Source organism: Lactuca virosa, chromosome 8, assembly GCF_052849685.1.
Source record: "Lactuca virosa cultivar CGN04683 chromosome 8, Lactuca_virosa_CGN04683_v6, whole genome shotgun sequence".
Taxonomy (NCBI): domain Eukaryota; kingdom Viridiplantae; phylum Streptophyta; class Magnoliopsida; order Asterales; family Asteraceae; genus Lactuca; species Lactuca virosa.
Genome location: NC_136433.1, coordinates 4,455,885 through 4,527,973, shown reverse-complemented (window position 1 = coordinate 4,527,973; position 72,089 = coordinate 4,455,885). Strand labels below are relative to the sequence as shown.

Genomic DNA, 72,089 nt, shown 5'->3' with positions numbered 1-72,089 from the left:
TGGAAAATATTCATAAATTTCCTAATAAAATTGAAGATAAAAAACAGTTACAAAGATTTTTAGGAATTTTAACATATGCTTCAGACTACATTCCTAAACTTACAAAAATAAGAAGCCCTTTACAATGCAAACTTAAGAAAGATGTCCTTTGGTCATGGTCTGAAGATGAATCTAGCTATATGGCAAAAATAAAAAAGAACCTCAAAAAATTTCCGCATCTATATCGTCCTAATATAGATGATAAATTAATTATCAAAACTGATGCTTCATATAATTATAGGGGAAAAAATCCTTAAAGTAATAAATTCTAAGTATCAATCCAAAGAATTAATTTGCAGATACACCTCAGGATCTTTTAAGGATGCTGAAAGAAATTACCATTCTAACGAAAAAGAATATATTGTCGTTAAAAGGGTAATTGAAAAGTTTTCAATCTATTTAACACCTGTAAATTTTACAGTAAGAACAGATAAAAAAAACTTTGCTTATTTTTTAAGAAATAACATTTCTTGAGATAACAAACAAGGTCGATTAGTTCAATGGCAAATGTGGTTTTCCAGATATAGCTTTGAAGTAGAGCACATTAAAGGAGAAAAGAATATCTTTGCAGACTTCATAACTCGAGAATTCCAACAGAAAAACTAATCAGGTTTGATATTCTTTTCATGCAGGAATCAAAGCCATTTAGCGTTATACTTTGGTGGTCTAACGACCCACGAGGTTTTAACCTCAGTCCATAATTTGGACTACAGGTACATAGCCTTTCTCAAATGGAGAAAGAACAAGAGCTTATGCTCAAACAAGCTCTTATTGAGCAAGAACTGGAATTCGTCAGAAACCAATTAAAAATTGTAAGACTATTTATGTATGAACATCAAAAGGAACTTTATTCTCCTTCCTCTCCTATTAGTCAAGAAGAAAATGTAAGTGTTCAAAAGAACACCGAACAACAAGAGGTCAATGTTTCACCTCCTTTAAAAAGAAAAGAAATGTCTAGTCCTAAGCAAACGGATCCGGGTAAAGATTCAACAAATTCGTTGAAGGTTGTGGATTTACCAAAAATCCAGACATGAGTACAAACTTCAATAACGTTGGTTACTCCCTTAGACTTTAATCTAAGACCCAACGGGGGAATTCAAATCCCAAAAACTGAAGGTTCATCTTCAGGATCAGGATCACCTGATAAGGGAATTCAAATCCCAAAGGAATTGTTACAAATTCCTAATAAAAATTCAAAACCATACCACGTTGTATTCAATGGACCCAACGCTGGTATATTTGAAGACTGGAATATCACCAAAAAGGCAACTGAAGGAATTAAAAATATTAAAGGCAAAAAGTTTAATAACTTTCTTGAAGCCAAGATAACTGCAGATCAATACACAAGATCTGAAAGGTGTTCAGAACTACAACTTATCACTGAAGCAGAAACCTTAAGGCCTAACACATTCAAGTTAGCCTTAAATTCTACCAAAAGTTCTAAAACCATTCTTGGAAGCCTTCCAAGAAGAACTCCCAAGATTAATGAAGAAGGCACACCTGACCTCCGAATAGAAATTAAGATAAAGGACTTCAAGTATTGTTACAGGTATGCTCGAAGTGCAACAGAAGAAAATTTTGTAGAAGAAAAATTCTCCACCATTGACGGGAAAAATTTAAGCGACTACACTATCTACAAAAATGCCAACTATTTACAAGTGTATGAAGCATTTCAACTAGGATTGGTAAAAACAATCTATCCTAGTCAAAATCTGCAGGAAATAAAGATTTTCTCTAAAAGCTTTACAAAAGCAATAAAAACTTTCAGAACAAGATGCTACATAAATGATCGATATATTTTTCTAAAATTTAACAGTAGCACTCCATACTGGAATGACAATGATGAAATAAAATACCATCCTCATCATTTAGTACAGATAAGCATTTGCAAGCAAGAAACCTATCTGGCCAGCAAAGCCATGGAAGAAAAGCTTGAAAGAACTTATATTCTCCAGCTAGCAAAATCTAGAATTGAAATCTTTATCAACAAGGTTTTCAGTTTTTCAGCAGATGACAAGATCTTCATCAATGGATATGATGCCAATGAGAAGACCTTAATCTACCGCAAATACAACAAAGAGATTTCTCCGGCCGATGAACAATTGTTCTTAGCCTTCCAAAACTCCCTGCTAAAGTCAGACTTAATCGGCGAACACGTGGCAGACATCTGTAAGACGCTCCACAAAATCACTAATAGATACAACTGTCAAAGATGCTCAACCATCAAGGTGGCCTCCACTACTGAAAATAATAATCGCAATGCTATTATTAAAGAAGATTCCTCGACAACTACCAAATAAGAGAGGACCCTCAATGATAAACCACTACACAATAATGTAGTTAGTGGATGATTTGGTCAGCAGTGACCTAAAACACTTGTATCAGATCCTCTCTATGATTCTATAAATAGAGAGTTATGCTTTCATTTGTAGGCATAGTGAAAATACGAGACCCTTAAAAATAACCTTCAGGTTTTAGTTCGTTTATAAATAAGAGAAGTTTTCTTAATCCATCTTTTGTGCAACTATCTATATTTCTAAAGTCTGAAGTCTTATTCGTCATAATGATCTAGTACTAACAAGTATCGCTAGTCAGAAGGACGTAGGGAAGAAGGAAAGATCGACACCAAGATTGACGAAGAAATCATAGAGCCTCAAACATGAACAAGGTATGAAAACTATCTTTTAATTTATAACAAAACTATCTCGTTACAGTTTTTCAATTTAAAAAAATATAAACTCTATAATAAATTATCTTTTATAAAAAGCAAAAAATCTTATAACAACTCAAATGAGTAGTAATAAAGTATTAGCTAATCAGGAACCTAATAAGTTCTTGATTTCTCAAATAAAAGATTGTAGAATTGCTATTAAACAACATCAAAGAAATTTAAATTATATTAACTAATAAATTTATTTAATAGATTTAACGCTACAAACGTCTCTATGAGATGATTTTAGAAGGAAAATAAATGCTAAAAGATCCAGATTTACACACATTCGTGTGCAAAATTCCATAAAAAAAAAAGTCTTTTGTCTAACTAAAATTATTTAACTGAGCCTTGTTATGGATTTATCCTTAAATGAACCAGGTAGAGGAGATTCTGAAGAACAACCTTCAGATCAGACGTTAAGCTTTGTTGAAAATGAAGATGGTTTTCAAGGAAGCCTAATGATTAAACAAGAACTTCTTTCAAAAATTAAGAAAACAGATCTTAAAATAAAGAAAGAAAATATATTCCGAAGCGTTCCCTCAAGATTTAATATTCTGAATACGTTAAAAAGAAAAAACGAAATATTTTACTTCGTTAGTACAAAAGAAAATGTTTGTCGACATAAAAGACACTACAGGATATGTTTATCTACCACTATTAACCAAAGAACAGATAAACAGTAACCTAAACGCTATTCCCACATAAATAAGATCTAAAATTAGAATGGTCCACATCAGAGCAGTAAAAGTTTTAATCAAATCTCAATTTCAAGAAGGAATTAATTCTCCAATAAAAATGGCCTTGATTGATGATAGAATCAATCATCGACCAGATTGTATTCTTGGTGCAGCCAAAGGAAATGTAGCTTACCAAAAATTCATGTTTTCAGTTTATCCTAAATTTGCATTAGATCTGAAATCAGCAAACTTAAATAAGGTTTTATCTTTTATTCATCACTTTGAAAGAAGTGATCTCATGAATCAAGGAGATAAACCCTTCACAATAACCTACCTCATAGGATATGCATTAACAAATAGTCATCATAGCATAGACTATAAAAAAGAAGAATACATAGAACTTGGAGATTTATTCTCGGAAATAGGACATTTCAAAGATAAACAATTTTGTGACGTAGATCCTCAAGATAGCTCTTGGGATTTAAACTTAGCCAGAAACAAAAAGGCTTTAGGAGAAAAGCTACCACCTAGAATCTCAATAGATTCTCTTCATATAGGTGAAATATCTAAATCTCTAGAACCCACTCCAAGAGATATACTCAAAAGCATAAGAAGTATGTCTTCTAGAGTTGATAATTTAAATTAAACGATCAACCAACTAAGCGAAGTAATAAATGAGTAAGATGGACCTTCGTCATATTTACAAAAAGGGTAAATCATTGAGACTTAAAAATCTTGATGATCCTACTCAGAAAAAAGAATATGTTTTTTCTTCTTCAGGAAAAACAGGCGTTCAAACCTTAACTAACCTTTGTAACAATATAAATCAGATTGTCGCAAGATGCTGGTTAAATACACTCAAAATAAATCACTATTTTGGAATTCAAAAAGATATTTCTAAAGATATATCAAAAAATAATAAACCTTTCAATCAATTTAAGAAAGATTTAAGTCTTGCCCTTAAAAATGGATGAAAATTTGATAACAATCACTTTGAATTTTTTTTACTCAATTAGAAAAAATGAACAACATAATAGAACATAACTCAAAACTACTAGAAACTTTTAATAAAATTTTCTAAAAACTTTGATGATCTACTAAAAGAAGTTGCCCATAAAGCTGTTCTTACAGACCAAATGAAAGATTTTAATCTTAGATTAAAAGAAGTGCAAAATCAAATGAAACAGCTTATGGGATGACATCTATGGTTGACATCAAGGAATCACTTAATCAATTAAATGAAAAGGTTGAAAAACTATCTGAAAAGATTGATCAAATGATTAACCAAGACTTAGTAACTACAAACTAGAAGCCATCGCTACTAAAATTATTAATGGAATGCAAAAAGAACTTCAAAAATGTTCTTGCAACAACGAAATTATTGAAATAATAAATAAAACTACTACAGTTTTAGATCCTAAAACTGAAGATAAAAAACCATTCACTGGTAAGTACTCATACCCTAATTATAATGTAGGAAATGAAGAACTAGGATCATCAAGGAATCCAAGTTCTATGTCATGGCCTAAAGACTACTTTAAGTCAACATGATATACTATTTATCTAGAGTAGAAAAATTCTTCTGGGATAACTATGAAGATGAAGAATTAATAATCAATGGATCAAATGTCTCGATTCTTGATCAAGCTCTTAGGTTACTAGATCTTGCTGAATCTAAAGGAAAGGATACAGTAAACTTAGAAATCTCTACATCTGACGAACTTAAACAACTTTTCCACTTTGATGAAACGATTAACGTCATAGAAGAAACATCTGACAAAGAAACTTCTGTATATATTTCAGAAGAAGAAGTAGAATCTCTTTCTTCTGATATAGAGCCTAACTTCGGGATGAATAAGACCGAACAACATTTTGATCATCCTGGAGAATCTTCTTTTCAAGGTGCTAGAAGAAAAACACCTAAAACTGAACAAGGTCATAGAACTGGCTCTATGCCAGATCTTCCCACTTGAAATCCAAACCAGTTTGGGACAAACGTTCTCAATATTGACAACATTGAAACAAATAGAAAAGAAGTTATCGACAGATGGACTTCAGAAATATTTTCCCGGTTTAAACCGTCTACTATTTTTATGTTTTGAAAATCTTTTGTTGTTCTTTTTTGAATATTTATTAAATGATTTTTTTGAAGAATTTTTTGTTTTATGAGTAATTTTGCATCCATACTCTAAGGGTTTTTCTTTTGTTAAATGATTACAACAACTGAAAGATTTTATGGACCCAAATAAGAGAGATAAACCGTTTAATATTATATTGAAAATAATAATTTAATTATTTTGCATCAAATCATAAATTATACAAAAATTGTAACTTTAAAATGACAATTGCTCACATACGATAACATATCTAAAATAATAAGTTAACTATAATATGTTAAAAAGTTAAAGTCATAATTTTATAAATAGAAGTAAAATATGATATTTTAATATTTAGTTTAGTTAATTGTGATTAGAATTTAGTTTTTGTATTAGTTTAACATTATTAACCAATTTATAATAATAATTAGAGAGAAATTAAAAAGTCATGGAGGTTTCAAATGCATGTGGTGCAAATAAAAATACTTCTTTTATAAGTATACTAGACGAATACCCGCGCGTTGGGCAGAATACAACAATATATTTGAAATCTTTACAAATATAGTTTTTCTAAATATATCAATGTCGTTGTTGTTACTTCTTATATAATAAATCTTTTAATAAGTTTATATAAACATTGTTTCTTTTAAATTATATGATAATATAGATATCTTTTAAAATTTTATAATCTCAATTGTGTCAATAACCTTTACATGTAGGTTACTCATGAATAAAATTAAATATAATATATTGTTTAATGATATTTATAGTTGTTGTTGTGATTAATTAATTTTGAAAAGCTTATATGCTTAAGATTTTAATTTATATCATTGTAATTATTTAAAACATCATACATTGTTTTTGTTTTTAAAGGTAACAATATAATTTTTGTATATAATGTTACTTTTAACTATTGTTGTTATAAGTTATTTGAAATAATGTATTTGGAACCTCTTAATTATTTTAATTTGGTTTCAGAATTTATCTTTTTAAAAGTTTATTTGATGAATAGTTAGTTTCTTTGATTGTAACTACTTAAAACAACAAACATTTTTTTTGTTTTAAAGATAACATTATAATTTTTTTATATAATATTACTTTTAACTATTCTTATTGTAAGTTGTTTTTAAGCTTACTTATTTGAAAATTTTTAATGATTATAAAAAATAGTTTCGTGGATTTTTTTTTTTTTTTGCTAATTTATGGTTACAATTTAGGTTTAACACTATGATTTATAACTTTAATATTTATCAAATAGTCTCTCGATTTTTTTAAAGTTTAACTGAAATTTTAATTTAAGTTAACCGTTTAACACTATATTGAAATTAATAATTTAACTATTTTGCATAAAATAATTGTGACTTTAAAACGAAAATTGCTCATACACGACAACATATTTAAACTAATAAGTTTACTATAATATATTAAAAAGTTAAAGTCATAATTTTATAAATAGAAGTAAACTATGAAATTTTAATATTGTAGTTTAGTTAACTTATGATTAAAATTTAGTTTTTATATTAATTTAACATTATTAACCAATTTAAAATAATTATTAGAAAAAAAATTGAAAAGCCATGGAGTTTTCAAATGCATGTGGTTCAAGTAAAAATGCCTCTTTTATAATTATATTAGACGAATGTCCGCGCGTTGCGCAGAAACACTTATATAGTTGAAATCTTTACAAATATATGTTTTTTTTAAACATAACAATAACGTTGTTGTTAAATTTGATATAATAATTAGTATATTAAATTGATATAATATATTGATTATTTTAAATTATATGATAATATATACATCTATTATAACTCCATAATCTAAACCGTTTGAATGACTTCTACCCGCGACTTACTCATGAATAAAATTAAATATAATATATGGTTTAACATTATTTATAGTTGTTGTTATTCTTAATTAATTTTTTAAAACTTATTTGCTTAACGTTTTAATTTCTATCATTATAATTATTTAAAACATCAAACATTATTTTTTGATTTTAAAGGTAACAATATAATCATTTATATAGAGTTATTTTTATTTATTGTTATTGTAAGTTATATTAAGCTACTTATTTGAAAACTTTTAACGATTATAAAAATATCTTTAGGAAATATTTTAGTTAAATTAAGATTATAATTTAGTTTTTGCATTTAGCACTACAATTTATCACTTTTAACTATTCACAAAATATTCATTGAGTTTTTTAAATGGAATTGAAATTTATATTTAAGTTGACACTCTAATGTTATATTTAAATTAACAATTTAAGTATTTTGTCCAAACTGTTCAAAAGTTGACACTCTAATGTTATATTTAAGTTGACACTCTAATGTTATATTTAAATTAACAATTTAAGAATTTTGGCCAAACTGATAATGGTTTACATACACCAACATATTAAATCTAATAAATTAAGTATAATATGTTAAAAGTTAAAAACATAACTTTATAAGTAAAAATAAATATATTATTTTAATATTGAAATTTAGTTGATTTATGATTACACTTTAAGTTTGATATTTATTTAACCTTATTAACCAACTTATAATCATTATTAGAAAGACACTACAATTTTTCAATTTTAACTATTTACAAAATATTCTTTGGGTTGTTTAAGTTAAATTAAAATGTATATTTAAGTTGATCCTTTAATGTTATATTTAAATTTATAATTTAAGTATTTTATACAAATTGTTCAAAAGTTTTAACTGTAAAATGATAATGGTTTACATCCAACAATATATTAAAACTAATGAATTAAGTATAATATGTTAAAAATTAAAAAACATAACTTTATAAGTAGAAGTAAAGATATTCTTTTAATATTGAAATTTAGTTTATATATGATTACACTTTAAGTTTGATATTTATTTGATTTTATTAACCAACTTATAATCATTATTAGAAAGAAATTGAAAAGTCATGGGAGTTTCAAATGAATGTGGTGAAAGGAAAAATGCATGGAAGTTTCAAATGAATGTGATGAAAGAAAAAATACTTCATTTATAAGTATACTAGGTGAATGTCCGCGCGTTGCGCAGAAACACCTATATAGTTGAAATCTTTACAAATATATGTTTTCTTAATTATAACAATAACATTGTTGTTAAATTTGATATAATAGATCGTATTCTAAGCTGATATAATATATTGATTATTTTGAATTATATGATAATATATATATATATATATATATATATATATATATTAAAACTGCATAATATAAATCGTTTGAATGACCTCCACCCACGGGTTACTTATGAATGAAAATAGGAATGGCAACGGGGAGGGTTCGGGGCGGGGCATGGTTTCCTAAACCCGCATCGATATCTTTCGGTATCTTATCGGGGCGCCTCATCGGGTTTTCCTGTCGGGTTTCGGGTATCTTATCGTGTTTACAAAAAATTCATAACAAAATCTTTATTCGGTTTTAGGGTAACCCGATGTATTATAGAATAAACTAAATTGGACGTTATATTAAAAATATGATGCATCACTTTAATAAAATAAATTGGACGTTATATTAAAAATTAAAAATATGATGCATCACTTTAATAAAATAAACTGCACGTTATATTAAAAATTATTTGATTTAAGTTTAGTGTAATACGTAAAAACTTAAAAAATGATCATTCACACCAGATTCTTAATAATTAAAAAGAATGCCCACATTAAGTATTTTATCTTTGAATGCGTGCAACTAACATCAAAAGGATTCGAACACACACACACACACACATACACACACACACACATATATATATATATATATATATATATATATATATATATATATATATAATCGGGGCGGGGCGGGGCGGTGCGAGGATAACCCACTCCCTGCCGAGAACCCGATAACGACCTGTTACCCGACCCGAAATGATCGGGTTCCGGGTCTCCCCATCGGGTTCGGGCTTTTTTGCAATCCCTAAATGAAAATAAAAAATAATATTTGGCTTAATGTTATTTCTAGTTGTTGTTATTGTTAATTAATTCTTTATAATTTATTAGCTTAACGTTTTAATTTCTATCATTGTAATTATTTAAAACATCAAACATTGTTTTTTGTTTTTAAATGTAGCAATATAATCATTTATATAGAGTTATTTTTAACTATTGTTATTGCAACTAATTTCAAGCTACTTATTTGAAAATTTTTAATGATTATAAAAAATATCTTTAAGAAATATTTTAGTTAAATTGAGATTACAATTTAGTTTTTACATTTAGCACTACAATATCACTTTTAACTATTCACAAAATATTTTTTGGGTTTTTTAAGTGGTTATGAAATTTATGTTTAAGTTGACCATGTAATGTTATATTTAAATTAATAATTTAAGTATTTTATCCAAACTGTTAAAATGTTGTAGCTTTAAATTGATAATGATTTACATACAACAACATATTAAATCTAATAAATTAAGTATAATATGTTAAAAGTTAAATATATAACTTTATAAGTAGATATAAATATATTATTTATTATTAAATTTTAGTTTATTTATTATTACATCTTTTGTTTGATATTTATTTAACCATATTAAACTAGGCGAATACACGTGCGTTGGTCATGAATAAAATTAAATATAATATATGGTTTAATGATATTTATAGTTGTTTTTATGGTTAATTAATTTTAAAAAGTTGATTTGCTTAAGATTTTAATTTTTATCGTTGTAATTATTTAAATCATCAAACACTGTTTTTTGTTTTTAAAGGTAATAATATAATTTTTGTACATAATGTTACTTTTAGTTATTGTTGTTGTATGTTATTTAAAATAATGTATTTGGAAACTCTTAATTATTTTAATTGTTTTCAGAAAATTAACCTTTTTAAATTTTATTTGATGAATATTCTTAGTTTCTTTGATTGTAATTATTTAAAACAACAAACATTGTTTTTGTTTTTAAAGATAACATTATATTTTTTTATATAATATTACTTTTAACTATTCTTATTGTAAGTTGTTTTTAAGCTACTTATTTGAAAATTGTTAATGATTATAAAAACAGTTTCATGTTTTTTATTTTTTTTGTTAATTTAGGATTATAATTTAGGTTTAACACTATAATTTATAAATTTTAACTATTTATAAAATAGTCTGTCGATTTTTTTTAAATTTAACTGAAATTTTGATTTAAGTTAACTATTTAACATTATATTGAAATTAATAATTTTACTATTTCGCATAAAATTATAAACTATACAAAAGTTGTAAATTTAGAATAACAATTGCTCACATACGACAACATATTTAAACTAATAGGTTAACTATAATATGTTTAAAAGTTATAGTCATAATTTTATAAATAGAAGTAAAATATGATATTTTAATATTGTAGTTTAGTTAATTTATTATCAGAATTTAGTTTTTTGCATTAATTTAACATTATTAACCAATTTATACTAATTATTAGAAAGAAACTGAAAAGTCATAGAGGTTTCAAATACATATGATGTAAGTAAAAATGTCTCATTTATAAGTGTATATAGATATAGATATAGATATAAAAGATAATTAATGTTACCATATTTTATGGGGACTGATTTATCCACTGAATATTTTTATTCATCCGCAGAAAAGATAGTATATAGATAATTATACCCTTGATTTAAATTTCTATATATATATATATATATATATATATATATATATATATATATATAATCCATTAAAATAAAACTTACTTACTTATCATCGTACAACGAGTAAGATGGAAAACGGGCACCAAGCTATGCCGCTAAGCCTTTTTGTATGGTAAAGCCAATTATTTTGAAAACTGCATCTATAGATATAGGGGATATAACATTGTTATGCATGATCCTTTGTGCTCTCTTAAGAAGCTCCACCGCATCCGACGTGAGGAAACCAAACGTATCAAATGCAAATGGTATGAACATGTGTTGATTTTCCATGCACGGTTTCTCATGTTTGATGACCTTGCCTGAAGTAGCTTTTAAAGCAACCTGTCCCGCTGTGAAACCCCCAACCCTCAAGCCCATGACAGGGAATACCCATGTATGGTCCACACATGCGTGTTTTCCTCCAACCCATCAAAAAATCAGAACGTCTGTCGGTATAAAGGTTGACCTTCCTTCTGTCGGGTTAGTCAAAAAATTCACAGGAACCTCTTTCTTGGCGAAAACCCCAGCACGCTTAAATATGTCAAACAAAACATCCTCAACCATATCGTGCCTGTATTTGAACCCGGGAGTTCCTTACAATGAACTGCATGCTCTTCAAAAGAATCCAAACGTGCCTTGTGGCACACCGGACATATCTCGTCAGTTGGGAATCTTGGGATCATGAGTCGATATTTGAGGATAGTATGATACTCCACAGGAGACATATGTTTGCCAAGCCCATATATAGGGATAATTAGAAGAAAATTTTGAGCATGTGGTGTACGTAAACACTAAAAAGCTGCTTTTTGCCGAGCCATCATGTCGAGATGTACTTCCATATCTTGGACAATTTTACTAAAAAGGGCACTCGCCAGTGCATTCTAGGATTTAGGGGGGGGGGACGTCCTTAGTAGTAAAATTGCTAAAGTCAATGTCTGGAATCTTGTTATGAAGAGAAGCCAAGACACAATCATAATCAGAATGTATCGGGTCCTGACTTCCACAGGGTTATCCTAGTTCTGAGTGTATCGGGTCCTGACTTCCACAGGGTTATCCTAGTTCTGAGTGTATCGGGTCCTGACTTCCACAGGGTTCTAGAAACAATTCATAAAAGAGTCTATACCTAATAAACTCTATGAATTTGAAATGGCTAACCTCGAATGAATATCTGTTACCTGAATAATTGTTACCAGCTACATGTAAGAAAATAATCCTAACACATAATGTGAGCAGTGTTTCCACTAACTCATTAAGTTAACAAGATTATTATTTATTAGTGTGACGCATAAGACGTTTTGGTTACTTCGGCTGATCCTTCTTTGAAAACTTCTCATGAACTTGCTCTTGCTCCTCCTGGACTCTTCTGTTGTCTAGTATGAAGAAGTGGTTACATCTATCTGGGTTTGTCGTGCGAGAATGGAAGTGACTAAAGAATCTATGAGATTTAAGTGAAACATTATGGGGTGATCCTTACAGAGTCCTCCTATAATTGCACAACGTATACAAGTTGTATATAATTCAAGATTAAATAGACCTTCGAATAAGTGATCCTACTCCAAAACCACAACCAAATAAGGAATGGGTAGTGAAGCGTAGATCACAAATTCTAAGTCTATAAGATCCCAATTATATAAAACCTTGGGAGTATACATTGTAAGATTATGGACCTATCCTTAAGGGTCCTTTAAGTTATCATGTAAGTTGTTTATATAGTGCCTAAAATACTCCTATAGTATTTTAACGTAATGTACTTAGTATGTTTTAAACTTGTTATCGCGTTATAATATCATAGAATACTCCTATAGTATTCTAACTCTAATGTACTTGATCTAGTATTCTCTGGACTGGTGTTTAGGTAAGTTTTAAGATTGTTGCAACACCACATCACTCCCAAACACATGTCGGTCACATCTCGAATGAATATAGTTGATCAGGCTATATTGATCCTAGCTATGATTACATAACTGTTCAGGTTTGACGACAGTGTTCAACCTTTAAATACTTTAGTTCTGTTCTTCTTGTGATACTTGGTCTAGTATGTACATGTATAAGCAAGTAGGTATATTTTTATAACTTATCGTTATACTCCTAAAATATATCATTATCCAGAGCATTTAAGCCCCATTGTATTTATAGTTGTATATCTTTTATTGGTTGATATACTTAGTTCACTATAAACAATGCTCTGATATCAATCGGTCACACCCCAAAACCGGAACGGCGGAAACGTTCTGGGGTGGAGGACGTCATGTTTAGTATCACAAGACATGCATCATAGTAATCAAAGTAATGAACGACCATTTCATTAGAAAGAAAGTGTTTACAAAGTGTGTGTTCACAAAACATAGAATACATAAGCAAATAACAAACAAGACTTGAAGCTATACTGCTCCATCTTCTGAATCCAAGTGCGAGTACCTGTCTACTAGGCTCCTGAGAATACAAGTTATTTGAAAGAGTTGATCAGCAATTAAGCTGGTGAGTTCATAAGATTTTAGTGATGTAAGTAAGTTGTAGAAAGTTGTTGTAAAATGTAGTTGAAAAATGTAGTAAGTTGTAAGTTCTGTTTAGAAAAGTTCGCCTGTTCCTCTTAGAAAATCCTATATTTTCTACTTTGATGAAAGATACGTAAAAATGATTCTACAATCCTTTCTATGAGTACTAAATGGATACAAGTGATATAAAACTCATAGTAAACAAACAATCGACTGTGCGCATCTGCCCTAAGCTCACAACCAAACAAGGAACAGGAAGTAAGGCGGATAACACACATCCCATTGTTTGTTAGATCATTGTTGTATACAACCCTGGCGTATTCACTTGTTACTCATGGAGTTAATTGTAATGGTTCCTTTATATTTAATGAAAAGATTCTATAAGAAAACCCTTATTCCTTATAATAAAATGGTGACCACAATGATTACTTCTATAATCACTTAGTTTATACTGGCTATATATGATCTAATATCGAATAGATAGTTAATTGGGTGAATCTGCCCTAAGCCCACAACCAAACAAGGAACAGGAAGTAAGGCGGAAAGCACACATCCAACTACCTATTGGGTATCAATGATATATAACCATGATGTATAAACTAAAGTATTATAGAGTTAATCACCTAAGGTCCATTAAGTTTATACTGGTTTAATAAAATGGATTAAACCCTTAACTGGTAAGTTTCTAGTTTTGTATACCAAAAGTTCTGATTTGGATAGTATGTTTTGTACTAGAAAACTGTGCATTGACTCTGTGTCCTATGACTTGACCCATACCTGGTACCCTTATGATGACTTAATGTATACTGGACATATATATCTAGAATCGAATAGATAATAGGCTGGGTGAATCCGTTCCAAGCCCACAACCAAACAAGGAACATGAAATGGAGCGGAGAGCACACATCCTATTACCTGTTGGATCCTATTGATATATATGTATCCTTTGATGTATACATTAAGGAATCATAAGGTTAGCATTATGGTCCTTTCTACTAAACGTAGCCTTCTACCAAGGCATCAAATGTTATGTATGTTTGTTTCTTGTATGAGTGTGTATTTTCCCGAGTGAGACTATCATTAACTAAATATAGTTTATACATTAATGAATATGTGAGAAGATCACAAAGTAAATGTAATAGGGAAAATAATGTTTATCCTCAGTAGTGACACTGCTGGCTATAAAGTGATAAAATACAGACTCCAGGTAGTATTAAATGTACAATACACCTCGGGGAGTCTTTTTGCCTTTAATCCTTAATCGGTTAATTAAAGGTTTAAATGTGAACTCGTATGTAACCATGCTGATCGACGGCTGAATAAATGATGACCCTAAGGTGTCATATGTAGTGAGGTGACATTTGTCACCCCTTGGCCTTATCGGCTGGGACTATAGCTAGCAGTCAGGGTGTGGGAGTGTTTGTCCCGTATAGATCTATACACAAGATGCCCGCTCTCCCTCCAGGAGACTCTGGTTACAATATGATACAACACTGTATTGTTGTATCCTTAAATAGTATGTCACATTAATTTATCGTATAACAGTGTTTGTATAGTAAGTCATAGTGTAGTAATGTTCTTTCTGTACTAGTTTATAGTGTGAAATGTTTCTCATAATAGTGTGTTCTGACTCATGTATGAACTGACTCTTTGTATGCTTCATTGTACTAGAAGTAATGAGTAGTGTCTTACTAAACTATACCTATTATAGTTTACTAATGTTTTACTTGAACTGTTATTGAAAAGACTCATTTATCTACTAAGTTATGCTTGTACTTTAAAAACGGAGTTTTGTAAAACTATAAAGTAACATAACTTTAAAGGAGTTTTTGAAATGTTTTGATCACTTATAAAAGACATAAGTAATCATTTGAAAGATGTTTATAGCAAACATTTACATAATTATCATTGTGTTCAACTTGTATTCCCCCCTTAAAAAGCATTTAAAACAGTTAAAAGATTCATTACGGGGTATGAAATCACCTGATGTGGGTGATTCAACGAATACACGCGTAAGGATGAGAAGTTCCACGAATGAAGTCCCGAGATACAACAAGTCCTAAATGACATATATTGGCATATTCTGACATAAATATAGTGCTTGGAAGTAACCAAATGCAAGGAAACACCTCACGGGACTAGGAAACACTTTGACCAAGTGTTGGAATCACATGTGATTCATCAAAGAAAAGTGGAATGGCACTACCATGAGTTTACTGCCATGGGTTTATGGCCAAGGGAGTTTACGGCCGTAAACTCATGGTCAAACATGCATAAGTGTGTGTTTGAAGGCTAGGGAAGCTTGAGGGACTTTTGCTCTACACAATGATGAGAAAGACCAACTCAATGGAGAGTGTTGATGTGTTTACGGCCAAGGGAGTTTACTCCTGGCCGTAAACTCTCTAAATGGTCACATTTAGGGTCTTAAAGGTAAGGAGTTTCAAAGTCTTAAATGTCCCAAAGGTTAGCAAAGGCCTAGATGTGTTTAAGGTCCAAGACTTTACCATAATTGGAGTTTACGGCCAAGGGTGTTTACTCTTGGGCCGTAAAATCTCTAAATGATGATTTTGGTGATGATTCAAGGTCTTACAAAGCACAAGGGAGTGTTCTAGCCTCAAATCCAAGCCTTAGGAAGAGTTTATGGCCAAAATGGCATACTTATAGGGGTTTACGGCCATGGGAGATGGCTTGGCCGTAAACTCCTTTTGGTCTTGCATTTCTTGATGTTTTCAAGGCTCTAAGCATGAGTCTTAACTAGATATCAAGTATAGGGAAGAGTACTTACGATATAGAGGCTTGAAAGGGTCGGTTTTGGCCAATAACACTAGTGTGTGTTCTTGGTGTTCTTGGTGAAACTTGAAGATTTGAAGATCTAGTTAAAATGGATGTTTTCATGAATGAAATCAAAGAGTGTAACTAGGAGATGAAGTGTAACAACAAATCAAGGAAAAAACACTTACGTTTTTGATGATCTAAGATGATGAACTCGATGATACTTGAGAGAGAATTGGAAGTTCTTGAGTTTGGAAGTGAAAGAATGGCTAGAAATGATCAAGGGCCATATATATGGACTTGAGTTTACGGCCACATGAGTTTACGGCCGTAAACTCATTGGCATTGTGGTCGTGAACTCCTTATGATGAGGTTAAGGCTGGATTTGTAGTACAGTGTCTCTAGCAGGTACATTCTAACACTCATTCCTTAAGTGTACTAGGCTTAAAACTCCTTAGAATGACTTTTAACCAGGCATAGAACTCATTACCAATGAGTCTGACACTCAGCTGAGTTGACTGACTGAGCTTTGAAAAGCAAAAAAAAAAAATTCGGGTTGTCACAGCAATTCACCGCTGTATTTCGCCAAAGAAAGGGCCACCACAAACCACAATTTCCTCAATCATCCCGCGCAACCCATTGTCAAAGAACAATGCCGCCTCCTCAATGTGTACAGGTTTGCACGTCCTCAACCCAGAGAAAAGTTTAGCAATACTCATACAAGACCGAAGCAGAAGGAGCTCACTCTGGGGTTCAAACAATTGTGCAAGAAGGTGCATCAAATTCAGAGTGTTTTCGGCTCTCTTTATGGCTAAGTTGTTAATCAAACTAGCATCCATACTAACAGCTCCTCCAAGGAGTTTCAACCCTAATGGCGGCCTCCCGATACCAAACGGGAAAGCCCCTCATGCAGCTTCCTACCATCACATGAGGGCCAAAAGAGCTCGATTTTCTTAATATTCAATAGTAGGCCCAATTTTGAGCCAATCACCTTCATGATGTTCAAAGCTTTGGCCATAATTTTGGAAACTACAAAAACGACGCACGCGAAACAACCCTTCTTCCTCCTTCTGTGATATTTATTCTTTAGCCGATCCTACTTCTTCAACCTACTGGTAACTCCTAATTTGATGTTTGATTTTGCTTATTCAACCCACTTTCACATAACTTCAGGGAAAGATTAAGTGCAATAATATTCTTGAATAAAAAGTGAATCAAATTCTATTGTTCCCAATTCAAAGCCTAAGCTTATCGAATCCAAACCAAAAATTCTAATAAACATATAATCAAACTGCTGGTGTGCAAGGATAATAGTGGTGTACAGTTTCAATATGTATTTTTTTTCATGCCTTCCACAACTAACAATGAGGAATCCATGCCAAAAAGTTGCAAATAACTTATAGAAATTGAAGAAGAAAATCTAAACAATACATTGTACAGTAGAAGAAAACTGTAATAGACTTGTACATATGGAATTGAGGACAAAACGCCAACAATAAAAGCGATAATTGCAATACTTAGACTATGAAGATCAATGATGGAGAGCTGGAAGCTCGATGTTAGAAGATCGAGAAATTAGTAAATCGATGTTGGAATTATGGGCTCGATTGTTGATGACGATGGAGACCCGTAAATTGAAAATTACAAGGGTTTTATGGATCGAATGTTAATCAACGATGGAGGTGTTGCAGAGATTGGAATATTCAAACGATGGTTAAGAGGTGTCTATTAGTAATTTCAAGGTTATGACTTGCTGGTCATCCAAGATGTTTATCTCTCTTTTCTGGGTATTAGAAATTAATATTAATTAAGATTATAAATGTCCATACATAATATTTCCTGTGGATGAATAAAAAAGCTTAAGTGCATAAACCAGTTCCCTTTTGTAAAAGTTCCTAGAACCCGTTGGTATAACTAAAGTATCTAATAGACTAAAACAATTGTATTTATTGAAAATAAATATTAACAAAATTGATATTATAGTATATAAAATATAGTTTTGGTACAAAAACAAAAGTGATCACTATTACCTGTAATGTTACTAAAAATTACAAGGAATACTTTCATTTTAAATAGATTAACCGATTAGAAAACCTTTATTTCAAAAACCACTTAATAACATTTGATTGATAGAAAACCATACATTATTAGAGTTAAGTTCATAAAACCGCATAAACGAATATATTCGATGCGTGTGTACAGTCCCACCGAACTCTTTTCAGAAACGACTTACAAAATGTTTAATCCACAATTGTAAGCATAAGCCTTAATGAGTTCCTAAGTATACCATATATTCCACCATACATACAATGCATCCACATACAATCATCGACTCTAGCATCGTGTAACCAAAACTCTTAATCACACACATATGTCATACGCGAAGGGCCCAACCCAAGAGTAAATGCGCCCAGTCAAATTCACATAATGGGCCCCACCCAAGGAGTAAACGGGCCCAGCCCAAACTCCCTTACCGGGAGCTACATCTTGGTCTCCCGTACTATTGTCAGGGGTCAAATCCTGGTCTTCCATCTAATGTTGTAGCCATATATAGTCGGAATCAGATAGACATTTGAACAGATGATCCACCCAAAAGCAATAAATCAAAAAAGAACCATGCAATCTGGCATTAAACCAAGAGTTCTCATGCTATCCGACTTGACTGCATACAATCCCTTAAGGTAAACATTCAATAACCAGTCAATACTATCATTACTTTAACCAATCATTACGCCTAGGAGTATCCTACGATCAACATGCAAGACGCTACCAGTCTAGTATACCATGACACCAAATGTCCTAAACTGCACAAGCATAACACGAAGTCCTCCTATCCAGCTAGCATACTCGTACTCTTAACAATACCGTTATCCTACCATGTAAAAGATATACAATGTGATTTGTGGCATAGTGAGAAACTCACATGAATCAAAAAAACCAAAGAAGCACATCAACACTCTTACACCTTACACTACTCAATCTCGCGAACCGACTAGCACCAAAATAGATAAATCCTCAATAAGCAATCTAAATACTCCAAGTTAAACTGATCAAAAGTCAACGGTCAACGTCAACAAAAGTCAATGGCCAACCAGGTCAATAGCCACCACGATGTGGCGACCTCTTGGCCACGTCATAGGCATGCCCAGACAAAATAATCGGCATACAGGACATTGTCACGTCGTGGGAATGTCAAGACCAAAACAATTGCGAAGTGAGACTCCACAACTTCGTGGTCATTCTTTGGCCACGTCGTGGCCACTGCCATAAATTAATTTTTTCTCATTAAGGACTTAGTCCATTAAGTTCATTGCTCCAACTTTTCAGAGGGCTTCCTTGCCCCTAAATGAACCATAAAAATCCTTACTTTACGAACATGCATGTCCAATGCATGTCACTCCCAAAACTATGTCAAAACCTAGATATACAAAGGGTGAACCATGAGATGAAGACAAGATGCTAGTTGATTCTTTGCCCAACAAGGCCTTCCTTCAACCTTCAAATGGCCAAAACACCAACAAGGAGCTTCAGATACAAGATGAGAGGCTAGAGTTTCGAGATAAGAGGGTGGAGGCTGAAGGAAAATGACCTAACCCTAGAGTTAAGGCCATTAAATATGGAGAAAATTCTAAAAATCATGGGCTTAGGCTACAACGGTTGCGACGTACCTCTTGCCACGTCGTGACGTACCTCTTGCCACATCGCGGCCTCCATCCAAATGTGTGTTCCTGAAATTGTCTTGCCATATTGTGGCACAAGGTTTTTCCCAAAACCCTTACCTTTGATCTCTCTGAGCCATCAACTGATCTAATCTGGAGAATGGATGTTTCAACTCTCCCCCACATAAATTCAATTTCTTCATAGAAATTCGTCGTTACAGATTACTCTTAAAACACCCTTCGAACCCCTTGTACTTCTCCAAGTCCGCTCCCTTCAACTTGGGTTAATGTCACTTTGAATGTAGGAGTCTGCGCCTAAAATCACAAGGATTTACAAAATCAAAGTGCATAAGCCAAACTCGAGCGGAAACTCTCAAAGATCGAAAATGCATCCAATACATCACTGAGATGACACCTTACACAGACAACCACCTTCCGACACCGATTTCAAAACAATCTTTAGCGAGAAAAATATGTGACCTAACGAAGGATGAACATCAACATGTCCCCACTAACCCACAACGAGAATAACTAACTTCCATGCCCATGCCTTGAAAATTCTGAAGTCATGCCGGACTCCCAGGTAGACAGAGCCACCCCATACGTCACCCATGTTGACCAAAAGCTCACAGATCGGATCCGACTGAGACCTCCCCAACCTTGCACCATCTTACTAATAACTGGAAAACAGACTCCATGACCACCCGCCAATGCCGAAAACCTCAAACTCAAGTACCCTATCCTAGAAAGACTGGTGCTAGCACTCATCTATGCAGCACGACGCTTGAGACGGTACTTTCAAGCACACCGGATAGAAGTATTGACGAATTTCCCGATCAAACAGATATTGCTCAAGCCAGAAGCGTCCGGACGCCTGGAAAAATGGGCAATCGAACTAGGGGAACATGACATCAGTTATCGCCCAAGTACCATCATCAAAGGACAAGCGTTAGCAGATTTCCTTCATGAGATCCCAGGGGAAGTGAAAACAGCAACCGAAGGGAAAGAATCATCGGGTTCAGGTCAGCCAAAGGGCAGCCATGAATGGACCTTATACACTGACGGGGCATCTAGCAAAGAGGGAACGGGAGCAGGCCTGATCCTAACAAGCCCAGTTGGGGAGGAAATCACTTACGCACTCCGCTTCGATTTCCATACCTCTAACAACGAGGCTGAGTACGAAGCCTTGCTGGATGGCCTAAGATTTGCAAACCAGATGGGCGCGGACACAGTGACCGCTCTGACGGATTCGAGGCTAGCAGCTAATCAGATAAATGGGGAGTTTGAAGCAATAGACAAACGAATGGAGAAATATGTAAAGGCCATTCAGAGACTCGTCGAACCTCTCAAGAATTTTACCATCAAGCAAATCCCAAGAGGGGGAAATAGGAGAGCAGATGCCCTCAGTAAACTGGCATCAATATGCTTCGGCCACTTATCTAAGAAGGTTTTGGTGGAGATACTTAAGGAAAGAAGCATAGACGAATGACAGGTGCACACCCTGACACCATCACGACACACCTAGATGACACCAATTGCTGAATACCTACAGCACGACGTCTTAACCAGTAGTCACGAAGAGGCTAGGAAAGTAAGAATCAAAGCACCATTATACACGATCATATAAGGAGTGCTATATCGAAAAGGGTTCATGACGCCATGGTTAAAGTGAATAGATGAAGCCAAAGGAAAGGAAGCACTTTAGGAGGCGCACATGAAGGAGCAAGAGCTCTCATGGGGAAGATACTTTGTATGGGCATTTACTGGCCGAACATACACCAAGACACGAAGGAGGTGACACTAACATGTGTGGAATGCCAAACTTATTCCCCAGTCCGGGGGTTCCATCAGTACCCCTAACGAACATCTCTAGCCCATGACCCTTCTACCAGTGGGGAATCGACATTGTTTCCCGGATGCCCCCAGAAAAGTAAAGTTCTTAGTAGTCGTAGTTGACTACTTCACCAAGTGGATAGAGGTCGAACCGCTAGCATGCATATCTAGAAAGGCAAATGATCAAATTTATGTGGAAAACATCATGACAAGGTTTGGAATGCCCATAGTACTGATCAGCGACAACGGACTGCCGTTCACAGAAAACTCATTCTGGAGATGGTGCGCTGAAAAAGGGATTGAACAACAGTTCACATTAGTGGCACACCCCCAGGCCAATGGCCAAACTGAAGTGTCAAACATAACATTGGTAAATGGAATCAAAAAGCGCCTGGGGAGGGCCAAAGTTAACTGGGTTGAAGAATTACCAGGAGTACTCTGGTCATACAGAACTACACCAAGAACGAGCACAAAGGAAACACATTTTAGTCTAACCTACGGTACATAATCAATGATGCCGGTGGAGCTAGCAATCGGCTCGCCCCTCACGACCTAATTCGAAGAAGCAAACAATGATAGAGACTTGAGGTTAAAATTGGACCTCATCGAGGAAAGGTGTGAGCAATCGAACATCCGTCAGGCGACTTACAAAAACGTCGCGGAAAGATACTATAACCAAAGAGTCAAAGAAAAAGCTTTCAATATAAGAGATTACGTCATAAGAATAAATGAGGCAAGTCATGCCCATCTGCTGGGAAAACTACGCCCTACATAGGAAGGACCGTACAAGTTCATCGAAGCTCACCACAACGGATCCTACACACTTGAAACGATGGAGGGGAGGCAAATCCCCAGAACATGGAATGCTAGGAATCTAAGGAAATTTCACTTTTAGAAAGAAGTTCGTCTCCCAGACTGATCACCCGGGACGACAACTAACACTTAAGGCTTAGCGTACTCTTCCGCAAAGTACAAAATACTCAGTGTATTACTTGTGTGATGAATACTTAGTGTATTTAAGGCTCAGAACAACCATTTTATTAAAATACTCAATGTATTTGTGAGGCTCAGAACATCAATTTTATTAAAATACTCAGTGTACTTGTGAGGCTCAGAACAGCCATTTTATTAAAATACTCAACTTATTTGTGAGGCTCTGAACAACCATTTTATTAAAATACTTAATGCATTTGTGAGGCTCAGAACAATCATTTTTAATACTAAGCGTATTTCTTGGGCTCAGAATAGTCATTCTACTAAAATACTTAGTGCATTCGTGGGGCAGAATAACCATTCTAATACTTAGTGTATTTGTTAGGCCCAACACAACCATTTCATGACTAGCTATTTAATACATAAAATCTCATTACGAAAACTCAACATATGGTTCGAAGCAATCACCTAGTGCTATACAATCGCCCAACACTCAAAAGGAGGAAGGAAACAACAAAGGTTCAGAACTAAACCATAAACATAATGCAATATATCACGAAAATAAGCACAGGTTGGACCATCCAACTTTACCAAAGATAGAATAGTCATTACAGCCAAAACCAAAAGACCACCAACACTTAAGGCCACCAGGACCCATATACAAAGAACATAAACAAACAACAAAGAAAGAAAGGCAACAAACTTCACCATCACCATCACCAGTCTTCGCATCATCACCACCGTCACTAGCGCCCGCACCACCACCACCAACCTCCGTATCACCATCACCATCAACACTTGCGCCACCCCTGCCAACCACATCAATCAGAATGTCATTCGGAACTTCACCTACATCCTCCAAAACACAGAGTTGACACATCCCAACCATATCAAGATGCCCCAAACCCAGGAGAGAAACATGGTCCATCGTGGAAAAAGCAAGTAATGCATCATTAAGGTTGGTAGTATAGTTGGACCCGTAATCGTTGCCGTCAGGATCGTGAATACCAGAATCTATCTCTGCTTTCAATCCATCCCGGTCGAACTCTTCGTCGGCAACATGCCGGATCCGGCTAATCCCACTGGGTCCTAGCCTTAATATTTCATTTGGGTGTAATATTAAGGATTATCATCTAATCTAAACTTTGTTCTTCTTATTTTACAGATGTTTATCCCAAACAATGCTTCCAACCTAATCCTTTCAGGCTCTTTCTCCCTCATGAACCTATGTGGGAGGGTTATTTTCGATGGCTCGAACTTCAATGACTGGATTCGAAACATTCGAATGGCTATTCGTTATGAGGACAAAGAATATGTCCTAGATAAAGAGCTTAAGGAGATTGATGTCACCACTGCTACTCCCGAACAAATCGTTGAACATACTACTCATGAGAGGGATGCGAAAAAGGTGTCGTGTTTAATGATTGCTACCATGACTGCTGAGCTGCAGAAGTCCTATGAGGACTACTATCCCTTTGAAATGTATCAAGATTTGATGGAAAGATACCATCAAAGTGCTCGGAAGGAGAGGTATGAGATCATTGCCTCCATGATCACAACCAAAATGAAGGATGGTGAACCCATCACGGCCCACTTGCAAAAGATGCAGAGATTTGTGGACCGCTTGCTTAAATTGAATGTCAATTTTGATGAAGAGTTGGCCATAGATATTATTCTACACTCTTTACCTTCTTGTTATTATCAGTTTCACATGACTTATCATATGAACAGGGAGGAGGTCACTCTTAGCAAGCTTCAAGGCCTTCTAAGAACTGCAGAAAGCAACTTGAAAGGCAAGTCGGTTGTGTCTACTCCTACTACTACTTCTGCCCCTGTTCTGGCAATTGGACATGAGAATGGAAAGAAGAGGAAGGCTCCCTACAAGAGCCGCAAGGGAAAGTCTCTTGATGGATCCTCTTCAAGTGGGACCAAAGTTGGTTCTGCTAATCCCTCTTCCAATCCGAAGGAAGCAGAGTGCTTCCACTGTCATGAAAAAGGGCACTGGAAACGAAGTTGCCCCAAGTACTTGCAGGACATAAAGGATGGCAAGATCAAGCCCTCCTTTGCAGGTATTTACACTATTCAATCTAATAACTCATCACATGCTAATTCTTGGGTCCTTGATACAGGTTATGGTATTCAAATTTTTTCTGATTTGCAGGGACTAAAAAGAAGTAGGGATGTGGAGCACGGGAAGACAAACTTAATCATGGGAAATAGGAAAGTGTCGCATGTGACCAAGATTGGAGTTTATTCTTTGTTGCTTGGTAATGATTTAAATTTAGATTTGAATAATTGTTGTTACTCGACCGATATGGCGAGAAATGTTATTTCCTTTCACAGTTTGTATAAAACAAGGTTTTACCTTTTCTTTCAATAATGAAAATGGTGGTATTTATGCTTATTGTAATGGTGTTTTTTATTTTGAATGGTATATATGAAAGTGTGATGGTTGTAGATAACTTAGGAAATAATGTCTTGAATATTGATTCGTCCAATGATTTGGACAAGGCATGCTTGTGGCATTGTCGTATTGGACATGTCAACAAGAATTGCATAGCCCAACTCCAAAAGGATGGAGTCTTGGAGTCGTTCGACTTGAAGTCGGATGACACTTGCGAATCTTGTTTACTTGGAAAGATGACCAAGTCACCCTTCACTGGTACTTGTGAAAGGGGTGAAGGTCTGTTGGATCTCATACACACTGATGTGTGTGGACCATTCAGAACCGCCACAAGGGATGCTAACCGCTTCTATGTGACTTTTACTGATGATTATAGTAGATATTGGTATATTTACTTAATCAAGCATAAGTCGCAAACTTTTGAAAAGTTCAAGGAGTTTAAGCAAGAAGTGGAGAATCAGTTGGGCAGGAAGATAAAGATGCTACGATCAGATCGTGGAGGAGAGTATCTTAGTATCGAGTTCCTAGACTATCTTAAGGAATGTGGAATTGTTTCACAATTGACGCCACCAAGGACACCGCAGCTTAATGGTGTGGCTGAAAGGCGCAATCGGACCTTGCTAGACATGGTTCGTTCCATGATGAGTCGAGCTTCGTTACCAATCTTATTTTGGGGGTATGCCTTAGAGACTGCCGCCCATATCCTTAATCTAGTCCCTACCAAAAAGGTTTCCAAAAACCTCACGAGATGTGGATAAGGAAAGTTCCCACATTAGACCACATCAAAGTTTGGGGTTGCGAGGCTTTTGCGAGAAAAGAAACTCACGACAAGCTCGAACCTCGGAGTGAGCGATGTATTTTCATCGGCGACCCACAGAAATCCTTTGGATATCCCTTCTATAGACCGAGTGATAATGTTGTCATCGTTGCGAGGAGAGGATTCTTTCGTGAGAGAGAACTCATAGGCCAAGGAACTAGTGGGAGGCAAATTAAACTTGAAGAGCTTCAAGAGTCAAGCGGTGAAGGAACGTCAAACACCAGCAATCAACCTGAGGAGGAAACTCTGGTTGATCCAATTGACGAGTCCTTACCTCTGAGGCGTTCCAGTAGAGTTAGAAATACACTTGAGTTTTATGGTTTCCATATTATTACAGAAGGTGATACATTTATCAGTGATAGCACACTAGTAAATTTGGATGAACCTAATAACTACAAGGAAGACATGGCATGCCCCGAGTCTGCAAAATGTAAAGAGGCTATGGACAGCGAGATTCAGTCCATGTATGACAATCAAGTTTGGAACTTGGTTGACAATGTACCGGGTCGTAAGACAGTCGGGTTCAAATGAATCTTCAAGAAGAAGACTGACATGGATGGGAAAGTACACACATATAAAGCGCGATTGGTTGCGAAGGGATTTACTCAAACTCCAGGAGTTGACTATGATGAGACCTTCTCACCGGTAGCGAAGATTAAATCTATAAGGGTTATGTTGGCCATAGCTGCATTTCATGATTATGAAATATGGCAAATGGATGTCAAAACCGTTTTCCTTAATGGAAAGTTGGCTGAAGATGTTTACATGAGTCAGCCAGAGGGTTTTGTCAATGCAAAGTACCCTAATAGAGTGTGTAAGCTTGATAAATCCATTTATGGATTGAAACAAGCATCTCGCAGATGGAATCTTTGTTTTGATGAGAAAGTTAAAGAGTTTGGATTTTCGAGAAGCGAGGATGAGTCATGTGTATATGTCAAAGCTAGTGGGAGTATAGTAAGCTTTTTGGTATTGTATGTAGATGACATACTGCTCATAGGAAACGACATCCCAACCTTGCAGGAGGTTAAGTCCTGGCTTGGGAAGTGTTTCGCTATGAAGGACCTCGGAGAAGCTACTTATATTTTAGAGATAAGGATATTGAGAAACAGGAGTAAAAGACTAATAGGACTTAGTCAAAGTACATACTTGGACAAGGTGTTGAAGCGTTTCAGCATGGAGAAGTCCAAGAAAGGTGACTTACCTATCCAAGGCAATGCCAAACTGAGTAAGACTCAAAGTCCGAGTACAGAGGTTGAGATAACAGAGATGAGTCGAATACCGTATGCTTCCGCAGTTGGCTCGATCATGTATGCTATGACTTGTACTCGCCCTGATGTGGCCTTTGCTTTGAGCATGGTCAGCAGATATCAAGGGAATCCTGGTAAAGCTCATTGAACTACGGTTAAGAACATTCTTAAGTACCTGCGGAGGACTAAGGACTGGGTCCTTACCCTCGGTGGGAGTGATTACTTGAGAGTGACATGGTATAGCGACGCCAGCTTTCAAACCGACAGAGATAATTTCCGCTCTCAGTCGGGCTAGGTGTTTACCTTTAATGGAGGAGCAGTAACATGGAAAATTTCCAAGCAAGAGACTGTAGCTGATTCAACGTGCGAATCAGAGTACATAACAGCAAGCGAAGCATCGAAGGAGGCGATGTGGTTGAAAAACTTCATCGGAGACATTGGAGTCATTCCATCCATAAAGGAGCCTGTGGAGATTTTCTGCGATAATGAAGGGGCGGTTGCCTTAACCAAGGAACCGAAAGATCATGGTAGATCTAGGCATCTCGACAGAAAGTACCACTTCATAAGACATCAAGTAGAAGAAGGACACCTCGTGGTAAAGGGGATATCGTCAGAGGACAACCCAACAGATCCCCTTACAAAGGGACTGACTAGGGTTAAGCACTTGCAGCATGCGAGGGGCATTGGGCTAACGGACGATATTAGTTTTAGTAATTAGATAAATCGAAACTTGTAATAGCTAAATTGTAATTGACATTTGATGACTAAATAAAAGGAGTTTTATTTATAAGTAAAGTTACTGTCTTGTGTCAATTATTTACTATTGTTTCACTTTGCATGTTTTGACTTCCAGAATAATAAAATTATTCAAACTATACACAGTCGATCATACGTTGGAAGTAAGTATGAAAGAAAATTGTCATGAGTTGGCTTGTAGATTGTATAAGGAGTTAGACATAGCAAAAATTGGGAAACAAATTGCAGGACAATAAGCATGACTATGTTCCATGTATTTGTCCGCATAGATATCTTGGGAACAGAGGAGTATATGATCCCTTATCCGAAGGACGTTTCACTGACTAGGTCAGAGTTCGACAACGGCTTTTGAAAGCTTACGATTGCTAAGTCGGATCCTGAAGTCACATTGCCAACTATAGTTATTAGACTTATCAAAGTGGGAGACTGTTGGATTTGGTGTCTAAGCCCATAACTATAATTGGGATGTACTTGACCCGATTGTAACATGGTCCTTTTGGGTTGCCTTCACCAGTGCAATTTGATAGGATGGACTTTTGAGAATAAGGTTATTTATGATTTATTAATATATTAATATGAAATCATATTATTTAATTAGTATTGATCAAGAATTAATTTGGAATTAATTTTGTGATCAAAAGAGACTAATTAAATATATGGGGATTGATTGTGTAAATCAATGATTCTAATAGTGTGGGCTAATGATCCATGACCAATGAGATAATCCATGGATAGTCCATGAAGGTTAACCCATGGATCCTAAGTAATATGAAAGGTCATTAGGGTTTACAAAGTGTAACCCTAGCATTTGTCACACTATAAATAAACCCCCCTAGAGACAAAATCGGTTGCCACAACATTCTTGAAGAGTGATATTGATTTTGTGCAAGTAACCTATTCTCTCAAGCCTCCTCTTACATATTGGTGTTTGTGAACCCTTAGAGGCATCACACTTGAGGTGCTCAAGCTTTTAAAGGTCAAGAACTACAAGTCCTTCTAAGAGGTAAGTAATCTAACTAGTTGTATTGTTCATTTGACAATTTGTATGCTAGTTAGGAGAATGCTTTGGAAAAATTGAAAATGCATGTATAATTAGAGAAAACATAGATCCAAAGCATTTAGGGTTGCATGTGCACCATAGGAGTGTTATAGTGCTCAAAACCCAACACCTGTATCATGGAGTCCACCTTAACTTCCAGGGCGGACCGAACTTCCTTAGCAGTAGCTTTCTCCGATGCCAACAAAACGTACCTCTAATCGAAACCACGAACATCTTTCTCAAGCTCAATGATCTGACACTTAAACTCAGCTTCTCGAACATAACAACAAGCATGAGAAGCCCCATCTCATGTAGCAGTTGTACACAGCGGGAGCCAACGACCAAATAGAACATCGCCTGGGCAGCAACATACGACATGTTGTGGACCAATGCAGGACTACCCATGACATCCATATCAGTAACGGTGACGGGTGGAAAGGCATGGCGGGCAAACTCCATGGCATTAGCGCGGACATATAACCGATAATCATTTCGCAGATTCCAAGCGGGAACAAAGAGACCAGATCTAGGATCATTAAGAACTGGAGACCCCCCACTCAGAGGAGATTGATGAAGTGGATCCCCACCGAGGCCCCCAGGGGAAGAAAGACTGGGATTGGATTGTGAAGCAACTTGAACTGGAATAATGGGCTGCTTAGACGCCCCCGTGAACCCCCTCAGACTGTTGTGCATCATCATCAGGGATCGCTACAATAGCCTTCGGCGTGGAGGATATCGAACTCAGCAGACGAGTAAAATTACATCTTGAATGAATGCGCCTCCCGATGTTGAAAACATCAGAGGAGGTCTCTCCTATCGCCCCGACGGCTTTCCTCTTGGCTATGGCTCGCCGGACATCCGAAATAATGTCGTCCTTGCTATCCTCTACTATCTCAGCATGCCAGGATCGACGGTCGGAGGCGGGGCAACCGTTATGATGGGTTGAGCGATCAGAGGCTGCTCCCCAACGGTCGCAGAAGAACCATCCAAGGGCAACGCAACCGGAGGAGGATTCACGGCGAGCCGATTAGCGCAACATGGCGGAGGAAGAGTTTCGAAAGATCAATCTCGCAATGCTCTAACTTCCCTCGATATCGTATCCGCAAGACGTCGTCCATGGACAGAGGGGAATCGACACTTGTCAAAGAAGAACTTATGAGCAAAGCAGTGATCATCCCCAGACCCAACTCCCTCTCCTTTTTCAGAAAAGGGGGGGGGGAGGGAGTAGAAGGGAATAAAAGAAAATTCATTTACCGTCGATGACGGTGTAAAAGATGGGAATTTTTCCCTAACGTCTCCAAGAAGGCACAAGCTGGATGGTCTTTAGAAGATCAGCGGTAGCCTGATTACGGGGAAATAGTTTGGGAGTAACATCAGAGAAGTTGTTCGCTCGGTAGTGCCCGAGACCAACTCGATCTTGGTTGAACCATAGCCACTTGTCTTTCCAGTTCTTAGGGGTCTTGCCTTCAACGACTAAGACATGGCCACTGCGTCAAGCGGAGAACGTGTACTTGTCATCGGTAGCGCTAAACCGGAAGAAGAACTTGAAAACAAAGGAATCAGGAAGCACGCCATTGGCCCGGAAAATCATCTCGAATGCTACCACCTTGTTGACAGCGTTTGGGGTAAGCATTTGAATACTACAACCATTTTTCTGAAGAAGCTCCTCTTGGAAATCAGTGAGAGGAAGACACAGACCAGCGTCGAAAGTCTTCAGGTAGATGCCAACTTTGCTGGCAGGAGGAGAAAAATCATCGAGTCAGCCGATGAAAATTCCACACCATCGATCAAGGAAAAGCCATAAGCATCACTAAGAAGCTTGAATTCAACATCAGAAGGAACAATGCCAGGTTGAGCAGCCATTAAGACAAGAGGGAAGCAGAGAAAACCTTAAACGAGGAAGAAGGAGAAATAAGAGGAAAAGGTTATACCGATAGGGGGGATCCTTACCCTTATAAAGAATAAGGAAAAGCGGGATATTCAAAATCCTTGCTGCAATGATGTAACCGACTGTCATAACGGGCAGTCACGTCGCCGGAAAAATCGAAGCGACAGTTGAATCAGAACTCAACGCGTGTACCAAGCAGTTTAGTCCAGAACATCATAGTTAGTCTAGCAATGCTACGACTAATGGACTAGGGAACTTGATGATGTACCCTCAGCACGAGTCAGGAGCCGCGCTAGAGAACTCTCCCAAGGCAGATCACACCTAACAGAGCAAGCCCGACGGAACCTCGCGCCCGCGGACGCCCTTAAGCATAGGTCGCTCGCGGAGAAGGCCCGACCCCGCCAGGGGCGTCTTCTACTATGTGACAAAGCATAACAGCTCTAGACGACAAGGAGGATGCTCAGCGCATTACCACCTGAACCAATCGTTAGCTCTGACAGTATAAAATGCCTCCTCTGGTGCCTAGAAAGGTAAGTCGCTCTCTCCTAGTTTACACAGAAAACCACCCTAGTCCGTGTACTGACTTGACCGTCAGAGCGTTCTCCCGGGATCCCCTCCCGGAGAACGGCTGACGGTTCCACCCTATTGTGACCTTGCAGGTTTACTAGAACAACTAGAAGCAGCGGAGATCTACGCCCGGTGACAGGTCACATCATTGTTCATAGTATGTTGCATTCAAAGTGTATGACATAGATTCTTTAGGTTGCATGTGCATTTAAGTGTTAAGTGAAATTTCGCAAACACATAGTTCTTGTAACCTATAAAACCCATCAACAAGTTTGGGGAGTTCAGTAAGAGGATGAAGACTTAGAACTTCTCAAACCACCGTACAATAGTTCCACCCTACCATTGAAGATACATGTTTTAGTGTGACGGAGTTCACCACAGGGGCAGATGGTCGTGGAATCTATGGATGGTGACCAGCGACATCGGCATATGATCTTGAGTCCCGATGATCCCTCCATGCATTATGACACGGAGTTTCATGAGCATGATGAGTGTAACCTTCCGTATTCTTTAGGGCTTCCTCCCTCATGCATGTCTTCCTCCCATTTTGCTTGTCATATTTCGAGATATTCACCTGAAGAATGGTGTGCCCACATATTAGCCCTTGCAGCGATTTCTCGAGAGCAAGCACGTTCCATACACCACTAAACTTGACGAAGCCAAATAAATATCCCCCTTCTCCTTTCTTATGGTTGGGTATACGTCTTCTATTCTCCCATAAGTTTTGAAGACGTCCATGATAGTGAATCTACTCGTGCCCATAGGGATGTTCGAGACATAGAAGGAGGATAACGCACGCCTTGTTGGGGTTTAGATCGGATTTCCTTTGGCGGAATTCCGTCCATCCCCCATTGTTCTCCTTGCGACCGTCGGGCTTCATAGAGATATAAACTATTGGCTATCATTAATTCAATGTTAAAAATGCGTTTTTATTCAATTTAATCGATTCAGTCTGTTTTTATAAAACCCGGCCAGCTCATTCTGATCAAGAAATAAACACAAAAGTGATTCTAATTGAACTATTTACTTCTATAATTTTCGGTTCAATGAGACAGACTTTTAAAACATTGGATTTGAGAACTAATAAAAAAAATAAAGAAAAAATAAACATTGGATCGCGAGAGAGAAATTAGAGGAGAATGAATGAGCAATCGACGCCCTTCTTCATTCCCATCAATTGACGCAAAGGCTTTCAAATTTCCATAACATCTCTGATCTATCATTTCTCCCGCAACACATTCGCATCGATCTTTTCCTGGTACGTACTCTCTCCAGCTCCATTTTTGTTACACTATTTCCGTCAATCTGATTTCATATTTTTGTAAATTTTTGTGTTGTCCGTTTGATAGAACATTATTCGAATATCTGTTCGTTTTGATACTGATCTTTACCCCAAGCTGTCCTATATTTAGGTCGTTGTGATCTATCTGTGGTATTTGTTGTTCTGGTTGTGTGTTTAATGTCGGTTTTTTGTGGTGTAAGGAATTGGGGAAAAGAGGAAGAAACCTATCTATGATCCTGCTTCGTTAAATTAGAGTAGTTAGTGATTATGCTGTCTATATTAGGAAGATGATGCGATGAACGATCTAATATACGAACTCGGATTTTGGATCGGAACGTCCATTGATATTTAATTAATTGTGTCTATAAATGTCAATACGATGGACTTGGAGAAACTAGATACAGACAAATAGGTAATTTTGAATAGGTGAACCTTTTTCTTGGATCACAGATCTTACCTTCATAAGGGTTTGGATCACCAATAACTAATCCACATTATGATTTATATCAGGCCGGTTTTAAACATTCATAGAAATTTTAACGATTGTTTAAGATACATGAGTGCTACTGTCACTGATTTATATCAATCCAAAGTTTAAATTTCTTATTTCTCAGATAAACTCGAAAGCTTGGAGAGTAACCAGGAAGATTCTAAAACTTGTTGTGGCAACTGGGAAGGAGGAAATCCTTTCTATAATTCAAGCACATAATAATATCCTTCCCATTAGTAAGTTCTGCTCGATTTGATCCAATTTAAATCTTCATGAGAGATGTTCTTTCTAAATGTTTAAATTTTTAATGCCAGGATACTCAGGAAAGCTTTTATAAGATCGGCCGCTGTTTGATCTTCATTCCTCAACTGTTAAATCTCTCAACACTTTGATTCCATTTTTTCCTAGGGTTTATCACAGTATGTCTCTAACAAGTGTTAGCGACAAGGAGGTGGATATCGTGATCGGTGCTTTCCGATCTGATCTGACGTCTTTCATGGAGGAATGGCGACCTATATTCTCTCGATTCCACTTAATAATCGTGAAAGATCCGGATCTTAAAGAGCTAAAACTCGCCGAAGGTTTTGACGTTCGTGTCTACACAGAGGCCGATATAGTCAAAGTCGTCGGTCCTTCTAAAATCGCTCTGTTTTCCGGCTACTCCTGTCGCTATTTCGGCTATCTCGTTTCCGATAAAAAGTATATTATTTCAATCGACGATGACTGCACGCCGGCTAAAACAAACAACGGTGATTTGGTAGACATAGTCGCCGGACACATCAACAACCTTAAAACTCCAGCGACTCCTTTCTTCTTCAATACTCTCTACGATCCATATCAGAAGGGATCCGATTTTGTTCGTGGATACCCGTTTAGTCTACGTAGCGGCGTACCTTGTGCGATTTCATGTGGGCTTTGGCTTAATATAGCAGACTACGATGCACCAACACAAGCGCTGAAACCAGATCTGAAGAACACGAGGTATGTCGATGCTGTTTTGACTGTTCCTTCGAAGGCAATGATGCCGATGAGTGGAATCAACATCGCGTTTGACCGGGAGCTGGTGGGCGCCGTCGTGATGCCGGCGTTGAAGCTGGTGAAGGAAGGGAAGGTCCGGTGGGAGACGATGGAGGATATATGGTGTGGTCTTGTGGTGAAAGTGGTGTGTGATCATTTGCAGTTGGGTGTGAAAAGTGGGATTCCGTATGTTTGGAGGAACGAAAAGGGGAGTGCGGTGGAGAGTTTGAGGAAAGAGTGGGAAGGTGTGAAGCTGATGGAGGAGGTGGTTCCGTTTTTTGAGACGTTGAAGCTGTCTCCGGAGGCAGTGACGGCGGAGGATTGTGTGATGGAGGTGGCTGCGGCGGTGAAGGAGCGGCTGGGATCATCAAATGCGGTGTTTTCCGGTGCTGCTGACACGATGGTAGAATGGGTAAAGCTCTGGAATGCTGTCAGGTCCCAAGCTTAACTGTTTTTTCATTTTTTTTTTCTGACTGTCGGTTATGTTAGGGTTCATTTTGTTCTAATAAGCACTTAATAGACGTTTAATTCTGGAGAATTAAAAAGTGTATTTGGCGTTTAGTTAATTTCTTATTTTGTTAATCAACTAGACTTGATAGTTAACACGTGATCTTTGACTTGGACTTGGGTTTAGGATCTATAACGTTGATCAAAGGTTTGATTTAATATTTTTTTTGTTATTTATAGACAATATAATATTTTATTTTTTGGAGTTGTAAAGATGTGGTGGTGTTTTTTTATTTCTGAAAATATGTAAAGGCCACATTCTCATTTATAATCATTTAACATATCATCGGTGACTAAGGATGGTTTGTTTTGAGGTTAATATACAATTATACATATACACTCGAAAATGTTAAGACTTCAAGAGTGATGTTAGTCTAAACATCATAAAATTTGAGGTTAATCCTTGTTATTTAACAAAATATATTAATTTTTATTTTGAGGTGTGTAACAAAATAACAAATTCTATTAAAATCACTAAGTTTTTATAAAAAAAATCGATTTTGAAACGTTTGAGTTGTTTTAATTCCATTTTGTTGAATTATTATTGACACCACCAGTATTGTTTCATACGTTTCCAAATATATAGATACTTTAATGGTTAATAACTTAATAGAGTAATGTATTTTTTATGAAATGTTAAATATCTTCCTATTAAATGTTCTTACTTATCATTCTACTTACAAGATTATCAGAAGTGTCAAAATCAAAGGGTAAGGTGTATCAAATTAGTGTCAAAATCAAAGGATAAGGTGTATCAAATTAGTATTTTACACATGACAATCATTAAATGGGTAAAAAGATGAAATAGGAATATTAAATAAGAAGCAATTTAATTTTTCATTTTTTATTTTGTATTAGTATTTAGTTATTTAATTGGTTTTGTCCATATTTGACCATTTAACTTGTTTTTTATTTTTTGTCCATATTCAATTATTATAACCGGTTACTTCAAGTTAAACCAGAAAAATGACTTAACAGGGTAATATAATTTCCAGTTTGCATAAATTTAGTCTTTAACTTTTTGTTTACATTTAGTTCTTATGACTGGTTTCTTCAGGTTTTGCTCATTAAGATAGATGAAACCGAAGCCGAAGACATCTTCTGCTTGGAGAAAACTAAGGCGTTGTTTGTTTTGGAAGTGGTTAAATGTCTTTTGACTTTTTTCATGTTTGTGGAAGAAGACGTCCACTTAAAAAACGTCTACCCGCCAGAAGGGAAAAATGCTCAAAAAGTACTTTTGTAGAAAAACAAACGAGGCCTAAGTCACCAACATTATTTGATTGATTCGTGAATTAGGTTAATGACATAAGTGAGGGACGAGCCACGTATGAGAACGCCTCATTAATGATTGTCCCACATAGAATGCTATGAGCAAAACATGAAACCGATCATAATGACTAAATGTGTACAAACTGAAAATTATATTATCATATTAAGTCATTTTTCTGGCTTAACGCTAGTTATAAGAACTGAATATGGACAAAAAGGTTAAATTGTCAAATATGAACAAAAAAAATGCAATGACTAAATGTGTACAAAATAAAAAATACATTATAAGTAATTATCCCCACTTTTAAAAAGAAAGAAAAAGTCATCAAATTATCAAATATATTATAGTTATCTGTTATCATACAATACAAAGGATTTCCGTTTAAGATTTTTAAAAGGAATGTATATAATATAAGTATGAAGTAGTAGAAGTAGTACCTTAAGTATAAGCGAAAATAAAAAAGTGATCAATCATCCACATGTGGCCTTTCAATATAAATACACCCAACATTCTTATTTCTTAATATGAATAATATAAAAGATTTTATATATTACCCAACGAGGTCATATTCCTTTAATATATCCCACTAATTGTCTTGTAATTAGACAAGATTATGAAAGATTTGTCTGTATTTGATAGTGGATATACGAAAGAATATTAATTAGTGTATACACTGTTTTTTACTACTCGAGTATTAATTAAGTAATAGTAACTAATAATGTTATAATGCGTTTAAATGATTTATATTGAAAGAAATGGAATGCATGTGGGATGACTGACTAGTGACTACCCTTTACATTTGGAAAACATTTGTATCGGATGACATGTATAATATGATTCTTTTATTTCACATCACCATCAACTCTATGATATAGTATATAATTTACATATCATAATCAGAAATCATTTATTTTAAATGAATCATGAATGCATCACATTGTTGATAAAGCATTACTATTAGAATGAATGACAATGGCATTGAATGAATTTTAGCGTAGTTCCCATATTTAGATTTCTTTCAACATAAACTTTATAAGAACCTTCCTATACATAACACAATCCAGCCAAAAAGAAGAAAAAACAAGAGAAATAGGAATCAAACTGGTCTCTCAACTGATATCAATTGTGTCGAAAAATAAAAATAAAATTTACAGGTATTGACAAAAGTGAGGAGACCTGAATATGAAGTCTAAGTACAACCCAGACAATGTCTGACTGAAAGTGAAAAGTGTGTTGGATGTTTTGCAGGTGGAGACTGAGCTTTTCTGCGACCAAAATGCTTATGAAAAGCATCCACTGCACCTTTAACCCCATCTTCATCCGCCATGGCCTTTGCCAGTTCAGTAGCAGCTACTTTCACCTGTGTGTGTGTGTGTGTGTGAATAAGTAAATATATATATATATATATATATATATATATATATATATATATATATATATATATATTATGACAAAAGTAAATAAGTATAATTGTCTGTTTTACTTACCGCTGGTTTTAACATGAAGTGTATTGCAGAAACCAATTTCTTGAGCGAGAAGTCCTCCACAGGAATTGGAGGGGGGCCTACTCCCCTAGCATGAACCTGCTTTCCCCAAAATGGTTGGTCTCCAAAGAAAGGAACCACAGTTGTTGGACACTGTTGTAATTTATATACATTATTATAAAAATAACAATACTTGGATTTTTTTCCATATGATATAAAAGCAAGCTCACCGCAGCTTTAAGACCAGCAGCAGTTGTTCCAGCACCACCATGATGAACCTGCAAAAAGTAAATAATTTTTTATTTTTACACAAATGAAAATGTATAAAAAAAATTTACGTACCACAGCAGCACATTGTAGGAATAGCCAATCGTGTGGAACATTATCCAGCAAGTATACAAAATCTTTCGACTTGGCCACTGCGCATATACAATATTAACAAACAAACTGTATATATATATATATAGCAATTAGCATTATTATTATTTTTTAAATATATATAATTAATGAGGTGGAAAAGTAGAGGAAGATAAAGATCTTACAGTTTCCTAAACCACCCCAGCCTTTGTTGATGATACCTCGTTGTTGTGTAATTTCTAGGGCTTCCACAATTATGTTTGTCATTCCATCAGGGTCTTGAACAGGCTGTGTCATGTGTCATCAAATCAATTACAAACAGTTAAAACTATTGTATTGCTGCTGCTTTTAGTCAAGGGGTATTGGAGTTGTTACTTTTAAGTGGTTGTATTATCTAATCTAATCTATTTATGTAACATTTGAGAGGAAAAAAACAAAAAACTCACAAGGCTACCAAATCCAATGTAGATGGGCTTTTTACCATTTTGAAGCCATTCCAGTAGGGGATCTGGAGGTACATAAGTTGATGCAAGGTCTAAGAAACAGAAACCTACAACATCAATATGCGCACCCCAATCTGAAATTAATCAAATCAACAACACATATCATTACTATACAATAAGCATCCACGATATATGTATAGATTAGATTGTTATCTTCCATTTTTTTTTTTTTTTTTTTTTTTGGATTACAGAAACAGCAATGTACTTCCATTGATTTGTTTCAATGTCATCCAAATACAAAACAATTTTCCTTGCCTTGCTATCATTGGACAGTTTTTCAAATTACAGAGTCCTAATAAGAAAAATTCAAAGTGCAATGCCTCAATAAGAAAAAAACTACAATGTTGTAACAGAAAGAAATGTAAGTAAGATGCTATAATACATAATACACAATCAAATGAATATATGTTGCTATTTCTTGCTTTTAGTCCTTTTAAATACTTGTTTTTAGAAGCATGTGGTACACTAAGGCCAATATTAAAATGTATCCAAGGCACAATTTTTTAATAAATTTAAGACTTGAAATACAAAGTTGCATAAACCAATTGCCTATAGTATCTATTTCAGAATTTTGTGAGACAGTATAGTGAAAGTAACAGAGACATTTGAAGAGCTTTTGGTTTGGGGACAAGATGATATGGAGCATAACTAATCCAATTATAGGCAGCATCAGCATGTTTGTTAATTTATGTGTAAACTAAATATAGACAGTCATACCTTTTGGTTTGGGAACAAGATGTGGACTCCAAATATATCCGTAAGGCAAATCATGTGGAGAACTATATGAACCACTTAAATATGTAATAGGTCTTAGCTTCAACTTTTTCTTCCTGAACTCATTAATTATATCTCGCATCCCCATCCAAATTAATGCATCAACAATCTGATATGACAGCTGCAACAAACAAGAATTTGAGGGACTGTTTTATTAACAATAATAATAGTGTTCGATCCCATGAGTACAAATAATAAAGTAACTAGTTGGAATTATAACAATAATCAAAGCTGCTTACTCTATTTGCCACAGGTTGCCGAACCCGTGAAAGAGGGTGTGAAAATTCACTTGTAGCCCTGAAGAAAATAAAATTAAAAATATAAAAAGAAGAATATCAGTAAAAGGACGGAACTCACCCTATCCCTCCTAACTGGCACTCTCAGAAAACTAAAAAAAGCAATAGAAGAAGAGACATATCAGTATCACGTACGTCCATGGCATAGTGAAAAAGATGTGGAGTGGAACTTTAAGTGCTTCTGCAACATGAGTATGACCTGAAAAAGCATAATTCCATTCAATGTAGTTAATAATAACTAACTAAAAATTTTAATGGTGATGTGATGTGGGCCCTACCATATGCAGGAGGGTTAGCAATTATAGCATCAACATTGAATGGAACATTTGTGTCCAGATCAGGACTAGTACATGCAGGAAGTAAAGAAAATACAATCTCCTTTATTTGACTTCTTTGAATTGGTATTTCTGAAGGTTCTGATGGCAAAAATCCTTTGTTCTTCACCATGTCTACACAACAAATTCAACCCCATCACAAAAAAATTATAAGATAAAACTATTAATATAATATATATATATATATGGCTACTTTACTTACATCCAGCAAGGACTTTGGGATCACCACCTAGAGGGAAAAATTCAAGGCCAGAAGCCTTGACAAATTCCTTGAAATTGGAGTGAGTTGCTAGTCTGACTCTATGACCATATTCCTGTAAACGTTTTCCAATGGCAACAAATGGTTGTACATCTCCCCTTGTTCCAACAATAAGCATAACAATCTGCAATGGAGGGAAATCTGGAATAGCTGTTGCATCAAAATCTCCATCTTTATCTTCATCTTCAGTAGTAGTAGCTTCAACTTTGGTACCAAAATCCAAGCTTTGTTGCCTGATTTCATCCGGAATTTCAAATTGCACTGTGCCATCAGCTCGAACACTAGCTAACCGATTCAACCACTTGAGCTGCAGAAAAGTACATTACATTTATGTTGTTTTTAATCATACTTATTAATTATTTATTTGAAAATAAGAAGTAGTAACTGAAGAAGGGAAGAAGCCAAAACCTTCTTTTTTGTAGGTATTTTACTGTCAAAAAACTTAGCACCAAGTAGGCCATGGATTTTGTTTTGTTTAATTCTCCCATGTTGTTGTTGTTGTTGTTGACTACTGGTTGTCACTGATGATGTGTCTGGAGTAGAACTTCCACCGGGAAGATTTCGATTAATAGACGCTGAGTAGACAACATTTGGAAGCTGTCAATTGATAGGTTAACAAATAGAATAAACTTCATTGTGGAAAATGGAGAAACTATTCAAGACATACATACTGGCACCCTTCACTTAATCTAAGAATCGATTGTTTATCCACTTTGTTGTTAGTTTCCTATGATTTATTTGTTTAATAGAAGGTGTAGTAATATTATGGGTATTGCCTGCAGTTACTATAAGAAACTCTTTTGAGGAATTAGAGTCTTGATGGGCGACATTAACAAACTCTCTTGAGGAATTAGAGTCTTGAAGTAAAATTCTTTATATATTACTTCAGTTCAATCCATCATATCATTGGGAGAGGATTAACCAGAAGATCAAATGTCATCAGGTCAAACATCAATTAAAGAACAAAATGACATCGTCCTCACACAAGTTATTTTCTGGCTTAATCCGAAATAGATCCAATACGCATTAGTCAAAGCAATTAAGTTTGAAGAAAAAGGCTCTTATTTTTTTAGGGAGAGAGATGCTAAAATTTTCAACTATTCAGCAACCTTTAATAGAAAAACAACTACTCACCTAACTCTTCTAGTATTCTAGTCCTTAGAATAATTATTTTACAGATTCATACAAACACTCACTCGTTTCACAGTCAGGGCGCTCTTTAAAACTCAAAATTAGCAATTCCTCCCACAATTATAATCACATTTGGTGTATAAATTCATCGGCTTAAAGTTACATGCCACCCAGATATGTGAAAACGAAAAAAGGGGAAACCTGAAGATAGACCGACATGTTGAGGCGGTTCGTCTGCGGCAGTTATCTCAACATCAGAATCGAGTTCCGGTGGGCTTTCAGAAGTGACACTAGGAGATGAGCTTTGATTATGATGACCACCGTCGCCCACATCAGGGTAAGAATTCATGGCGATTGCTGTAGTACTTTAAGAAAAAAAGGATTGGAAGTGCTTTTGTTGAAAGCTGAAAATGGGAGAAAACGGAAAAGAGGGTTTTGGTTACGAAGGAAGGAAGGAATATGTTCGGTTGTGACCGCCTGCTTGCTTACATCACATTCAAAGACAGGTGTTGGACTGTTGGTAAAGCAATGCCAACGAGGGAATCGGTAGACAGAATTGGGTAGGAAATTTGAATGAGTTGGTGGTCACATACGGGCTACGGCTATCTAGAATCAAAACAATTTTTTATTTTTTTATTCTAAATCTAAATAAGCCCACTAACCTTAAATAGACCGGCCCACATCTCTCTAGCCGTCTAGCGGTGGAAACTGACAGGCTATGCAGCCCCCGAACCCGACCCTATCCCTATTTAGGCCCCCTGTTAGTCATCCAGATTAGGGGTGAGTATTTGGACCGAACCAGACCGGCGCTTGGACCGGACCGGTTATGGAGAATATTGTGGACCATGGACCGGACCGGATGAGTCGTGTCTGTGTCCGTGTCCGGGTCCAGGTCCGGGTTTTCCGGTTCTTGCACCCGTTTGGACCGGTACAACTTTAATTGCATAGAGTACAAGTCGTTAAAATAAGTTTTTAGGTTTGATACGATGCAACTTGTAAAATGATTATGTTTTCCTTTCATGCATAACTAATCTACCTTGATGTTATAATATTATAAGTTGTAAAATTAATTTTCCAAATAAAATCAACTAACATATAAATCAAGTTCACCAAGATTCCTTTCATATGATTTATCTATCAAAGATACATAAAATTCAGAATTATAGTATAAAATGATAGTTAAAAATTCAAATATTTCAGCTTTTATAGCTCAACTTTGAAAGATTGTAACTCACTGAATATAATACCAAAATCAACAAAATTATAGTCTAAATTTATTTACAAACTGTAAAATAAATGTTGGAAAAAACCTCAGGTCAATCCGACTTAAAACGAATGAGTTATGGTTGTTTAAAAATTTTCACAGATTACAAAATTTTAAAAAACTTGCTGAAAAGCTGAAAATTTTCAGCTTTGATAGCTCAACTTTGAAAGACTATAACTCATTGAATATAATACCAAAATCAACAAAATTATAGTCTAAATTCATCTACAAACTGTAAATTAAACGTTGGAAAAAACCGCGTGTCAATCCGACTTAAAATGAATGAGTTATGGTTGTTTAAAAATTTTCACAGATTACAAAATTTTAAAAATGTTGCTGAAAAGCTTAAATTTTTCAGCTTTGATAGCTCAACTTTGAAAGTCTGTAACTCATTGAATACTATACCAAAATCAACAAAACTATAGTCTAAATTCATCTACAAACTGTAAGTTAAACGTTGGAAAAAACCGCGTGTCAATCCGATTTAAAACGAATGAGTTATGGTTGTTTAAAAATTTTCACAGATTACAATTTTTTTTAAATCGGGTCCAACCGGTTCTAAACCCAGTACAAACCAGACCGGACCGGGAAAAAAATTAGACCGGACCGGGATGGATTCCTAGAACCGAGAACCGGCCCGAGGTCCAAAAAAATGGTCCGGTTCACCGGTCCGGTCCGGTCCACCGGTCCAAATGCTCACCCCTAATCCGGATTGTTTAGTCCCCTACGGCTTCCAAATATTAGGGATGAAAAAAAAAACATGTATCCAATGTGAACTCGCTACCTTAACTCAACTTAGATTTAGGAATCCTCAAGTTGATCGGTATAGAAAACCCTAAGTCCTTAACCTTGTATATAGAAAACTAATGGGGTTATATTTTATTATAATCATTGGTTTTAACTGATTCTAGAAAATATTAGTAATAATTGTGATATTTTATATATTACTATATGTTATTAGTTTAATGAGTTTGGAGATTAATTCATTTATGTTATTAGTTTAAATATTAGGGTGGAGGGAATCCATCTCCCTCGACCATCTAAAACCACTTACCATCTAGATGTTACTTTTTTTTTCTTTCCTCTCACTTTCATCACTCCTAACACACAACAAATAATCCATATTTTCCAACCCACTCCCAATATACAAGTACAACATATGGTATAAGTTCGGAGAGAAATAGATGAGCGGGTTCAGCTTGATGATGAAGTCACTCAACCCTCGTCTAGAATACCAAGGATTCTTGATCTTGGAGGTATCTTTAGTACATACTGTATCACACCCATCTAGTGCCACTCAGTCCACACTTAGGATTTAGTTATTAAGTCTAGTAATATAAAATGTTATTAGTTTACTGAGTTTGGAGATTAATTCATTTATGTTATTAGTTTAAATATTAGGGTGGAGGGAATCCATCTCCCTCGACCATCTAAAACCACTTACCATCTAGGTGTTATATTTTTTTTCTTTCCTCTCACTTTCATCACTCCTAACACACAACAAATAATCCATATTTTCCAACCCACTCCCAATATACAAGTACAACATATGGTATAAGTTCGGAGAGAAATAGATGAGCGGGTTTAGTTTGATGATGAAGCCACTCAACCCTCGTCTAGAATACCAATGATTCTTGATCTTGGAGGTATCTTTAGTACATACTGTATCACACCCATCTAGTGCCACTCAGTCCACACTTAGGATTTAGTTATTAAGTCTAGTAATATAATATGTTATTAGTTTAATGAGTTTGGAGATTAATTCATTTATGTTATTAGTTTAAATATTAGGGTGGAGGGAATCCATCTCCCTCGACCATCTAAAACCACTTACCATCTAGGTGTTACATTTTTTTTCTTTCCTCTCACTTTCATCACTCCTAACACACAACAAATAATCCATATTTCCCAACCCACTCCCAATATACAAGTACAACATATGGTATAAGTTCGGAGAGAAAGAGATGAGCGGGTTTAGTTTGATGATGAAGCCACTCAACCCTCGTCTAGAATACCAATGATTCTTGATCTTGGAGGTATCTTTAGTACATACTCTATCACACCCATCTGGTGCCACTCAGTCCACACTTAGAATTTAGTTATTAAGTCTAGTAATATAAAATGTTATTGGTTTAATGAGTTTGTAGATTAATTCATTTATGTTATTAGTTTAAATATTAGGGTGGAGGGAATCCATCTCCCTCGACCATCTAAAACTACTTACCATCTAGGTGTTACATTTTTTTTCTTTCCTTTCACTTTCATCACTCCTAACACACAACAAATAATCCATATTTTCCAACCCACTCCAAATATACAAGTACAACATATGGTATAAGTTCGGAGAGAAAGAGATGAGCGGGTTCAGTTTGATGATGAAGCCACTCAACCCTCGTCTGAAGTACACCTCCGATTGGCAGGATGATGGAATGGTTGGTGTAATTCTTGAAGTTATTCCATCGTTTGGAATTTCCATCACCAACCAAGTTGAAGTAGAATTGATGATTAAAGATACACGTGGAAGAAGTCCTAGTAGAGTCTAGGAAAATTTTATGATTACTTGGACACATTCGTATGTGTTAAATTGTTTTGTGATTTTAGGACTTGGGGACTGCGAGACAGTACTTGGGACGAGTATGAGTAGGTGTGAATAGTAGTAGAGATCTATACTACTGGAAGCACAGGACTCACGCTTGGATCAGGGAAAGTCACAAGGTTACCAAGAAACTAGTGATTGATTCCGTTTTATTCGGACATGTCATTACCCTTGTTTCGGTAATGACTAGTAAGTTGGTTGTTATTCCGACCCTAGTGGTCATATCAAATTGAGTCCGACTACGATGATTTTGTTACATAGTTCGGAGGACCAAGTTCGATGTAGCATCTGACTAAAGTCAGAAGGTTGAAATTAATGCGATCGATAGCATCGCGCTCATTGTTAATGAAGCTTGTAGCCGGAAATGCTTTCGCTGAGTCACCTCGGACACGTTATCCCTCGCATGCGAGGCCTCCACGTGGCACCTCCTGATAGGACCGAGCTTCGCGCGTTGTCTTCTGATTGGACCAAGTCCGCGGTCCACTCGCATTCGGACAGCCTCGCAGGAGACACCCCGCGGATGCTCCTCGGACACCCCCTTCGCATACGTGTAGCCTCCTTATTCGACCGAGGCTGCTGACCAATCCAAAGCTCGCAGCTGACCAATCCGAGCCTCGCCCTGCTGCCACCTGGTCCGAGCCTCGTAGACGCGTGCCCTTCCCTCCTCGGTTCGGATCCAAGCCTCGCTACTATATATAGTAGTGGCTGCGAGACTTCCCGGGTAGAATCCGAAATTTGTCACTTTTCACCCATTTTCATCTTTTTTATCATTTTGACTTCCCCCGAAGCCCCGGTATCATTTCTAAAGCCCGAAATACGTTCCGAAGTTCCCGAAGACCCAAAAAATTTATCTTTTCGGTTTTGAAGCCTGACCTTCGCAGAGCCCGGTTTCTCAATAAAACTCCCGATTTTATTAGAAACGATCATTGTAGGCAACGAAGTGCTGCCCGGTTATCGTTAAATCAAGTGAGTGTGTAGTCACTTTCATCTTACACATAGATATGAAGTATTTTATATAAAATACGTGATATGTGTATATATGTTGTTTGTTTATTTGAGATGGATGTTGAATGAATGTTTTATACATGTTTAAAATGATTTAAAATGTATATATATTTTATCTTCAAATATGTTGGGTAAAACATGGGTAGATAAAGTATGAGGGATAGAAGTACAATATAGATGTACGTTGGTAGCTATGAATTAAATACAGTATAGATGTACGTTGGTAGCTATGAATTTAGTACAGTATAGATGTACGTTGGTAGCTATGAATTTAGTACAGTATAGATGTACGTTGGTAGCTATGAATTTAGTACAGTATAGATGTACGTTGGTAGCTACGGATTTAGTATGTTGGCAGCTATGGACTTAGTGCCTGTTGTATAAACCTTGGCGACGATGTGACTTCGTGCCTATTAGATAAACCCTGGCGACGATGTGACTTCGTGCCTATTAGATAAACCCTGGCGACAATGAGACGTAGTGCCTATTGTATAAACCCTGGCGACTATGAGACGTAGTGCCTATTAGATAAACCCTGGTGACGATGTGACTTCGTGCCTATTAGATAAACCCTGACGACTATGAGACGTAGTGCCTATTAGATAAACCCTGGCGACTATGAGACGTAGTGCCTGTTAGATAAACCCTGGCGACGATGTGACTTCGTGCCTATTAGATAAACCCTGGTGACGATGTGACTTCGTGCCTATTAGATAAACCCTGGCGACTATGAGACGTAGTGCCTATTAGATAAACCCTGGCGACTATGAGACGTAGTGCCTATTAGATAAACCCTGGGGACGATGTGACTTCGTGCCTATTAGATAAACCCTGGCGACGATGTGACTTCGTGCCTATTAGATAAACCCTGGCGACGATGTGACTTCGTGCCTATTAGATAAACCCTGGCGACGATGTGACTTCGTGCCTATTAGATAAACCTTGGCGACTATGAGACGTAGTGCCTATTAGATAAACCCTGGCGACTATGAGACGTAGTGCCTATTGTATAAACCCTGGCGACGATGTGACTTCGTGCCTATTTGACATAAATTGGGAAGGGAAAGCAATGCTGTCACCCCGGTGTTTGTTTTATTTGACATAAATTGCTGAAGAAAGCAATGTTGTCACCTTATTGGTTGTTTTATGTTAGGTTGTCTTGTTTGACATAATTTGCTAAGGAAAGCAAAGTTGTCACCCCATTGGTTGCCTTATTTGACATAAATTGCTGAGGAACCCCCGAAGCAATGTTGTCACCCCTAATGAAAATCCTTAGGCTAGGTCCCTTATGATAGTTGTTTTAGGGACGTAAGGTGAGGATAACGGGAATGGGTAATTAGGGTTGTTTTTGGTTGATGAAATTAATAAATTATTTGTTGATTGATAAACTTAAAGAGTTTATTATTTATTGTGGGTTGAAAACCCTATATGTTCACCAGGCTTCCAAGCCTGACCCACTCAGCTTTTTATATTACAGGTAGTGGACCCCGAGCATAGTCGGATGATGACAATGAGTGATTTTTGGATTATAGGCCAGTAGTTGTAAATAACTGATGTAAGGCTTATAATGTCTTGTTTATGCTTTTGATCTGTATCGGAACATGACATCCCGAGCTTTTAATATAAAATGAGAATATATATTTCTTAAACAAAGGTTTTGATAAATTTTTATCATGTTTTGTTTTGGGAACAAATTCCGCAACACCTTTTAAAAGGATTACTCTGATTTTATTTTAAAAAACATAAACAAAATCGGTCTTTTCTGGCCGAGAAATTAGGGGATGTCACACCAATGATTCTTGATCTTGGAGGTATCTTTAGTACATACTGCATCACACCTATCTAGTGCCACTCAGTCCACACTTAGAATTTAGTTATTAAGTCTAGTAATATAAAATGTTATTAGTTTAATGAGTTTGGAGATTAATTCATTTATGCTATTAGTTTAAATATTAGGGTGGAGGGAATCAATTTCCCTCGACCATCTAAAACCACTTACCATCTAGGTGTTACATTTTTTTTCTTTCCTCTCACTTTCATCACTCCTAACACACAACAAATAATCCATATTTTCCAACCCACTCCCAATATACAAGTACACCATATGGTATAAGTTCGGAGAGAAAGAGATGAGCGGGTTTAGTTTGATGATGAAGCCACTCAACCCTCGTCTAGAATATCAATGATTCTTGATCTTGGAGGTATCTTTAGTACATACTGTATCAGACCCATCTAGTGCCACTCAGTCCACACTTAGAATTTAGTTATTAAGTCTAGTAATATAAAATTTTAAAATTCGTCTAATAGCTAGAATTTCTTTCATAACTATCATATCTTTAACGTATTAGTTTAGTAATAACATTCCTTATTGACATTAGTTTAATAATCAATTTGTTAATGATATAATCCAATACCCAATAGCATTTTCAACTTTAGAAAAACATATGGTTGTTGCAGATATTTTGTTATATATAGGTCCTTTTTTTCTAAATTGAACTTGGAAATAAATATGTTAAACGATAAATGTTAGATTTAAAGGTCAAGAATCCATACCACATCTAGTGAGTGAAAACAATATTTTTTTTGTATTGTAAATAGTAGGCCTGAAAATTAGGTCGGTCGGGTTTGGGTTGGCAGGTCATAATACATTGACCTAACCAACCCATATAATATATGGCTTGGCGGCTTGGAAACATCAACCCAACCCACATAACTTATTCAAGTATATGGGTTCACGGGTCAGTGGGTCGATTTCGGATAACTTTTCACATGTTAACTTTATACGAATTATATATTTCTCTAAATTCATTAATAATTGACTAGAATGAAATGAACAACCAAATACATGCCTCTCACGTCTGAAAATATGGATCTAGAATTGGATTTTGGGTTAGGAGTGTTAGGACTTAGTCGCTTAGGGCACATTGTATATTGACTACATTCCATTAATTCATAAATAATTTTTTTTAATATAAGATATATAGTTGGGTTGGCGGGTTGACCCATGAACCCAAACAGGTAACCCAACCCAACCCATGAAATAAACGGGTTGGCGGGTCAGAAATCTCAACCCAAACTCGTTTATTTTCGTTTCGGGTTATGAGATGGGTCAAGAATTGCCATCCTATTAAATAAGAAATATGAAAACTATTAGCTATGATTAAGGCTCCTGCATCGCCTACCAAACTTAAAGTGAGGCTATGTGCAGTCTTATCATACGTTTCAAGTTTAAATACTATACGAGTATCAACCAAAGCCCTTCTCCTCCTGTCATAACATATGCAGTTTTCTAAGGAGGCAAAATCTTTGATTCCTCGATGGAGATCATCGTTTCGTGTTGAAGATGAACATGGGGTACATATATGGATTAGGGTCCTTGGTAATCTATTACCTCATTTCCATATCTAGTTCGAATAAAAAAAAGAGAAAAATACTGTAACATCCCAAAATCCAAGACAAAAAATTTCATTTTAATTTAATAATTATAAAACCATTTGTCTAAAAACATCCATAGTATCAACTCATAACAAAACCAGTGTATCAAATAGTCAAAACATGTCACAATAAAACAACATCAGAGTATAACTCCCAAAAATCTCATGTGCGGAAATCATAGTGTGATGCGCTGCAATCATGCCGACCCCTTTCCTTTTGAAGAAGAAATACCTGAAACCAAAACTGAAAACCATAAGCACAACGCTTAGTGAGTTCCCCCATCATACCACATACCATACAATACACATACTGCCTAGCATATTCGGGTACTGGCTGTAACATCACGACTCCCAAGTATAAATTTTAAAGCTTTATATTCGTATTATTGTGGGAACTCGACGAGTAGGAGGCCCCAACTCGTCGTGTTGAACCCGTTCAGCCCGCGTGGTTTATAGCATCTACTCGACGAGTTGGTGGACCCCAACTCGACGAGTAGAGGTTGTGCATGGAAACCCTAAATTACAGGGTTTTGCACCCTATTTAAAGGCTCATTAGCCCCCTGCCTCTCTTATCGCCCCCTTGACCTCAGAAAACCTTAATCGAGTATTACTCCTCATTTTGTGTGTGTGAAAGCTTAGAAGGTGGTTTTAGTGAAAGAAACTTGAAGATTCAAGAGCTTGCATCAAGGAGAAGCTTGTAGATCCAGTACCTACTCCGTCTTGGCTTCCATTTGAAGGTAACAAGTTGTTACCTTGATCATTATAGTGTTAGATCTCCTCATTCAAGGGTTTTAGGCCATTTCTAGCATATTTGTGGGTCATTTATGGTATTGAGCATGATCTGAAGTTGTAACTTCAGATTTGGACTCCTCTAAGCCCTCATGGTCATAAAGTTATTAAATTTATCAAGCTTTGTCCCTTCTCTTTGGCTTAAACCTCTTCCTTTGCTTGGTTTTGGCATTTAAGGCCTTGCATGCACGTAAAGTTAGCAACTTTACGTAATAACTATACCCTAGGAGCCTAGATCTACAGTTTGGAGCTTTGGTTTCGCTTAAAAGCGTCTGAATGAGAAATAGACTGAAGGAACTCGACGGGTTACATAGTCAACTCGACGAGTTGGATGAGGGTTTCCCACTTTCTGGATTCTGCATGAACTCGACGAGTTAGCAAGGTGAATCGACGAGTTGGTTAGGGTTTTCACGATATTTTGGACATTTCATGGACTCGACGAGTTGTTTGGAAACTCGGCGAGTCAACTAGGGTTTTCGCGATTCTTTGAGTTCTGAAGGAACTTGACGAGTCACTAAGCTGCACTCGACGAGTTGGGTCAACATGGACTGTTGACCTTGACTGTTGACTTTGACCTTGACCAGTGGTTGACCAAGTGTGACTTCTGGGGGTATTTGGTAATTTATGGATTTGGATCAATGGTGGTTGTAGGTGGTTGAGTTTGGAGTCGTGCTTCGGGAGTTGATCTTTCAATTCAGTACAGTTTGACATTTTCATCCCGAGCTACTTGTGAGGTGAGTTCTTCTCACTATATCAATAGGGTCTAAGACACCAAGGCCGACCCTTTATGATTTGTATCCTGATTATAGGATGATGCTATGTTAGTGATCTGTTAGATCTGTATCCTGGTTATAGGATGATGCTATGTTAGTGACCGGTTAGGTCGGTATCCTGGTATGCATGATGATGCTATGATTAGTAATTTGTGTAGATCGGTTTGACTGTTTGTATATGCTAGCATTTTGCTGTCTATGTGTTGATTTTATGATTGGGGGTGGGTTAAGGCGGACCTGCTTTGTGCTATAGGCCAACATACCCAGGGCGGCCCGGATAGACTGCATGCCATGGGGGCATATCAGTCAAGACGAAGGCCCGGAGAACGGTCCAGATAGGCTGAAGGCCCGGAAGGGCGGACCAAACATGTTGAAGGTTCTAAGAGTGGGCCAGATAGACTGAAGGCCCGGTGCGGGCGGTCCAGTCATGTTGAAGACTGAGAGTGGACCAGGTAGACTGAAGGCCCGGTGAGGGCAGACCAGTCGTACTGTAGACTCTATATATGCATGATGTTTGTTATGATATGGTTTGTATGGCGTTGGTATTTTGGGGGAACTCACTAAGCTTCGGGCTTACAGTTGTTGATTTTGTTTCAGGTACTTATGATGATCGCGGGAAGGCGAAAGCGTGATCGTGCACCTCCTTATATTTTTATGATTTGATTTTGGGATACTATGACATGGAACTATTTTGAAAACAAATTTGTAATAATTATTGGTTTTTGAATGATTTAAAAAGTTTTAAATTGACATGATTTTTATGGGTGTTACACTGGCCTACCCCTTCAGTCTCTTTCAACCGGTAACTGCCTAGCATATCAGGGTGCTGGCCTATCCCTTCGGTCTCTTTCGACCGGTAACTGCCTAGCATATCAGGGTGCTGGTGTAACATCCCAAAATTCATAGCCAAAAAAATTCATTTTTAATAAGTAATCATAAAACCATTAGTATGAAACATCCATAGTGATAACTCATTTCATAATCAAAAACCAATATTTCAAATAATAAAACATGTCATAGAAAAGTATTATGAGGGTACAACTCCCAAAGATCTCATAATGCGGAAATCATAGTGTGATGCGCTGCGATCCTGCCGGCTCCGTTCTTTTTGAAAAATAAGTACCTGAAACCAAAACTGTAAACCGTAAGCACGAAGCTTAGTGAGTTCCCCCATCATACCACACACCATACAAATAACATATTGTCATGCATATATGGTTGCCCGACCTACCCCTTCGGTCTCTTTTAACCGGTAACCGCCTAACATATCTGGGTGCTGGCCTACCCCTTCGGTCTCTTTCAACCGGTAATCGGGGACTATTTCACCCCCTACCACCACCACACAATATCCTAGCCTATACATATAAATCACATACTACCTAGCATATCTGGGTGCTGGCCTACCCCTTCGGTCCTTTCGACCGGTAATCGGAGACTATTTCACCCCTACCACTACTGCATAATAACATATCATAAACATACTACTAGGCATACCTGAGTACTGTCTACCCCTTCGGTCTCTTTCAACCGGTAACCGGGGACTATTTTACCCCTCCTACCACTATCACATAATATCATAACATACTAGCACATAAAGCATAACAAATAGTGGCATACCAGACAATTATCACAAAGACAATCATCTCTACTCTATACTCCTACTAGTGGGCCGACATTGGTGCCTTAGACCCACTTCTATTGGAAGGTAACTCACCTCGAATGCTGAAGCTCGCTGTCCGAACTCCCTAGCTGCTGCCTTGACGACTTCCCAAACTAACAATTTCCAACACAATATCCAATTAGCAACTAAGTTCTAAACCATGAACCATAATCCAATCTTGGGGTAAAATGACCATTTACCCTGGCCCAACAAGACCCATAATTAAGGCCCAAGCCCAAAACCAATAAGGTCCAAAACCATAAGATCCATAAAAGCCCAATATATGGCCCAATTTCCAATTGGGCCCCATCCCTTCGCATGGGCCTCATCTTAGGCCCAATAATGCTTCTCTAGTCCAAATGGTCCAAGTCAAAGTCGAAGTCAACGCTCCGAGTTGACTCAACTCGTCGAGTTTTCTCTTCAACTCGCCGAGTTCTCATAAATCTCAAAATCGTGGCCCAATAATACTAGAGGCGGTCCTGCTTTGTGCTGAAGGCCAAGATACCCAGGGCGGTCCGGATAGACTGAAGGCCTGCGAGGCGGACCAGTCAGGCCAAAGGCCCAGAGAGCGGTCCAGATAGGCTGAAGGCCTGGTGAGGCGGTCCAGTCATGCTGAAGGCTCTGTATGCATGTTGTTGTTTGTTATGTTTATGTGGTGGTACTTTGGGGCAACTCACTAAGTATTGACTTACAGTTTTAGTTTTGTTTCAGGTAGTTCGGAGGATCGTGGCAAGGCGAAGGCGTGACCGTACACATCCTTGGTTTTATGTTGTTGATCTTGGGAGACTTTGATTTTAAATAATGTTTTGGAAACAATGGTTTTGTAAACACTTCTTTTTAATAAATGGGTTGTTTTGAAAAGTTTAGGTTTGTTGTGATTTTTGAGATGTTACCGTACATGTTTCTCTTACTCAAACAAGAATTGATATGAGTGAACTTGATGATGATTCTAATGGTTTCCTTCAACCTTATGTGTGTACCCTTGTATTGGTTTTTCAATATTACCAATTTACTAGAAATTAATCATGTTTCTTAAAACTTTAGTTTTATTTTAATTTTTATGAGCATTGTATATTCGTATGAAAGGAAATGGAGGCTTATATTAGAGGTCTTATTCCTAATTTGGCTCAGCTTTGTGACATGCCTACAAATTTTGTTCAAATGTATTGCGACATAGCTGCATATAAGTTCTTCTTCTTTTGTGATCCCAGTAGGCGAGGTTTGTCACTCTTATTTCTCTTTTTTTTTTTTTTAAATATCTTACAATTTTCAATATGGTATCTTATATTTAAATTTGTCTTTAGGTCATTTCATTGTTCATCTTTGAAGAATTATCTTATTCACAAGGCTTTCATTGTTCATCATTGTTCATAAAGAAGATTTTGCTCAGTAACCAACTAATGGATGTGCACGAGGTTTTAATTCAATCCTTTTTACCTTTTATTCTTTTAATAAATGAATACAATTAATATTATTGTTTAGAGTTTCAAAATGGATAACTTTATCCACTGTTAATTGTAATAGGAAAGTGAACAAGGTGATGCCGAAAACACCGAGAACTGGATATCATGACTGCAAAATGCCCAAAGGCCAAAAAGAAGAGCAAAAACAGAGGAGATGTAAATAGAGAAAAGTTAAAAGTATACACAGTCATTTGATTTCCTTCTTTATTCCACTACCTTTTCCATTTTGTTAAAACCACCACTTCCATAAAAAAAGTCAAACTGACCAAAATACCCCTACCTTAAACCTAAAAAACACCGACACTTTGTTAGGTAAGTACCAATTTCATGATCTTTCATTTAATCCCTTCATACTAGAAAAATATGATTCATTTAGCCCTTGATTTTGAATATTAATTTAGAAAAAAAGGACATCGAAAAGTAGTAAACTATTTTGTGACATGGCTTTGTGAAACTTTGTACACATGTGATGGCTAAAAGGACAAATGTCCCTGGAATGAAGCACTTTTGTGGGAGACGTTTCAATGCTTATAAGGACTACAAAGGATTTAGGAGGCCATATGCACCTCCTTATTTCTGTTCCCCGTATGGATGAGGGTTAACTTTTCATATTCCACTTCAACAAATAACAACCTATTTTCACATATTTGTTTGTTTGTTTTTCATTTCTTCATATTACAATAATGTATCAATTATAACATTGTTCAATTTTTTAGTGATTGGGCTATTTTTTTTCCAATTTGTTTCCTTCCATATGATTATTTTTTATGTTAATAGTTGTTTTATAATGTGACTGTCTTAAAATTGGTCTTTCATATTGTTTCAGGTGTTTTGTTTGTTTGAAGGTGAAACAAACATCAATAGACAAGGACTGATAAAGACAAACTTGGTTACGGGAACTGAATGTAACAACTCCCATGCCACCGGGATCAGAGATGAAATTTTAATTTGAGAACATGATAATAGGACAATCTATACCTTCTAATTTTATTCCACACATTGACAATCATGTTGTAAATTCTAGGAAACTTGCTTTCAAAAAATATCCAACCCGTGAAGCGCACAATAATCTTTTATGTTCATTTATTAAGATAGAGAGATCTTAAAGCTTGTTTTAAACTCCACTGCGAAATACTCTCAAAACGACGTCCATTGTCTAGTGGGCCCAGCTAAATTGGTGGTTATTATATGGAAATTTCTTAATTTTATTCTATTTTTGAAATACAAACTTTTAAAAATGACAAATTTTTCGAGTTAGAAACAATATTTTAATAAAAACGTGGTTATAGTCGATAAAAATACGGATGAGCTTTTAGAGCTTTTAGATTTACAAATCTGACCATGACTAGTTAATGTAAATAGATGATGAAGGGAGCTGCATTACATTACCGATTGCTTTTGACCATAAAAGACAACAGTCTGCTCCTTCCACAGTCATTTTCGTCACCCACGCGCACCCCTATCCAAGTGTACTACACACCCCACCTTTACACGCGTACACTCTCACGTGCCACCATCCGGAACAGACATATAATGGAATTCAATTCGTAAGCGGGCCCCTTCCTTCATCTCATTCCCATCCCCACCAAAAAAGTGAAATATGTGAGAGAGAAAACACACACACACACTTGCACCAACGTTTGCAGAGAGAGTTCCAAAGCCTCCAATTTTTATTTCTATCTTCAATCCATTTCCGTACGTTACATTCATTCTCGGTTTGGAAAATTATTTGGTGAGTTTTTAGCTTTTTGTTTCTGTAATCCTTTTGATATACTTGGCTATGGAATATGGATTTTGTTATTTGCATGTTTTGTGTGCGAGGCCTTGGGAGTTGAACCTGATTGTTTGTAGTTAGCGAATTCTGCTTATCATCATTAGCATTCTTAATAAAAATTAAACGAAGATGAGGATGAAGAGAGTTTGAGCGAACTTTGTTTCTGTAATTTGTTTCATGTTTGTGCCGTTCGTATTCTGTTTGATTTTCTGGCAAGTCGCGGGGGTTACTTGTCAACCTGCTATGTATCTTTGAGGTATTTTGTGAAAGAACTGCGGGCTGTATGGATAGAATGATTGTTGATGTCTACTGCAAACAAAAATATGTATAAAATTTTTATGTGAACATGATTAGGTTTGGCGAATAAAGGGTAGTGATTTCCTGGGGTTCTAAGAGAGGACATGGTAGATATAATAATTAGGTACTTTTGGATGGGGAAAATTTCTTGTGTTCTCGGGTTAGCTCTTTTAGGGTAGTGTTTGTTCTTGCTATGTTAATGTAATTTGTATCCAGGAGTTATTCTTATGTGTAAATGTGTTATGTAGGGGATTTAGTTGTTCATATTGGCTTATTGCAGAAAGAAATTATTTGAAGTGCCAATAGAAGTCTTACCTGTAATTTGTTCTATATGAAATTACCAATGGTTCTCTTGAAGGATATGGTAAAAGCCTAAAAGGCCAGGCGCTCTTGAAATGTGTGAAAGAGACAATACTTCACAAAACATAGTTACAAGGTAAAATTATAGGATGGTTAACACTTAACAGGGAAGATATAGGAGTTAGTTGAAACAATAAGTAGAAGATTGTGAATATTGTATATGTTGAAGTTGAGCTGCTCAAGTAATCGAATTAGAGAGTGTAAACTCTTAAGAAGATGAAACGCAAGCTTTAAGTACCGATATTCAGTTCATGTTTATAAAAAGCTAAGACACGTGATAGTTTTTGTGATGCATAAGAGCTTGAAAATGATGCCGTTAGGATTAAATGATAAAAGGGATAGAATCATACATGTTTATATAAAACCAAACATATATAAGAGCCTGAAAGTGATATACTTAAGATTAAAGGATAAAAGGGATATAATCATATTGGCTAGAAGATCTTTAGGAGATCTTAATGGTCATGCAGATAGAGATAGTAGCTGCTTTGAATGAATTTATTTGTGTTAATAAGAGTCAAGAAGAAGAAATTGTACATTTTATAGTAACTTAAGATTTGGTGGCTTGGAAACAACTTCAAGAAACATGATTCTCACATAGAAAGGTTTGTACTAGGCAAATATAACATGTAATCCATGACTATATATTATTTTTTGTTTCTTCTTTTTACAAGAAGGCCATGAAAAAGTGTATATGTTATATTCTAAAATCCATCTACATTTCATCTCAAGTCAACTTTCTCAAAAATTTACAGCTACTGCACTGTCATTGTATCAGATTGCTTAATTCTGTACTTTTTTTTTTTTTAAATATTTTGGGAACTCATTCGTTGCAGTTATGGCCGGGAGCATTAATGAGGTCATCAGGTGTATGCTTCATGAATATCAGTTTTAGCATATTATTCCTCTCAATAGCCATTTTAAAGTATCAACAGTTGACAAGCTTGAATGATTGGTAGTAAAATGGTGCTGACATACAAGAGGAAGCGGTTCTCTTCAAGACCTGGTTTAGGGTTTGAAAATGAGTGCCCTGATCAATCTTCTGGATGTGAAACTTTACAAGTACTGAAAACATCAGTCACAGAAGAAGATTCAAAATATGAATCCGAGAGAAAAGATCCAGAGGTAATTCTTGTATCGAGTTTCTGTTATTTCAGTTTAATGATATAGTGAATTTATTTTTATTTTTTAGTATAGACTTGTGGAACACACATGCTAGTGTCTTTCTGCCATGCTTGTTCTTCTCTTGATTAAGCCATTCTTTATTTCCAGCTAATTTGTTCTGCTCTTGATTTTGTTCAATAAATTCTGGTGTTTCATAAGAGTTGTATTTTATAACTGTTTTTCTAGGACTTGTTGGCCTCATATTGATATGAAAACTATAGGAGTGTGAGTTATGTTACTATGTTAGTGATACTTCTGAGACGAAGTTACCACTACATTCTTTCTGGCCATAATCATATCCCCATTACTTGGTTCTTTCTCAACTAGCTGTTCAACTTTTGTGCAGATATTGAACCCATGTTCTGTATATAGTGGTGGCAGCATTGCAGTCCAGTGTGACAGCATACAGGACACGGGGAACTCATCATCTGAGATGGTTAAAACAAATGTGGACATTGCTTCAGATCCTTGCAGTTTGGTATCTGTAAGTGGACAGGTCAACAATGAATCTAGTTTAGAAGCAGTTGACTTACCCTCAAAGGGTAAGTCTGCAGACACAGTGAAAGGGTTCCCGTTGATAACATTCAGTCGCAGATCCAGACACAAGAAAGCTGTGGATGGGAGTGGGTCAGCTGTTTTGGAGAAAGATGATCTACCGGTGACAAGTGGTAGTAATGCCACAATGAATAATGGTGTTAATGTACATCTTTCAACAGATTTTACAGGAAATGATCCTAATTCTAGATGCTGCATGGCAAGTCAAGAAAAGGTAACCTATTTTACTTAAACTTGAAATGCACTTTGTTTTTTTTTTTTTTTTTGCTTTTATACTTTATAGGTTATTCACTTGTTAGTCCTGTGTCTGTTTTGATGTTGAAAGTCTACATGAAAATATTGCTGGAAGTAATTTCGTTTTAAGCCAAACAATGACATCACCTGAAAACTGGAGATGCCTCCTTGGGAACCAAAAACCAGGAGTTGCTCCATATAAATCTCCTCAAGAATTGCATTCTTAATGTCCAGCTGATACACATGTAGTGATGCATGCCAAGTGCCAAGTGCCAACTGCCACCGGACTAAAGGTCTCATCATAATTTTGAGCACACATTTGTAAGTTCACCTATGGCTACCACCAATCTAGTCTCTCATGTGAATGTGCAATACAGTTTGGCTTTACACCCTCTTACAAGTTACAACCAACAAGGATATTTTTTGGGTGGGAATTCCGGTCAACATCAACCTACTTCTTACTGCCAAGTAGAGTAAACCTTTGACGTGCATGCATCATAGGATAGTTTCAAGTACTTGCGGTCTATGATCCATAAGGCGGTCAGGAAGGGGGTGTTGACTGTTGAGGACATTATCCATTGAATAAAGGGGGGAGTTTTGTGTGACTAGGTCCCGCTGAAACTGAAGGGGAAATTTTAAGGACCAACCATGTTGTATGGCGGATGGAAACTGTCTCTCTTTACCCCACCATACATGATACATCTAACCTCCCCCTTACCCCATTCATTATGGGATTTTTTTGGTATTGTTGCTGTTGTTGTATTGTAGATACGATTAAGGGATCATGTGCCTTGGCTAAAACGAAGGGAAATGGGCTAATGAGTAATGAAAATATCAGGGGATGAATTAGGGGGTGCCAAGCATAGCGTAGCAGATGCAAGGTATCCTGAGATAAGGGTCATGAGACCTACACCACTTCTAAGATAACCAACAAAGATACACCTTAGCTCCCACTTTTTTGAACATAGCAAACATAACAGACGCAACCAGGTGGACTTTTGAGTCAACTTTATGGGCTAATGAGTAATGAAAATATCAGGGGATGAATTAGGGGGTGCCAAGCATAGCGTAGCAGATGCAAGGTATCCTGAGATAAGGGTCATGAGACCTACACCACTTCTAAGATAACCAACAAAGATACACCTTAGCTCCCACTTTTTTGAACATAGCAAACATAACAGACGCAACCAGGTGGACTTTTGAGTCAACTTTATGGCCAAATAGAACGATAACAGTGATATCTAGATCATTTGCTCCACTTTTAGGTATTGTTATAGGAATCCAGTTATTAGTGCTACCTTTAATTTGTCATCCATAATGTCCAATAAATTAATTGATCCAGGAATAATAATAACTATTTATGCAACTCTTCCTTTAATTCAAGCAAAGGAGTGGGACACATGGCATCTTTGTGGTATTATTTGCTACACAGAAAGGAAAGTGAGTATTTCACCACAAGTCCTCGCCAGAAGACTTTTTCGAACTAAACCTGACTGAGACCTGTCTATCCAAAAAGCCTAACCAAAACCAGAGCCATAGAAAACCATGGATAGGGCTCTATCATGCCCAGGAAGTTGAAACCTACTGCCTGGATACTATACTAGACCAGTGGATTTTTGATGTTGATTATGCCAGAAAATAATGAAGTCCGAACCACAATTTTTCCTTAGTGGATAAAATCATGTCATGTGACATACCAATATACCATACCACTTGACTTGACCCAGTAACCCCTTTCAGCATGCTTCACTCCCATCATTCATCAACCCGAGTATACATGCCAGTTCATGTCCAGCTTGTTCCTTGGAATCTGGAGGTAGGCAATTCTAGTAATTTTTCTTTGATCCACATGTTTGGTTTTGTTCATCTTCATCATGATTTTGTTGCTATTTCGATAGTAGCTTTGTTAGATTCATTCTTCCAGTAATTAGAATTTTTAAGTCTTTAAGCATCCTCTAAGTCTAAGAAGCCATATTCCTTGATATATCCATTGGCATATTATGCAAAGGATAACATATTATTTGATACACAACTTCCATATCATGAGTTGTTGGAGCATTCACCATACCATCTGCCGCCAATCTGATATGATGTGCTGTATGCAAGATAGATATATTGGCAAACTAAATGCTTCATTTATGAGATGAAGAATGATACCAATATTCTTTTTCTTGATCATGCATGCGATTTCCATTCTAGTAAATATCTCAATGGACTAAGATCTTTGACTTTGGTATTCTCTTTATAACACAAGTTTTAGTTCATCAGTTTCTAGTATGTAATCTCTGTCTGGTTAAGATGATATAGAGACTTGTTGTATATAGTGACTTGCCCATCCCCATCGTGAGAATGCTTGGTCAACATTGTGTGATCGGTTAGGGTTACCTGTGGATGCTTTAACTACATAAAATCATGCTGAAAGCGGTTGCTTCCTATTTTGAGTGACTCGGTCAAATTGACATTTGTTCAGGGTAGATAAAAACTAATATTTTATAGACTTGTTCCTTTGAATATCAGTTTTGGTACATGTTTAATCTTTTATTGGAAAAAGAAAAACCCATGCGAATTGACTTGAGGATGGCCGTCATTGAAGTAACAAACCAGGAATTGGAATAATGGAATATGAAGGAATTGAGTTCTGTCATGCATGCGTTTGCATTTGCATTTGGTTGGCAGGATATCATGGAGAGGTGAGAGGCATTTGCTTGTGATTAAAAGGGTATGTATGTAATGTGCGTATTTTCAACAAGAGGAACTTTTAGGATGGGATGGGATATTAAAATCCACCAGTCAAGGGATTTTGTCTTTGTGGATTACAAACAAATGCAGGATTGGAATGGAGTTGAATTCCAGTTCAGGACCAAATGCCCCTAAACATAAATAAGAAAAACAGAAACATTGACCCTTATCTCTTTTGGAATTCTTCTTTCACAATAGAATTAAAACTAAAGTAAAGTGACTGATAAATATTGGATGCAGAAATCATAGATAGATTGATTGATTACAGAAGAGCAGATGGTTGGCCAAAAGGCAAAAAGCAAAACAACGACCAGACCAGACCATCAGACTGGAAGAAATTATCCAAGAATATGTTGTCCCAAAGTTGCAACGTTTTACGTTTCCATTTCTTACGAGTCTTTTGTATTTTTGTTTGTAGTCTATTTGGTTTATTCTTTCTCTCATATGATATAATCTCTATTTAATGATTGTTTTCACTTTTTATTTTTTATGACAGAAAACGAGCGAAGATGTTGTTGATCTTCCCGTTCCTAAAATTGAAATGTATGTTGAATATTCTTCTTTTTTCTAAATGCTACCTCTGTCTGTCACATCATCATATTCTCACTTCCCTTTTTTAGCTGACTTCAGCAATGATAGAGCAAGTAGTGAAGAGTTGGTCGCTGAAAAATGCATATTAAAGGACAACTTACCCACCATAACAAAACCAACATCAGGTAAGAATCATAAAAAGTATACTATTTTCTTGTATAGTAATGATTGTGACTTGTGATGGATTAATGGAGCTAGGAATGCCACCAATGGATGCAATGTCTCATGTGGGTCTGGGAACTTTAAAAGATAAACAGCCGGAAGCATCAGAAGCAGTAGACGAATCACGGATCTTATCAAGTGATGGAGTTACCACCGCCACCGCCACCGCCACCGACAAGAAAAGAGATGGGGGCTCGCTTGCTTCTTTTGATTTGTCAAAGCCTCCACCTGGTTAGTATGCTTTGCTTAAACTTAACTTGTAACAAAACTAAACTAGCGTTCGATATGATTCAATCAGAGAATGGTTTATTACTTTATTCTATTGGAATGAAAAAAAAAAACTGTTTGTTTTGTCTGTGCTCGAATGGAGTAGACCATTCATTCCATTCCTTAGCCAAGGGGTGTGTTGTCAACAGTGCATCATGGAATGGAATGAAAATTGCAATATAACCCGTTTTTCTTTACTTAATCTTAATTGACACAAATTATACTTTTAAAATTTTCACGATAATAATAAAATTACAATTTTATACTTTTGGTCCTTGACTATAGCTGATTTTTGCAATTTTGGTGCCGAAAAGGTATTTTCTTGCAGTTTTGCTCCTTATTGAGGTTCTTGTAACATTCTTCTTCACTGTTTTAGTTGATATATATGACTGCTTTTGTTCCATGACTATAACTGATTTTGCAGTTTTGGTCCCAATAATAATATAAGCCATTTTACTTGGAACAAGGACAAAAATGTTACAAAAACCTTAATTAAGGATCAAAATTGCAAAAGAAAACTTTTTGGGACCAAAATTGAGAAAATCAGCTAATATTCAGGGACCAAATTATAATTTACTTTCTATTTTTTATTTATTAAATTCTTATTCGGATTTTAATGAGCCTTATTATGTTCATTTTTTTTTTAAAAATTTTTGTAAACAAAAAAATCATTAAATATAACTAAATAAAGTATAGTGTAAAGTAAAACTGTATGTTGTATTTATATATAATATAAAAAATCATATGAAAATTCACTATGATCCTATAAGCCAACCAAACATAATTATAGAATGTCATGAGTTATTCCATTACATTGCTTATTCCAATATACCTTCCATTCGATTCCTTCGTCATTCTATTCCATTCCATTCCTGTTAGTGTATCTCACATCGGTGCAACACAGTCTTATAAGTGGTTATATATGTTGGAGTTTCCCTTCTCTCCACAAGGGCTCTTTTAGAGAGTTAATATGGGGCTCCACATATATTTACAATTCCATTCCATCTAATCAAACAGTTGGCCACAAAAAAAGAGGAGGTAGAATCAAATTTGAGGTCAAAGAGACTGAACTACCAACTTTTCACAATCCCAAGAAATCTTTTCGATTACAAAATATAGATAAATCACATTAGATTCTATAACAAATACATGTAGACGTGGGTTTGAATTTGCTGTGACTTGTTATCACATTTCATTTCGATTCAATGAATTATTGGTTTTGTTTGGAAGTTAATGAGTAAACATGTTTCTGAATTGTATTTGTGATTTGTGACTCAGAATCAGGTGGTTTGGTGGTGGAATCTAGCTCTAATATACAAGTTGAAAATAATATGTCAGAAACTCATAGAGATTCAGCTGACTCTACCAGCAGAAGTCACTCCACAGTTTTGCATGAGTTTCCTTGTCAAGGAAAGGTACTGAAATTGCTTGATGAAAGAATCGGGGATGGGGAAACTCCTTTATCTCATTCTCAGGTACACCACTCTGGTCCCACTAGCAGCCACATGTGGGCTGCTGACCCCCCTTCAGCATCCATAAGTCAAAGTCAAACATCAAAAAAGAGCTTCCTTCAGGTATGATTATTACTCTCACTATCTCTAAGAAAAATGCAACAGTTATTGAATTGGCTGGCACTTGACCTGAAATTGCATGTGTATTTGACTAATAATCAAATATCTAAGATTTGTTTTGGGATAGTTCTTTGCCTTGGATGTGACAAATTAATTCATCATATTTTGCTATATAAATTATTGTTGCAGCTTTTTCCGGAAGACAGAGTCCTGCCATTAAAAGAAAAATCCTTCACATCAAATGGGAAACATCTGCACTTCCGCACCTCAACAACACCAACACCAACACCAACACCTTCCACTTCCACAACCCCTTTCGGTTTAGGTTTATCATCCCCATGGCCACCCACACCAGGGGCAGGGGGACACTACCCCTACCCGTCCGACTCGGTCTCCCTAATGAGACACAAAATGATGCTGGACAACATTATAAGTAAAGCAAGGATCATAAGTGGTAAAAAAGAGAATTTCACGTGGTCGGAGGACGAACTTGACTTTTTATGGATCGGTGTAAGGAGACACGGGATCGGAAACTGGGATTCCATGTTACGCGATCCCCGACTTCATTTCGCATACTCGAGGTCCCCGAGGGAGTTGGCTGAGCGGTGGGAGGAAGAACACTCAAAGCTTTTAATTACAAAAACGCCCCCCTCGCAAAATAAGCGGTTTCGACCTACGGTTTCCAAGAAATATGAAGAACCACAACAACAGTTGTCCCTTGGTGTGAAGGGGAACTTACCTCATTGGCTCTGGGAAGCTGTTAGTGTTCCACCTTCTGTTTCATACACGGGTCAATCTGGAATGATGCACTGGATTAACCAACCGTTTTCGGGACCACAAGGTGGGACCCGTTTGCCTGACCCGATGGTATTGAATGGGTCGGGTGAAGTAATTGGGCCCCACCGTTGCGCTTCTGCTTCTGCTTCTGGTTCTGTTGGGAAAGTGGATGAGGTGATTGTGATAAACAGTGATGCGTCTTCTGAGGAGACTATATCCGATGATCATAGACAGTGTTAGTTAGGGGTTAGGTGCAGGCAGGGTGAGTAGACTTGTATGGATGTTTGAATCGTGTACAGGTCAAATCATGTTTGGATTTGTACGTTGCTATGGATATGGATATGGATATGGTAGTTTTTGAACTAACTAATTAGTTGTTTTTTTTTTCAGGGGCTAAATGCAACAAAATACGAACATACTTTCATATATTTGATTATTATAACATGTAATAGTCTCATTTTCGGCTCGAGTTAGGGCCACTCCTGCCTTAGAAAGTTAATACAAAGATAAACTATGCCGAAGTTATCTCAAATTATGCAAATTTTACAACAAATAATCAAAGTGTAACTAAACCTAAATTTAATCTAGTCTTGTTACAACCATTGTTAACCATTAAGTATTAAAGTACAGATAATAGAAACTCAAATAAAACATTAAAATAGCCGTTCAACACACGATTAACCAATTAACTCTGTATGTACTTAAAAAAAGGTAATGACATACACGTTTTATTTTTATGTAGTAGATTGAAGATCCATATATTAAAACATAAACACTAAAAACCAATGAGATGCCATTTTATGGCAATTGCATCTTTTAAATTAAAAGCAACAACATTGAGTTAAATAAACTGTAAGAACATGACTAATATGTAAATAAAAAGCTAGCACTCATAATTTAGAAAATGCCATCTAATGCAAGTATCATTCTATATATATATATATATATATTAAATCTAAAGGAAGTTAGTAACTTTTATGTCTTTAGGTTTGTGCCACAAATGTTTAGTGAATTTGACATTTTTAGTCCTTAAAGTGAAAACTTTTACAATTTTGTGTTTTGATTAAGTTTTTGGGCTTTTAGGGTTTTGCTACAAATCTTTAGTAACTTTGACACTTTTCGTCCTTGCAGTGAAAAGTTTTATATTATGGTGTTTTTGCCATAAATCTTTAATGAAATTGACACTTTTCGTCCTTATAGTCAAAACTTTTACATTTTGACATAAAAAACACAAAAAACCTCCTTTAGAATTTTGCCACCATATTTTCTCAACTTTGGCAACTTTCACATTATTGCCACAATATTTTTGGATTTTCTCCACCAGTGTCCCTTCTTTTGGTTGTCGTACACTTTGGACATCTAATTTTAGGGGTTGTCGACTTTCTCTCCTATTTGCGGTGATTTACACTTTCAGCATGTATTTTTTAAAGTTTGCCGATTTTCTCCATATTACCCCAAAAGCGGCGTAGCCGCGAGTTCTTTGCTAGTTAATATTAACTCTTGCAAACTAACAATTTAGACAACATTTTTTGCTTGCACGGGTTCAACCTAGGTTTTTAGCAAAGATGTTTTGATATCCTAGTCAGAAATAAATAACTAAAAACTCACTCATTTATGATTGACCCACTCTCTTCACTGGGTCACGGTCCAACCGATTTGACTGACAGGTCAACTCGGGTTTTAAAACATTGCTCACGTGTGAAATGCTGCACCTCAACCGCTAGGCTCCAAATCACAGCATAGTTTCACAATATATGTCATGCAAAATAGGTCGAAAGAAATTCATAAATTAAGCAGTTTGGATAGTAAATATCCAACGACGAATAGAATAAGCTAAATAATTAATTAAAAAAATCTTGAAAAATACGTATCATGAAACCCAGTTTAATGTTTCGTGATTTAAGTACATGGGTTTCACAAATCACAATACTCAAGAGTTTTCGGTAGATTAAATTTGTTAGGTTTGATAGATGCTGCATTACTTAATTCGATGTCATTAAGTATCGAGAATTGACTATATATTGATTCCACAAAACATCCCCAATGTTGCACTAGAGAATAATGATTATACGGTATTAAACAAATACAAAAAAGTTAAATATTTGATAGGATGCCTTATATAATAATAATAATAATAATAATAATAATAATAATAATAATAATTATCATTATTATTATTATTATTATTATTATTATGTCATATTTGTGATTAGTTCCAAAAAATAAAAAAAGAGTAAAAAAATAGGTTAAAGATACCCTTAGAATATACATGTGCCGATGTGCGGCACCTCTCTTTGTTTGACGGTGTGAGATTCCCTAGGATATATGTACGAGCACCAAACCTATTAAACTCTTGACTATTATCAGCATATCCATAATATTCTTTTTTATAGTGCTTTCGGTCTTTCAGTCACCAGAATTTGTCGTAAGCTGAACAAATGACGTATAAATATATTTTAATACCCTGCACTGCCATCGTCGACAACCACAATGGGTGGAGTGAGAGGCGAAAAGGGCATACTGAAGCTGGTACGTCCGGGAGGTATTGTTGATCAGTATAACCATCCTATAACAGCAGCTCAAGTAATGGAAAGATACCCACGACACTGTGTCACCAGACCTGACATTTTCGAGTTTCCATGGATCGTTGTTAGACCTGAGTCCGTCCTCGCTCCGGGTCGGGTATTCTTTGTAGTTCCCCACCACACAATTCTTCGCTTGCTTCAATCTAAAGGACCACGGCCACCAACTGAATCTTGAGAAACCCAACACCATATTTAAGAGTATACGTACAACTTTTTGGTGATTCCTTAGCTAGTTTTATAATTGGTTTTCAAATTCCGGTGACTGAAAAATTAAATTAAAAAGAGCTCATGCATGCATGCCTTCATATATAAATGAGCATGTCTGCATGTCGTATGCATGCATGGTTTGCTTGTATGTATAAAATTAGTAAGTCACTACATAGCAATTACCATTGGCATTGTGACAAGTACGGCTTGGTTTGGTCTTTTAGCAATTAATCCTAGTATATATCTTTTCATTTGATCATTTAGCTTTGGATATTGATGCCATTTCAATTTAAAAAGCTTAGTATGTAACCGTTGTAAGAGTTTTTCTTTTAGCAAATTCTCCATTAATTTGGATGGGGACGATATACAGAAACCTTATTATTAAGCCATCCAAATTTGACAACATAGCATGTTAAAGTGGGAAAGCTCTTAAATTTGACTGTCTTTAGTGAAATTAAATCGACTATACTTTGACATTAAATATTCCAGTAATGGTACTAAACTATGACAACCTTTTTAACTGTGACTACTTTAAACTCATATAGCAAAATACCAAGACCGATTAAGTGTCTCATAAATGGTTTTTATGTCACCTTTTGCCACCCCTAGTTAAACCTCAAAGATAACCAAAATATAATGGTTCTTGTATATTGCACTCTTTGGAGATAGATTGTATAACATCCTTGGTTTCCAGAAGTTTCTTATTTCAGGATTGTGGACAATAAATGGATCAAGTAAAGACATTGGACTTCAAGGGAATAAGGTTTAGATCCTATTGGATGTTGATAATTTGGTTATGTGATCTAAGCCCTTGGTTGTGTTTTGGAATCAAAGGGTAAAATGGAAAAAATGATGTTTCAGACTTCTTTCATGAATTAAGGATTTTAGTTCGGTATGTTTTAAGAAAAAATAATTAGCTAGAGCTGTGGGGCTCGTCAATACCTTTTCGTGCATATAAAGATCGCTGAAAACGGAGTTGAAATGAAGAAGTTATGGCTATTTGAAGCTGTAATGGATCTGGGCGAAAAACCGTCGCCACTGAGTGGGGATCAGAGCTCCACAGCATGACAAGCCATAAAATGGAGAAAACGTGGCCACGAAGTGGCAATCTGTCAGGCCCAAGACCATGATTTTAAAGTTTTCAACGTATTTAAGCATAAGGTTCCGCATTTTTGGTCGTTTTAGTAGCCTCCACCATATCTAAAACCCCTTGGGAGGAACCCTAGCCACAATCTTCAAGATTTGAGATTCTTCGAAAGTTTCAAACTGTATCAGTTGAAGTTCAATGGACGTGTCAACATATCGTCAAGTTCTGTATGTTGTATACTTTGGTATGCCGTGTCGGCAGGGTTGGTATTTGGATTGATCCGACCAGGGTTTTAACAACAATTCTGGATAAATTTGGAAGTTTTACCGAGTTAGTTACATACTGGAAGGATCTTTTCAGTTTCAATTAAGGTGTGGGATCATGTTTAAGTTGTTTATGAGAATGTTTCTATTAACGGTTGAGGTTCATCATTTCATTAGATCTATTGGTACTTCACCCTTTGGGTAAGGTTGTGAGGAAGAAGGAATGCAGTAGATCTAGGGTTGGTTGTGGGTTCCTTTGAGGGTATGTATTGTGGTAAGTTCATTAGATATTGTAAGGGGTGTATGTGGGCTGAAGAAGATATCAAGAGAACACTTTGTCCGAATTTATTGGTATGGTTCTTATTTAGTTTACAGCCTTGAATTGGAACAAGACTACAACCGCCTATCTCATTCTCTGGTTGTGTGCGGCCATGTTTTCGTCTGAATATTTTATGTGGGTACCAGCCTGTTCTGTGAAAGGAATTGTGCGTTATAGAAGGGTATGACTCGTGTTGTGTTTGGTCTGGGGAAGTGTAACGTCCCAAAAAATTAAGACTAAAAATTTTCGTTTTTAAATTAATAAAACTATTATCCAAAACAACATCATAGAAATCATGGTGAATCAAAGTGTATCAATAACATCCCAATACATCAGAGTAATATAAAATGCGGAACGAGGTGGTGTGTGCACTGAAATCATTCTGGGCTCTTCCTCTTCGAACCAAAAGTACCTGAAAACATAAACTGAAAACCGTAAGCACAAAGATTAGTGAGTTCCCCAAAATACTACATACCATACATAAATAACATATAATAGGCCCCGCCCGTCATCGGGCCCCGCTCGATATACATATCTGTCAGTCATTAGGCCCTGCCTGGCATCGGGCCCCGCCCGATATACATATAAACAAATAAACATATAATCATATAAGCACATGCAATAATCACAAAGATAAATAGCATATAGGATAGTCATCGGGCCCCGCCGGGTAATCATATAAACATATAACATAAGAGTCACACATACATCTAACATCCTAAACATAACAAACAATGTGCCAAAATTGGTGCCTTCGACATGCTAAACACAGTAAGGAAACTCACCTCTAGCTGCTGAAACACTCAAATGAATCTTGGTCTGCTGGTCCGGAAAATCCTCACGCGAACATAATCAAAATAATATCCAATTAATAGTTGGATCTCGACCCATAATCAAGAATCTAAGCTACTTGACCCATAGCCAGGGTAAAAGACCATTTTACTCTTTTTCTTTGTAGCATCTTGTTTTGAGGTACTTTCACTTTTGACCCTTATATTGAGATTTATTACATTTTGGTCCTTATAATGTAAGATTTGTGGTTGAGAGGGGCTAATATTGCCATTTTTGGAATTGTGGGGCGGAGCCACGTATACTGGGCGTACGTTTGCATACGCAGGGCGTACGGGGTGAAGTCCCAAACCCTAATATTTAGGGTTTGGACCCTATTTATTCATCATTAACTCTCAAACCTGGTTCCTTTCATCAACCTCCATCCTCTCAAAACGTTTTTGCAAGCTCCTAATCTACCTTGTGAGCATTTTTTAAGCTTGAGTGTGTGTATTTTGTGCCTTTGAAGAAGAAAGAAGAAAGTAGAGACCATCTTGGAGGAGTGAAGCGCTTTAGATCCAGAATCACACCATCAATTTGCATCACTTGGAGGTATAAAGTTCTGAACTTGGTGAAGTTATACTTAGATCTTGTTTTGGGCTTGATTTTATGTTCTTTTGGTCCCCTAAGCTTGGTATTATGAGTAGGTATTACTCTAATCCATTCGAGTTGTCCTTTCAGAGGTTTTGGAGCCTCTTGAGTCATAAAATGTAATCTTGGACACTAGTTTCTTCCCATGCATGATCTTAATGGATTAAGAGGTTAGGATATTTGGTGTTGGGAACTTAATGGGCATGCAAGACCATAAAGTTGGAAACTTTATGGTCAAATACATCATTTTCGACTTGGATCTGGAAAATGGACTTAAGGGCTTAAGGATTAAGCTCTTAATGAGTTGGGTTGGCAGCCGTACGTGGTCAACAGGCTCTTAATGAGTTGGGCTGGGCGTACAAGGCGTACGCTACGCGTACGTGGTCAACAGGCTCGTGCATGGTCAATTGTCGTGTACGCTGGGCGTACAACTGAGTATGTTGGGCGTATTCAGCTGGGTTGACTCGGTTGACTTTTTGGGAATTTTGACTTTTCTTGATTTTGACCAAGTTTGACCTAGGGGTATTTTGGATTGTGTTTGAGAATTGGTCATTTGGATGAATAAGTGACGGTTAGAGTTAAGATTCGGAGTCGGGACCTCATCAACTACTGTTCAAATTGTGAGGTGAGCTCTCCTCACTGTACTTACGAGTCGAAGGCACTAATGCCGGTCCATTGGATTGATATCATGTTATACATTGATTTATGATATGCTGAGTATGGGATATATTTGTAAGATTATATGATAGTTGCTGATATGCATAGACCGGTAGATCTTAGCACTGCCTCTGATTTTTGGCTGCATGCTTATCTGTTTGTTGATTATGTTTGTTATCTGTTATATGTCGACATAGTGTGTTAGGTTGAGAATTTAATGCTATGTGCGTGAGTCAACATACGGGGGTATTCCATTCCGATGACTGAGTGGACCCAAGGGTATTCCATTCCGATGACTGAGTGGGCCCACCGTATATTGGTATTCCAGTTCGATGACTGAGTGGACCTGTTGTATGTTGGCATTCCAGTCCGATGACTGATTGGGCCAGGGGTAATACAGCCCGATGGCCGGGACCCATGGGTATTCCAGTATGATGAATAATTGGACCCAACATATGGTATGTGTTTTGTATGGTGGTACCTTGGGGGAAACTCACTAAGCGTTGGCTTATAGTTTTTGGTTATGGTTTCAGGTACTTCCGAGGATCGTGGGAAGGCGAAGGCATGACCGTACATATCCTGATTTTATGTTATTGATCTTGGGAAACTCTGTTTTGAAAACACTGGTTTTGTAAACACTTTTATTAGTAAATGGGTTGATTTGAAAAGTTTAAATTGGTTGTGATTTTTGAGACGTTACAAGTTGGTATCAGAGCCTTGGTTTGAGCGAATTGGAGGAACACCCGTGTGAATCCAGTCTTAAACTAAGGAACTGCAAAGGTTTTAAAAATGATTTTTAAAAA

At 36.4% G+C, this 72,089-nt stretch overlaps 4 protein-coding genes across 5 annotated transcripts; 3 read left to right on the top strand and 1 right to left on the bottom strand.

Annotated features, from left to right (window-relative positions):
* The first annotated feature begins 20,781 nt into the window (after positions 1 to 20,781).
* LOC145130033 (uncharacterized) lies at positions 20,782 to 21,574 on the top strand. The gene is made up of 2 exons (XM_079064888.1): positions 20,782 to 20,877; positions 20,930 to 21,574. The coding sequence occupies exons 1-2, from the start codon at positions 20,782 to 20,784 to the stop codon at positions 21,572 to 21,574; spliced, it is 741 nt and encodes a 246-aa protein (XP_078921014.1).
* Positions 21,575 to 32,644: 11,070 nt separating this feature from the next.
* LOC145134950 (putative UDP-arabinopyranose mutase 5) lies at positions 32,645 to 34,940 on the top strand. The gene is made up of 3 exons (XM_079069754.1): positions 32,645 to 32,827; positions 33,466 to 33,577; positions 33,656 to 34,940. Exon 3 carries the CDS (start codon positions 33,763 to 33,765, stop codon positions 34,804 to 34,806), a length of 1,044 nt encoding a protein of 347 aa, XP_078925880.1. The 5' UTR covers positions 32,645 to 32,827; positions 33,466 to 33,577; positions 33,656 to 33,762; the 3' UTR covers positions 34,807 to 34,940.
* Positions 34,941 to 37,092: 2,152 nt separating this feature from the next.
* On the bottom strand, positions 37,093 to 41,806 carry LOC145134949 (sterol 3-beta-glucosyltransferase UGT80A2-like). 2 transcript variants are annotated; one of them, XM_079069753.1, is made up of 13 exons: positions 41,476 to 41,806; positions 40,552 to 40,718; positions 40,087 to 40,450; positions 39,828 to 39,998; positions 39,685 to 39,748; positions 39,493 to 39,550; positions 39,197 to 39,374; positions 38,423 to 38,526; positions 38,162 to 38,264; positions 37,962 to 38,038; positions 37,850 to 37,897; positions 37,623 to 37,772; positions 37,093 to 37,495 (listed from the first exon to the last, which is right to left on the bottom strand). In XM_079069753.1, the coding sequence occupies exons 1-13, from the start codon at positions 41,621 to 41,623 to the stop codon at positions 37,325 to 37,327; spliced, it is 1,803 nt and encodes a 600-aa protein (XP_078925879.1). In that variant the 5' UTR covers positions 41,624 to 41,806; the 3' UTR covers positions 37,093 to 37,324. The 2 variants fall into 2 exon arrangements, with proteins under 2 accessions (XP_078925879.1, XP_078925878.1); XM_079069752.1 differs by having other exon boundaries at positions 38,423 to 38,553; positions 41,476 to 41,801.
* A 14,025-nt stretch (positions 41,807 to 55,831) lies between these two features.
* LOC145129988 (uncharacterized) lies at positions 55,832 to 65,138 on the top strand. Its single transcript, XM_079064825.1, has 8 exons — positions 55,832 to 55,990; positions 57,526 to 57,814; positions 58,200 to 58,622; positions 61,878 to 61,924; positions 62,012 to 62,097; positions 62,171 to 62,365; positions 63,680 to 63,975; positions 64,162 to 65,138. The coding sequence occupies exons 2-8, from the start codon at positions 57,638 to 57,640 to the stop codon at positions 64,987 to 64,989; spliced, it is 2,052 nt and encodes a 683-aa protein (XP_078920951.1). The 5' UTR covers positions 55,832 to 55,990; positions 57,526 to 57,637; the 3' UTR covers positions 64,990 to 65,138.
* The last annotated feature ends 6,951 nt before the right edge of the window (positions 65,139 to 72,089 follow it).

What these genes read in the sequence shown, in the direction of transcription:
- LOC145130033 (XM_079064888.1), top strand. Translation starts at nt 20,782, where the DNA reads ATGACCACCCGCCAATGCCGAAAACCTCAAACTCAAGTACCCTATCCT. An exon ending in GCAGCACGACGCTTGAGACG is followed by an intron (nt 20,878 to 20,929) that starts GTACTTTCAAGC and finishes CCGATCAAACAG; the next exon opens with ATATTGCTCAAGCCAGAAGC.
- LOC145134950 (XM_079069754.1), top strand. Translation starts at nt 33,763, where the DNA reads ATGTCTCTAACAAGTGTTAGCGACAAGGAGGTGGATATCGTGATCGGT.
- LOC145134949 (XM_079069752.1), bottom strand. Translation starts at nt 41,623, where the DNA reads ATGAATTCTTACCCTGATGTGGGCGACGGTGGTCATCATAATCAAAGC. An exon ending in TCCTACAATGTGCTGCTGTG is followed by an intron (nt 37,898 to 37,961) that starts GTACGTAAATTT and finishes TACTTTTTGCAG; the next exon opens with GTTCATCATGGTGGTGCTGG. An exon ending in ACTTCATGTTAAAACCAGCG is followed by an intron (nt 37,496 to 37,622) that starts GTAAGTAAAACA and finishes ACACACACACAG; the next exon opens with GTGAAAGTAGCTGCTACTGA.
- LOC145129988 (XM_079064825.1), top strand. Translation starts at nt 57,638, where the DNA reads ATGATTGGTAGTAAAATGGTGCTGACATACAAGAGGAAGCGGTTCTCT. An exon ending in GCATGGCAAGTCAAGAAAAG is followed by an intron (nt 58,623 to 61,877) that starts GTAACCTATTTT and finishes TTTTTATGACAG; the next exon opens with AAAACGAGCGAAGATGTTGT. An exon ending in CAAAAAAGAGCTTCCTTCAG is followed by an intron (nt 63,976 to 64,161) that starts GTATGATTATTA and finishes TTATTGTTGCAG; the next exon opens with CTTTTTCCGGAAGACAGAGT.